This window comes from Garra rufa, chromosome 20 (assembly GCF_049309525.1).
Source record: "Garra rufa chromosome 20, GarRuf1.0, whole genome shotgun sequence".
NCBI classification, from domain to species: domain Eukaryota; kingdom Metazoa; phylum Chordata; class Actinopteri; order Cypriniformes; family Cyprinidae; genus Garra; species Garra rufa.
Genome location: NC_133380.1, coordinates 26,917,025 through 26,989,113, shown reverse-complemented (window position 1 = coordinate 26,989,113; position 72,089 = coordinate 26,917,025). Strand labels below are relative to the sequence as shown.

General features: G+C 37.8%; 1 protein-coding gene across 1 annotated transcript; it reads left to right on the top strand.

The window, feature by feature from the left end:
- The first annotated feature begins 38,057 nt into the window (after window positions 1-38,057).
- Window positions 38,058-65,675, top strand: LOC141293495 (protein timeless homolog). Its single transcript, XM_073825529.1, has 9 exons — window positions 38,058-38,250; window positions 40,570-40,702; window positions 40,838-40,991; window positions 49,709-49,823; window positions 54,546-54,608; window positions 56,780-56,881; window positions 63,850-64,005; window positions 64,251-64,384; window positions 65,630-65,675. The coding sequence occupies exons 2-9, from the start codon at window positions 40,606-40,608 to the stop codon at window positions 65,673-65,675; spliced, it is 867 nt and encodes a 288-aa protein (XP_073681630.1). The 5' UTR covers window positions 38,058-38,250; window positions 40,570-40,605.
- Window positions 65,676-72,089: the final 6,414 nt, after the last annotated feature.

Below are 72,089 nucleotides of genomic sequence, written 5' to 3'. Positions count from 1 at the left end.
ATGTATAGCTTATCTATCTCTGTCAGCAGTGAGCCTTATACATGTGATAAATGCAGGAATATAGTCAGGCTGACAGAGAAGATTTCAGAACTAGAGTCACGCATCCAAACTTTAATGGAGGATAGTAAGAATGTGAGGGCCTTAGATACGGTTTTGGATGTGACTAGCTCAGAAAGCCCTGTACATTGTTCGGTTCCGGTAACAACGCCCATGCAGCAGGGCAACTGGGTGACTGTGAGGCGGCATAGTCGCGGGTCAAAACACCGCTCTTCCGTTCCGATCAGAACATCCAACAGGTTCTCCCCACTCAGTGAAGCACCCACTGAGAAACCTGATGAAAGTGCTCTAGTAATTGGCGATTCTATTGTACGGAACGTGAAAATAGAGACACCAGCCACCATAGTCCAATGTTTACCGGGAGCCAGAGCGCCTGACATCTTGGCAAATTTAAAAGTGCTGGCTAATGCTAAACGTAAATTCAGTAAGATTGTTATTCACGTCGGCGCTAATGATGTTCGACTTCGCCAGTCGGAGATCACTAAAAATAATGTTAAAGAGGTGTGTGAACTTGCAAGTACGATGTCAGACACTGTAATATGCTCTGGTCCCCTCCCGGCTTACCGTGGTGACGAGATTCATAGTAGACTGTGGTCACTCCATGGCTGGATGTCAAAGTGGTGCCCGCGAAATAACATAGGTTTCATAGACAATTGGACAAGCTTTTGGGGCAGACCTGACCTGTTGAAAAGAGATGGTCTTCATCCCTCCGGATGTGGAGCATCTCTTCTATCTAGAAATATGGCACATAGTCTTGGAGTTTGCACTTGACTAACTGGGGCCCTGGGGCCTCATTTATAAAGACTTGCGTAGAAACCATCCTTGATTTTATCTAAGAACTTTTCTGATTTGAACGTAAGAGCGATTCAGAGAAAACGAACGTACCACGAAATCCATGCATACGCCAGTCATTCGGTTATAAATCACAAATGATCGTGGAATTGTGAGCAGCTGAATGTTCCGCCGTCGAAACGCCCCTGCTTAATTAATTAACATATAAAATGAGCTCATTCCTAAAGCAAAAACTTTGTGACAATGGCAAGTAAAAAGGAGTGCAAGAAATCAAATTATAGTGAGGCTGAACTATCTGCAATACCAGGCATTACCACAAGGAAACGGTCGTACGCCAAGCTGGAATCTGACGTGGAGATAAGTACTTTTCCACGTCAAAGATGGTTTTTATAAATCTGTACTTTGACGAAAAAAAAAAAAAAGTTTTATAAATGAGGCCCCAGGTCAGGAAGCAGACAGACTGGCTAAACCGACCGTCTGCTAGCCGCCTCACGTCACAGAAATCAGTTATTTCTCAGCACATAGAGACCCTTTCACCTAGATATCACACTATAGAGACTGTGTCTGTTCCCCAAGCAAAAAAATACAAAAAACGCCTGAATCAAATCAAGACTAACAATTTAATTGATGTTCAACAAATAAAAAATATATATAATACAGAGAAACAATTGATAAAGCTTGGCTTATTGAATATCAGGTCCCTTTCTACGAAAGCACTTTTTGTAAATGATATGATCACTGATCATAACCTAGATGTGCTCTGTTTGACAGAAACCTGGCTAAAACCAGACGATTACATTATTTTAAACGAGTCCACCCCCCAAGATTACTGTTATAAACATGAACCGCGTCTAAAAGGTAAAGGAGGAGGTGTTTCTACTATTTATAGCAGTATTCTCAATGTCTCTCAGAGAACGGGCTTCAATTATAACTCGTTTGAAGTTATGGTGCTTCATATAGCATTATCCAGAGAAACAAGTACTAATGATAAATCCCCTGTGACGTTTGTGCTAGCTACTGTATACAGGCCACCAGGGCACCATACAGACTTTATTAAAGAATTTGCTGATTTTCTATCCGAATTAGTGCTGGCCGCAGATAAAGTCTTAATAGTGGGTGATTTTAACATCCATGTTGATAATGAAAAAGATGCATTAGGAACAGCATTTATAGATATTTTGAACTCTATTGGGGTTAGACAACACGTGTCAGGTCCTACTCATTGCCGAAATCATACTCTAGATTTAATACTGTCACATGGAATTGAAGTTAATGGCGTTTTAATTGCAGCAAAGCGATGATATCTCAGATCATTATCTAGTCTCTTGTATAATCCAGATAGCTAAAACTGTTAATTCAATTCCTTGCTACAAATACGGTAGAACCATCACTTCTACTACAAAAGACTGCTTTGTAAGTAATCTTCCTGACTTATCTGAATTCCTCAGCATATCCAATAGCTCAGAAAAACTTGATGATGTAATAGAAACTATGGACTCTCTCTTTTCTAGCACTTTAGATACAGTTGCTCCAGTGCACCTAAAAAAGATTAAGAAAAACAGTGTAACACCGTGGTATAACGATCACACTCGCGCCCTAAAGAGAAAAGCACGAAAAATGGAACGCAGCTGGAGGAAAACAAAACTAGAGGTTTTTCGTACTGCTTGGCGTGAATGTAATTTATCTTATAGGAAAGCATTAAAAACTGCCAGATCGGATTACTTTTCATCTCTCTTAGAAGAAAACAAACATAACCCTAGGTATTTGTTCAATACTGTGGTTAAATTAACTAAAAATATAGCAGCAACAGGTTTAGACATTTCCCAAAAGCACAGCAGTAATGACTTTATGATGTACTTTACCTCCAAGATAGACACTATTAGAGATAAAATTGTAACCATACAGCCGCCCGCTACAGTATCGCATCAGATAGTGCATTGTAGATCTCCTGAGGAACAATTCCATTCATTCTCTATTATAGGAGAGGAGGAATTGTATAAACTTGTTAAATCATCTAAACCCACAACATGTATGTTAGACCCTATTCCATCTAAGCTACTAAAGGAGGTACTTCCAGAAGTCATAGTCTTCTGAATATTATTAATTTGTCACTATCATTAGGATATGTCCCCAAAACCTTCAAAATAGCTGTTATTAAGCCACTCATTAAAAAAACACAACTTGACCCCTATGAATTAATTAACTACAGACCAATTTCGAATCTCCCTTTTCTGTCAAAGATACTAGAAAAGGTAGTATCCTCACAATTATGCTCCTTCTTAGAGAAAAATGGTATCTGTGAGGATTTCCAGTCAGGTTTTAGACCATATCATAGTACTGAGACTGCTCTAATTAGAGTAACAAATGACCTGCTATTGTCAAGCGATCGTGGTTGCATCTCTCTATTAGTGCTACTGGATCTTAGTGCTGCGTTTGATACTATTGACCACAATATTCTTTTAAATAGACTTGAAAATTATGTAGGCATTAGTGGTAGTGCACTGGCATGGTTCAAATCGTACTTATCTGACCGTCATCAGTTTGTGGCAATAAATGAAGGGGTATCATTTAGATCGCAAGTGCAGTATGGAGTACCTCAAGGCTCAGTACTAGGGCCATTACTTTTTACGCTTTACATGTTACCCTTGGGAGATATCATCAGGAAACATGGTGTTAGCTTTCATTATTACGCTGATGATACTCAGCTCTATATTTCTTCGCAGCCCGGCAAAACATATCCATTCGAAAAACTAACAGAATGCATAGCTGATATTAAAAACTGGATGGCGAATAACTTCTTACTGTTAAATTCTGAAAAAACAGAGGTATTAATTATTGGACCTAAAACCTCCACAAGTGATGACCTAAAACACAGTCTAATACTAGATGGCTGCTCTGTAAATTCGTCGTCATCAGTTAGGAACCTAGGCGTCCTATTCGATAGCAATCTCTCCTTTGAAAGCCACATTTCTAGCATCTGCAAAACCGCATTTTTCCATCTTAAAAATATATCGAAATTACGACCTATGCTATCAATGTCAAATGCTGAAACATTAATTCATGCGTTCATGACCTCAAGGATAGATTATTGTAATGCTTTATTGGGTGGTTGTTCTGCACGCCTAATAAACAAACTCCAGCTGGTCCAAAATGCAGCAGCTAGAGTTCTTACTAGAACCAGAAAGTATGACCATATTAGCCCGGTTCTGTCAGCACTGCATTGGCTCCCTATAAAACATCGTATAGATTTTAAAATCTTGCTAATTACTTATAAAGCCCTGAATGGTTTAGCTCCTCAGTACTTGAACGAGCTCCTATCGTATTATAGTCCTTCACGTCCGCTGCGTTCTCAAAATTCTGGCAATTTGATAATACCTAGAATATCAAAATCAACTGCGGGCGGCAGATCATTTTCTTATCTAGCGCCTAAACTCTGGAACAATCTACCTAACACTGTTCGGGAGGCAGACACACTCTGTCAGTTTAAATCTAGATTAAAGACACATCTCTTTAACCTGGCTTACACATAAAATCATTAACACATTTCTATAATTCAAATCCGTTAAAGAATTGTTAGGCTGCATTAATTAGGTCAGCCGGAACCGAAAACACCTCCCATAACACCTGATGCACTCGTTGCATCGTAAAAAGAATGGCATCTACGCTAATATTAGTCTGTTTCATTCTTATTCCGAGGTCACCGTAGCCACCAGACCCAGCCTGTATCCAGATCAGATGGTCACTCCAGTCCCCCGGATCCAGTCCGTACCCAGCTTAGATCATGGATCACCACAGATGACTTCAATAGCCGTGGATGTCAACCAGATGAGCTCCAAGGCGGATCATCAATAAAGACCTCGCCAACCTTGACGGCCATCGGCGCTACACCACAGGATCCTGATGAGTTCTCTACAATCAGACATTGGTACAAACTGTTGTTTGGTCTGGCCAGAGGAGAACTGGTCCCCCGACTGAGCCTGGTTTCTCCCAAGGTTTTTTTCTCCATCTCTGTCACCTGTGGAGTTTTGGTTCCTTGCCGCTGTCGCCTCTGGCTTGCTTAGTTGGGGACATTTTCCAGCGATATCGTATACTATTTGAACTGAACTGACGATGATATCACTGAATTCACTGATGAACTGCCTTTAACTGAAAATTGATTGTTACAATAATGCGTTACTTACACACTATGGTGCTGTTTAAATACTGTGCAGTTGCTTTGACACAATCTGTATTGTAAAAGGCGCTATATAAATAAAGGTGACTTGACTTGACTTGATTTCTGAGAGTAAATTTGTTTACAATGGAGTCCCACAGGGTAGTGTATTAGGTCATCTTTTGTTTTTATTATATATTAATGATATCCAGGCTGCTTGAGAGAGTAATATGTTCTCATGTCGATGATGCTGCATTTCTAGTTTCTGAGAAGGACTCTAATAGAATTCAAGAAAAGTTAGGTGATGAGCTAGTTAAAGTGAAATATTGGTTGACTGAAAATAAGCTTTTATTACATTTAGTGTAATAAACAGAATCTATTCTTTTGGGGTCTAAGTGTAAATTGAGAAAGGAAGATGATTTCGTATTCAAAGTTGATGGGTATGTATTAAATAAAACATCAGTCAACAGGTTACATTCTGGATAATGATTTAAGTGGGGATAGTATGGCCTGGAAAGTCTTTGTAAAAGTGAATGCTAGAATTAAGTTTATAGCTAGATATGTTGTTTTTTGGATAGAGAAAGTGCTAAAGAAACGCAATTGTCTTTCACATGAGCCCAAGTACACTGTAAAAAATTACTCTGGGGGGTATTAAATACAACCCATAAAAAACAGTTAGATTTTACTTAAGTATATTAGTCAGCAAGTAAAATATATAATAATGGGTAAATTCTACCCTCACTACCTATTAGTTTACAGTAATAAATGCAACACGAAAGAATTAAGTAATATGTACCTTAAAATATTCGGTATATATTACTGGTGCTTCAGCACCACAAAGTGCCCATGCGTCAACGTTCAGGAGGGAATCACAGGATACTCGTCTTCTGTGCCAATGGCGGCACAGTGATGTGTCGAAATACAGGTATGTTTTATTTAAAACATTCTGATATCATCATGAATACAAATGTTAACATGTTTGTTTGAAGATAAGAGCAACAGAAATATTTTGTACTGGCACGATTCTGTGTTATTTTTTCAGCGCCACAGCCCAGCCGTCATGAAAGAGTTACTGTTAGAATTTGTGGTTGGTCAAACTAGCTTTGAAAACTGAGAACATTGTCCAAAAATGGCACCGGTAAATGTGAGTAAAAACATAAATTTGTGATTCAAATATATTACCTGTCATTAGTTTTATGTAACGTTATATGGCTAAAATGAGCAAACAGCTTTAACGAATCTGCATCGCGCGCGTGGTTGAGCGAGCGAGTGAGAGAGAGAGAGAGAGAGAGAGAGAGAGAGAGTGGCTTAAATATGCGTTTGTGAGTATATTTGCGTTCGTCTTCGTATGTCTGCGTGTGATGTGCTTCATTCGTGATGCTAAGTTGTAAACAAACCGTACAGTACACTAACTATACTGTCTCTCAGTGAATAATGTGTTATGTACACTTGGTATTATAGCTCACATTACAGGTAATGTTAAGTCCCCAAGCTAATGGTTAGCATGAATGTGCGGTTAGCGTGTGCTGTTGTGAAACCGACAAAAACAAAAGATAGAATTATGTAGGCTTAATGCATTTTATATTCCTTATGTGATCTTATGTTATCTTGAGTTTTATATATTTTGTCAATTCACTTTGAGTTATGTGTTTGAGTGATCTTGAGGTTGCAGATACATTGCAATATGAACTTTTTGAAAACTAAATTCTAACAACTAAATTCCATATCTTTATAGTTCCACAGTATTATGGAAAAAGGACAGTGTATGTTGCCTTATTGAGTATCCTGGGGAAGACCAAGAAGAGCTCTTTCAAGATTGTCAGGTATGTTATTGATCAACTCCAGGCATCTCAACAGATACACAAAATGTTGGCAAGATGCCACTGTTTTATTTCTAATATCAATTACTGTGATTCAGCTGATCAACCAGTCCACTTTAAAACACTCACTATATGTTTATTTGGTTAGACAGTACATTTTTTGCGATAATTCACCAAAAAGTGAAAATTTACTTGATGTCATTTGTTCCAAACCCATAATATTTTAGTTAGTCTTTAATACACAAATGAATATATATTTTTGAATGAATACTGACTGATTTCTGTCCATCAAATGAAAGTCTACTCATCCAAATCTCTTCATGCTTCAAGAAGTTCATGAAAAGATCATTAAAAAGAAATACTTTGAGCAGATTAAGATTAATCCAAGTCTTCTTAAGAGGCACAATCGTTTTAAGTGATGCACAGATTTAATTTAGGCTTTTATTTATACATTTACATTCATCAGCCAACATAAACATAAGCTCAGCCCTACTTGCTTGATGCATGAGAACAAAACCTCATTGGTTCTCACTTTTTAGGCAAACAAGTTTGAGCTTCCATTTACGAAAACAAAGCCTATAATTACATCATATCAATATATGAAGTTCATCATATAAATTCATCAGGCCTCTTTATGAGACTTGGATTAAACCACTCAACTCACATAAATTTATTTTACAATCTCTTTATGAACTTTTTAAAATCTCAGTTATGGGTGAACAGAATTTCAGTGGAGGGACAGAAATCTCTCAGATTTGATTTATTATATGTAAATATAATGATATAGAAATATTATATATATAGAAATATGTAACTATTGCCATTTGTGTTTTGAAGATTAACAAAAGTCTTATAATTTGCAAAAAACATGAGGGGGAGTTAAATTTTCTTTACGAATTACATGTGAGAATTAATTATCCTTGACATTAAATTTTGGGGGATTAATCCAGTTTTTTGTATTGGAGCATATCATGGCCCACTTTTATAAAAAAGACACCTCAACAAAACATTAGAATGGCATCATGCTAGCAATGTAGAATCACAAAGAAAACAATGTACTGGAACATGTTAATATGCTTAAACAAATGTTAAAAAAAAAAAAATCATATGCTTCTTGTTTTTCTTTCTAACAGGAGGGTGAACTTGAGGGACACACAAATCAAATGATGAAGATGCTGATGATGCATGATCCAGGAGGACCCAGCCTCTCATTTTCAAGTGTTGTAGCCATTGTTTTAACAAATCATGTCAAGTCAGTTTTTATATAGTTTGAAATGACAAAATGTGGGACAGCATTTAAGATTATTGTTTTTAGCACATATTCTGACATGCATGAAGACATTAATAGATTTTTTTTTTTAATGGGAAGTGTTTAAGAGGTTTTATGTAACATCAGTCATATAACATTGTATTTCACTTAAATTGATTGTAAGAGGGTTTTTTTGAATGCATTAATTAATTTGTTTAAAGAAGAAATGTTTGTTATTTGGTTAATAAAAAGTAAAATGCAATATCCTGTGTCTGACCATTATTTTTTTTTTAGGTAAATTCAACCTTTCTGGAATAAATAATGTGTAATTATTTATATTGGCTAATTATTATAAATAATAATTAAGTAGATGAATGTTACGTGACAGACGTGCTGGATGAACGAGACGAAGTCGAGATCAACAATTAACACTATATTTAATATCTTCTTCAAGGAACAGACAGGAACAGGCAGGATAATCCACACACATGTAACAGTAACATCAAATAAAGACCGACATTGAACTCATGAAACAGACAGACTTATAAGGACACACTAATCAACAGACACAGGTGACACAGATGACTAATGACACGAGGACAGGTGCTAGAAATAATGATGAGGGCTAAACCAAATGACACAGATCAACGGGGGGAAAACAAATGGGATAAACCAAAGACATGAACTGACAGAACTGTGACATTACGCCCCCCTCCGAATAGGCGCGTCCTCGCGCCGTAGAAAAAGAAAAACAAAACAGAAAAGCGGGGCGAAAAAAAAGGAAAATGTCCATGGTGGCTTCGGCGGAGGACGCCACCCCAGGAGGGGGACCAAAACAAAAGTCCAGGTGAAAGACAGTACAGTCCAGAGGGGCGACGACGGAGGGAGGAGCCAGGGAGGACATGGGTGGGGCGTAAGGCAGGAGGAACTGACCCAGACCGCAGCCATGATGACGGCCCACTGTGGAGCCGACGGAGGGAGGAACCATGGTGGATGAAGGCGTGCCGACTCCATGGGGCCGACCGACAGAGGCGGAGCAGATGGAGAAGGAGCCCGAGGCGAAGACGGAGAGCCGATGATCCGGGGTGACGCCGAGGATCCGGAGGGCCAAGGTGGAACAGGCTCTGGCGCCCGAGACGGAGGCGGAGTCCCGGAGATCCGCGGCGGAGCCGGAGCGACAGAGGATGGAGGCTGTGCCCGCAGGAAGGAGGAGTCCCAAGGAGCCGGTGGGACGGCGCGACGAGGCACAGCCGGAGGAGCAGAGTCCTGAGGTGACGATGGGGTGACGACTGACCAGGGCGGAGCCGAAAAGACGATGGAGCCCGGTGGAGCTGGTGGATCGACGGGCGACGGTGTAGAGGAGGGCGTCGAGAGCCGTGGTGGAACCGCGGGGTCGAAGGGCCGAGGCGGAGTCCAGGACTCGGAGGCTGGAGGCGGAGCTGAGGGATCCTCCAGCCGAGACGCCGATGGTAGCTGGCAGTCCCGCGGCGAGCCCACTGCACAGGTGGTGGGCTGAGGGTGAGCTGAGGGGCTGTCAGGGGACAGCGGCGGCCAGACGAACATGGCATCAGATGACAGAGGGTGGGTGGGTGGGAATTCCGGGCAGACAGGACAGACGGATATTTCCATATCAAAGTCAATTAAGTTACCAGAGTTATCTTCGATGAGATCCGAGAAAAAGTCTATTAAGTCCCCAGAATTAGGTCCAAGCTCACCCTCAGTGGTGGTGCAGTGGGCAGGGCTCTCTATCGCCCTCTCTCGCTCCACGTGGCAATCCACCGTCGCCGATGTTGCAGTCGGCTCTCGCACCTGGTCAGATGGGTCAGGCTTTGGCTCTGTCGCTCTCGGCTCTGGCTCTCCATCTGCGGTGGGTTCGGGCTGCAACTCCGCATGTCGGGGTGATGTTTGGCTGGGTTCTGGGTCTGGAGTGGGGCTGACGTCCTCCTTGACGATGTCGACAGTCCAGGATGACTGGCAGGACGCCAACACCCACTCGATGACATCCGGCAGGCTCTCTTGAGGACCCTCCCCGGATAGCAGCGCCTTGGTGGCAGAGTTCAGTCCTAGGCGGTAGTGGACGCATAGGCTGCTATCCGGGAAGTGTGACTGGTTTGCCAGGAAGAGAAACTCACGTGTGTGGTCCTCAAGAGAGCGTTCCCCCTGCCTCAGGAGGATCAGGAGAACTGTGGGGTCCATGAAGAAAAACCAAAAAAAAAAAAAACAAAACACTGAGGCTAACAAAACGAAAAAATAAACGTAGGGGAAGGTGCCGGAAAAAACTGTTTCGGTCGGTCTTTCTGTTACGTGACAGACGTGCTGGATGAACGAGACGAAGTCGAGATCAACAATTAACACTATATTTAATATCTTCTTCAAGGAACAGACAGGAACAGGCAGGATAATCCACACACATGTAACAGTAACATCAAATAAAGACCGACATTGAACTCATGAAACAGACAGACTTATAAGGACACACTAATCAACAGACACAGGTGACACAGATGACTAATGACACGAGGACAGGTGCTAGAAATAATGATGAGGGCTAAACCAAATGACACAGATCAACGGGGGGAAAACAAATGGGATAAACCAAAGACATGAACTGACAGAACTGTGACAATGAACTGTTGCCTACTAAAATAGAGTAAATATTACTCAATCTTTATAGCTAATTAGTATTCAAAAATATTACTTAGACTTTACCTACTTTTTTTTAGTTAGTCATAGCTGTTAAATGTAGGTATTTTTAACTCAAATATATAGGATAGAATCTACCCAATCAAACTGAGTGCAAATTGTTACCTCAATTTTATTGAGTAGATTCTATAGGTTATTTTTTACAGTGTATATTGCTTATGTTTAAAAAGAGAATTCCTCCAAACATAACAAAGTTGACACAAAGTTCATCACAGTTATTTCAAACCCATCACAAGACATTGGCAGAAAATGTTTTGAAAACAAAACCGCTACCCCAGAACTAAAAGCTGTCTTGTGACTAAAAAAATTGTTCCCTTCCATTTTTTTAGCCATTCAACTTCATTTTCTTTTGTGCTATGAGTCTCTTGTAAAAACATAATGTCTATATTTTTAAGTTTGATTAACTCATAAAGCTGCAACTGTTTTTTGTTGTTGTTGTTGTTGTTGTTGTTGTTTTTTTACATCCCATTAACATTCAAGGAGGCAATTTTAAACATGCTCATTATAAGGAAAGAGAGCAGCAAACAAACAACATATCATTGCATTACGCTCGTGACTCATTCTGCATTGTCTGAGTGCATACTCTTTGCACAATTTTCTTTAGTCTATACATCTATACAAACACTTTTCACCCTTTTGTTTCATTAGGATTTTTGCTGAGTCAATAAACAGAGAAAGATCTGGAAAGAAATCACTTCAACATTTCTCATTCCTTTTGTACGTTGTAAATAAATCTTAATTTGTTCTAAACTGTAGCCACTATAATCTTCCCTCACATTATCTTCTACTGAGACCTCTGACATCTCTTGCTCGAAATTTGCGTGTTGTTCTCATCTTGCCTCTTTTTCTTAGACTTCTCAGCTTCTTCACAGGAATTAGATTTTCGTTTCACTGCTGGCACTAAATATTCTCCTCTTCATTAAAGATTTCATTTTCTGCCTCATCAAACTCAATATCCTTTATCTCATCACTTCTCACTTTCCCTTTTTACACCCTTTATTTCCACTGTCCTCTTTCTCCATATTTCCACTCGTTTATGGCATTTCATCAACTTGTCCATCTTTCTCTACATCAGTTAATTGGTTTAAACTCTGACTTTGAGGGCTATTTTCAACTGCAGAGTTTGCTAAATTGCTTTTTTTCAGGATAGGAACGGACCAAATGACCTTCTCTTCCACATCCAGAGCACTTCATGTTTTCAGTAGTGGCAAAAATAATGTAATCAAAACCATCAACTTTAAACTTGAACCCGACATTTATTTCCTCAATATCCATTCTCAATATCATATAAACATACCTATGGAAAGAAACCACGTTTTAACAGCAGAGATTTACAACCCAGCGGAATTTTTTTATTGCAGATGCAAACTGTCCGTATCTAGACAGTTCATGGTGCAATGCCTCATCACTAATGTAGGGAGGTACCATGGACAACAGCACTTTTCTTGCTTGATTAACAAGTGGAAAAATCTTAATGAAGCAATCTTTAAGAACTAAGGAGCTAAGGAACTCCTCCACATAATACTCAATGGGTCGGCCATCTTGGAAAATGGAGCAGAGCACACTCACAGGGTTGAGTATACCTCCTGCTAGATCCATCCTTTGGTGAGTTGTTCTGTAACGCTGCGGTGACAAGATGAGGCAAGATGAGGATCTAAATGCAGTAGTTTATTGAAAAAATCCACAAAGAAACCATAAATCCAACACAGAAACTCAGACATCGGCAAGGAACAATTGTTACACACATTTAACAACTCACAAGGCACAGGGGAAAGACAAGGACTATCAATACAAAAGGCAGAAGTAATGAGGGAAAAAGTCAACAACACAGAAACTACAAAATAAGAGTCCTTAAACACAGAAACCGAAAACACAGGCCAGTATCACGACAATACCGCTTTCCACAATGTCATTAACTTTCTCCTCTTTGTCCAAGAACAAAACAACAGCACCGTTCATCCTAGACACTGAACGGATGCAATCGTGGCCCCCCACTTCTCCTAACACTAAAACAACTTCCTCTACCGAGCACTCAGCACCGACCGGCACCTTAAGCCCATGCTGCCAGGGGAGTTGCTCAAAGTTAGCCATCTCCACCATTGTTGTAGCCGGCAGCTAAAAAAGCTGGAAGACACAAACTCTTAAACCGCTAGTACTACTTTCAGTGCTTTGTGACAGTACACAGTAACTTAACTGCAATGTATAGTCCTCTGCATATTTTGCATGTCTCTCTTTGTTAACACACCTGATTCAATTCAATTCAAGTTTATTTGTATAGCGCTTTTCACGATACAAACTGTTGTAAAGCAGCTTTACAGAAAATGTAAGTTTCTACAATACATTTAGTGGTAGCCTAGTAGTGGTGACTATGTCAAATTGATGTACATATGGCAAAGATATGTGGTAAAAATCAGTTCAGTCAGGAACTCTTAAGTCAAAAGAAAACTCATAGGCAAACTTTAGTCGACTTTTTATTTGCATAACACTAAAGTTACATTAGGCGGTATGGCTCTGTTCCAAGTTCCCTGTCCTTTCCATGAGCTCCATGGAAGCCAAGACAGGGAAGGAGCAGCCATTTCAGGGGCAACCCTCCTATTTTAAGAATAGTAGAGTAGCACAAACCCCCAGAACAGAGCATGCAACAATGACAACAGAATGACATTGTTTTAAGTTAGACACAAGAAACAGGAGGAGATGGGGAAGGGGGTGGGTTGTTAGCAGCATACAGAGGAAGCAGCAAAGCAAGCAGATGAAAGCAGTGTTTAAATAAGGCGCCCTGTTTGTAATTTGCCAATAGAGAGCTTGGGTGTCTAATCAGCTGATGGGGGCCGGGTTTGATTCCCTATCAGCTGACAGCAGAGCTTGATCACGAGACCTGCCTGAACTAACGCAGGATGCTTAATTTCAGTCAGGAACTCTTAAGTCAAAAGAAAACTCATAGGCAAACTTTAGTCGACTTTTTATTTGCATAATACTAAAGTTACATTTGGCGGTATGGCTCTGTTCCAAGTTCCCTGTCCTTTCCATGAGCTCCATGGAAGCCAAGACAGGGAAGGAGCAGCCATTTCAGGGGCAACCCTCCTATTTTAAGAATAGTAGAGTAGCACAAACCCCCAACAGACCATACCTGGCAATCCTCCCTGACTCTTCCCGGTCAGGAAGAGCCAGCAGGGGAACCAAATGAGCGTTACCAGACTAGATTACAATTATCAGCTACATCAGATTTCCCCATTGGCCTAACCAATCCTCCTCAATTTAATTATTACAATTACTTTTATAAATTCGGACAGCGCAAAATTACATTTGAGCCAATAAAACCCAGATGCAATGGTCTTAAGAAAACCCTGAGCTAGAAGGTCCAACTCCTGCAGTGTACAGCTTTGAAATAGCCAATTACTATGTGATGATAGCGTGATTGAAATAAAGTAAACACACTCAATAGCACTTGAAGCCATACATTTATTTATGAGCTGCACTCATAGCTTTTTGAGCCTCAAGGATGGCTCGAGTGTCAGGTCGTAGATAGCGTTCGTAAGCCGCAGAGGACCATCGCCCCATGGCCTTCAAGGTAGAAACAGGGGTTGAGGAAGCAGCAGTTGTAGCAGCCCCTATGCGTAGAGAATGAGCTGTGTAGTGTTCTGGGGGAAGACCACAGTATTGGCAGAGAAGGCGTAGATGAGAGGAGAACCAGGCTCTTGACATTGGCTTCCCCTCCTCAGTGGCAAACAATGGGTCCAGCTTGTGGACGGCTTTTCAAGTAGGCCAACATGGAAGACAAGGGACAAAAATCTGAGTTAGAACCAGAGACATAAATTACAGTGCCTTCTTTTTCTCTATCAGTTTTTGAATGCTTTAAATATATGGTGAAATATTGTGAATAAATCATTACATCAGAAATTGTGAGGTCTTGTGATGGATTAAAAGTATTAGTGCGTGTGGTAAACTCGCCCCCTCTTAGAAAACCATAGAAAGCTGTGAGTAAGGCCGACTCTAGCATTGAATCAGTGTAAGCCCCGAAGCATCCTGCTCTTAAACGTGATATTAACTTTAACAAAAGTGAGAGTGTAAAGGGTAGACGCTGATCATTTCCTTGAGGTTTCTCTCTTTTGAGGCCATTAAGTAAGAGGCGAATTGATGGGTTTCCTAGTAATGTGATGGTAGATGGATCCAAGCAACGCAGGTGGAATTGGATGCCGGCAATCATACTTTTAATGCTTGAAGGCTGGATTTTTTGAGATTCATAACAGTGGACTATAAAAGCACTAACATATGTGACATTAACTGGTATAACAGCGATGGAAAAAGTAGCACAGAAGGAACTGAAGTGAGACCAAGCAGAGTCATACATTTTTAATGTACTTCTTGCCAGACCATGGCGCATATAGTGAGCTGCAGAGTGCAAGTATGATTGTAAAGTTATGGCTAGTCTAGAGCGGTTTGGCTGAAAGAGGGACAGACAAGGCTGGATGGTGCTGCCTCCGGGCACAGAAGGTGGAATTTCTGAAATTCAAACCAAGACAAAGAATCAGCAATTTGGTTGTTTAAGCCAGGAACGTGAGCAGCCCGAAAATGAAAGTTACCCAATATAGATAGCCAAGTAAGGCGCCTAACAAAATGATTTATGAATGGTACAGAGGAGCGTCCCTTATTAAGAATTTGAACGGTTGCTTCGTTGTCACAGAAAATAATAATTTGTTTCCTCGACCAGTGTTTACCCCACAAAATACAAGCTATTACAATGGGGTACAACTCCAACAGCGCAGTAGACAGGGTATTAACAGGTACAGATAACAATTCAGTTGGCCATGTTCTAGCGAACCACTGTCCGTTAAACACCCCCTCAAAACCAATGGAAGGCACGGCATCCATGTATAATTTAAGGGTTGTGGAAGACTCCAACTCATCATAATGGAAAAAAGAGATACCGTTCCAATTATTTAAGAGCAGAGACCAGAATCTGAGGTCTGATCTGCAACCTTCATCTAAGGTAACTTTATCATTTAGGTTTTTAACGAACTTTGAGAGTTCGAGGAGCCTGGCTATGAAAGACCTTCCCTGTGGAATTATCCGCATAGCAAAATTAAGATGACCTAGTAGAGAAAGCAAATCTCTTTTAGAAAAAGAAACACCTTTTATAGCATTTTCCATGATTTCTCTGATGCGATTTAATTTCTCCAATGGCAGGGAGGCTTGCATCAGGTTAGAATCTAAAGTGATGCCTAAAAATTCAATGGTTTTAAGAGGACCTAGTTTTTTTTCCTCGGAAAGAGGGACACCCAAATCATTGAAAGTGTACTTTAATGCTGAAATGCAGCGATCTGATTTAACGTGCGGGTAGTCAACTAGCAGAAAGTCATCTAAGAGATGAAGTGCAAATGGTAATTTGCAGTTATTAAGAAGAATCCAACAAAGCGCCTCTGACAGAGTGTCAAATATTTTAGGGCTACTGCGACAGCCGAAGGTGAGCCTAACTGAAAAATACAGTTTATTTCTCCATTTGACACCAAATAAATGCCATTGAGCAGGATGTAAAGGCATGACTTTATATGCATCTGAGACATCCGCTTTAGCTAACCATGCTCCTCTACCTGCCTTTTTTAAGGCTATTAATACTTTGAGCTGAATCATTATGAGGGGCAGATAGATCAATTATTAAACGCTTCTTTCCTGAATATTTACAAGTCGCAATTCCTATAGGATTGATTCGGAAAACTGGAAAGGGAGTATCATCAAATGGCCCGATCATAAAACCCTTGTTAACCTCTTTCTCCAACAATGAATCTACAATTTCAGGTTCTTTCATAGCAGAAAGTAAATTTTTACAGACAAGAGAATTATTAGGCATCCAACACAATCCTGCAAGAAAACCTTGAACAAGACCAGTTAATAAGTAATTGACAAAACAGCGATTGGGGTGATTTTTTAAAGCCCGACCCAGCTTAGAAACGTTGACAGGGGTTGATGGTTTTATTTCTTTTTCTCCTTTCTCACAAATCGGGTTCGTCTCGGGCACACAGACTTGGGGTGACCGTCTCCACCGTAACAACAAGCATGAATATATTTACAATTAAAGAATTTGCAAACATTTACATTAAAATTATAACACAATGGAGTGGCAAATTGTGTCACCATAGGATCAGGCTGAAGATTTGAGCCAGGCTTAGGAGACTGAAAAGAGACAGTTTTGGGGCACAGATTGGGCGTGTGAGTGTGAGAGCCACAGATCGAACAGAGAGAGCTTGGTGGCTGGTAAAGTGTCTACTGATGAGCGTTAGGTCGACTACGGACCAGTCCAGTCTCTGATTGAACCTCTGAATAAACATGGCAGCTTTTGCGGAGAAAGACTTATGATATTCATAAAACAGTGTTCCTCCATAAGTGACAGCTAAGTCAGCGATGATGGCTAAATATGTGTCTAGCTCGGCTCTACGAGATGGAAAGACTTCGCATATAACGTCTCTGTAAACCCCAAATGCCAAATTCAGCTAAAGTCAAAGTTTTTGAAAGTCGAGGGTCATTGTCTTTAAGCATAACGGATACATCGCTGCAATCTACAACGCGCCCGTCACTCAGTTCTGGCCTAATAATATTTTAACAAGGTTTACATCATTACCTGCAATGATCTGGCTTCTCAGCTGGTGAGAGATTGCAGCAGACGGCGGAAAGAACGGAGCGCCGGTGGATACAGGAACTTTCTTCTTTTCTGCATGTTTTTCTTGCCGGCTGAAGGAGGCGGTGGTGAAGAGTGGGGAGCCGGGACATCGATGTTCTCGCAAAGGAAGTTAAACAGCTCTTTATGAGTAGCTCCGGTTGGAACTGATATATGGCTTTTGAACAGTACCTCCAATATTTTTGGCAGAGGCCAATCACTGATGCTCGGAGAAAAGGAGGCTTTGCTTGCCAGACGAGTGCTCCGACGGACAGCAACATTCTCGTCAATAATAGCTTCCCCTGTTTGGGTTTGTTGTTGTTGGGATTCCTCGATTGATTCGATCCATGGTTCTTCATCATTAGCATTAGATGACATGATCGCTAAGCTGGTAAGTAACTTCAAAAACACACTAACTTTCATGGTATGGCAACATGAGATTGTTAGCAGCATACAGAGGAAGCAGCAAAGCAAGCAGATGAAAGCAGTGTTTAAATAAGGCACCCTGTTTGTGATTTGCCAATAGAGAGCTTGGGTGTCTAATCAGCTGATGGGGGCCGGGTTTGATTCCCTATCAGCTGACAGCAGAGCTTGACTACGAGACCTGCTTGAACTAACGCTGGATGCTTAATTTATTGACATAATCAAACAGATGATGAACACTATTAACAGTAATGATTATATGTTGCAATCAAACTTATTTGTGCTGTATGTTGTTTCAGGGTTGGCATCATATGAGATCCTCTGAGGCAGTGGTTTTCAACTCCAGTCCTCAGGGCCCACTGCTCTGCACATTTCGTATGTATCAGAAAATAATATTTCTTAACTGATATGGAATCTAATAGGTAGCCAGTGTAGAGACTGTAAAATTGGGCTAATATGATCATATTTTCTTGACCTGGTAAGGACTCTAGCAGCTGCAGTTTTGACTACCTGTAGCTTGTTTATTGAAGATGCAGGGCAACCACCTAGCAGTGCATTACAATAGTCCAGTTTAGAGGTCATGAATGCATTAACTAGCTTTTCTGCATCATAAACAGGTAACATGTTTTGTGGCTTGGCAATGTTTCTAAGATGGAAGAATGCTGTTTTTGTTGCTGCTAATATAGCACCCAAATTTCGACTGTAGAGGAAGTAACAGTACATCCGTCTAGTTTTAAATTGTAATGCAAGAGATTCTGTGTACTGTTTTTTGGTCCAATAAGTAATATGTCAGTGTTATCCGAATTTAATAGGTAAGGTAAGGAATAATTGACGATGGGCCCAAAGTGGTGATGTGGCCACTGGAGTTGGGGTACTCAGACTTGAGTCCGGTGTCGAGTACAATTTTTAGCGTTAACATTTTTACTCTGACTTGACTCAGACTCAAGCTTTTTGGACTCAGGAATTATTGCAGAGTCCACCTGGGTCCAGGGACAGTTGACAGAAATTTTACTGACTCTATGCAATATTCACATGTGTCTCGCCAGTACTTGAAAGTGTCACAAAAGAGAGTCTAAGAGATCCAAGTGCGAGTGAACAGGAATTTATTAAACAATAGCAAAAACAGAACACAACAGCCCTGCAGAGGAAACTCTCAGCCGAGATGAAACACGCGATTGCCAGCATGGGGAGAACAGCAGACAGTCAGGTAATCCAGGGAAGTAATATCCAAACGAGCGTGCAAGTAATCCAACGTGAGTGCAGGTAAATCCAACATGAGTGCAGGAATCCAATACTGGCAGGACAGGAGTGAAGAACAGAGCTAAACGAAAGACAAGACAAGATTAACGAACCGACAAGACACAATGCAAACACCAGCCTAATAAAGGCAGCGCAAACAAGCTGCAGCTGTAGCTCTCTGATTAGAGCGTGAGCTGTGGTTGATTCAACGGACACACACACACCAGACAGAGACGCAACATGAACACACAGATCTATGAACCATGACAGTACTCCCTCCCCTAGGAGCACCTCCTAGAAGAACCTACCTGGCAATTGTAATCATCGATAAGGGAGTGATCCAATATGTCTCTTGCTGGCACTCAACTCCTCTCCTCAGGACCGTAACCCTCCCAGTCCACCAAGTACTGAAATCCTCGCCCCCTCTGCCTCGAGTCCAGAATACGTCTTACCGAATAAGTTGGTTCCCCATCTACGAGAAGTGGCGGGGGGAGAACCGGGACAGGTGGATTAATGGCTGAATGAAACATGGGCTTTAATTTGGATCCATGAAACACCGGATGAATTCTCCTGTACGCCGGAGGAAGTTTGAGGCGGACTGCCACCATAATTTTCGTGACAGTAAATGGGCCAATAAATTTGGGAGCAAGCTTATTACTGACGGAGGGAAGAGGAATATTCTTAGATGAAAGCATAGGTCTGTCTAGCCTTGCTCCAGGTGTGTCGGCACCTCTGGACAAATGCGTGGGCAGAGGGAACCGCGACTTCGGATTCCATACTTGGAAAAACAGGTGGCTGGTACCCTAAACTACACTCAAATAGGGATAGGCCCGTAGCAGAGACTGGTAACAAGTTATGTGCGTACTCAACCCTATGAGAGTTGCTGGCTCCAAGAGGAGGGATTCTGAGAGACCAAACATCGCAACATACGCTCCAAATCTTGGTTGGCCCTCTCAGTCTCACCATTACTCTGGGGATGAAACCCAGAAGAAAGACTAACAGTCGCCCCCAACAAATGACAAAACTCTCTCCAAAATTTGGAAACAAACTGAGGCCCCCTGTCAGAGACCACGTCCATCGGGAGGCCATGAATGCGAAAAACGTGGTCAATGACAGCAACCGCTGTCTCTCTGGGAGAGGGTAATTTAGGCAGAGGGATGAAATGAGTTGCCTTCGAGAACCGGTCCACCACGGTCAAAACCACCGTTTTTCCTGTGAGGGTGGGAGACCCGAAACAAACTCTAGCGAAATGTGGGACCAGGGTCTCGAAGGAACTGACAACGGCTGAAGGAGTCCAGTGGGGGGTCGATTGGAAAACTTAGAAACAGCCCAGACCGAACAAGACAAAACAAAAAGGCGAACGTCGCGAGCCATAGATGGCCACCAGAACCGTTGTTTAACGAGAAACACGGTGCGATTAACCCCAGGATGACAGGCTACCTTGGAACAATGACCCCCTCAGATGACTTCACATCTTAAACTCTCCGGCACAAACAAACGACCCGGTGGGCATCCGGGCAGAGGCGTCACCCCTTGGGAGGCTGTGCAGACCTTCAACTCGATTTCCCAAGTGACCGCAGAAAAAAAAAGCTTCTGTGGCACAATGGGCTCAGGAAAGTACGGGCGCTCCGAATGATCAAAAACACAGGATAACGCGTCTGGCTTGATGGTTTTAGACCCTGGACGGTAAGAAATGGAAAAATCAAAATGACCGAAAAAAAGAGCCCACGGGGCCTGCCTAGAGTTTAGTCTTTTAGCAGGTTTGATGTACTCCAGATTCTTATGGTCAGTCCAAACGATAAAGGGAACCCCCGAGCCCTCCAGCCAATGACGCCACTCTTCCAAGGCAAGCTTGACTGCCAGCAGCTCTCTGTTACCAATATCACAATTTTGCTCGGCGGGTGATAAACAGTGAGAAAAATACAGGCAGGGATGCATCTTGTCGTCCAAGTAGGAGCACTGGGATAACACCGTGCCGACCCCCACCTCTGAGGCGTCAACCTCCACCACAAACTGCCGGGACGGATCGGGGGCAACAAGGATGGCGGCTGAAACAAAGCAGCTCTTGAGTTTAGCAAACGCAGCGTCAGCTGTGCTGGACCACCTGAACGGTAAAAATTGGCAAACCCCAGAAATCTCTGCAGGGCCTTGCGAGAATCTGGAGTTGGCTAATTCACCAAAGCCTGAGTCTTGTCGGAATCCATGCGCACCCCCTCGGCCAAGACAATGTACCCCAAAAACGGAACAGACTGTGCATGAAAAACGCATTTCTCCGCCTTGGCATAAAGCCCATTCTCTAACAGCCTCTAAAGCACTCGTCTGACGTGCTGAACATGTTCCTGGAGAGAATGAGAAAAAATCAGTATGTCATCCAGGTAGACATAAGTGAACTGATCTACCATGTTTCTCAGCACATCATTGACGAGCGCTTGGAAGACCGCAGGAGCATTCGAAAGACCAAAAGGAAGAACAAGATATTCGAAGTGCCCCCTGGGCGTATTAAAAGCGGTCTTCCACTCATCCCCCTCTCTTATGCGAACCAAATGATAAGCATTACGGAGATCCAATTTCGTGAAAAATTAGACTCCCTGCAGGCGCTCGAAGGCCGACGACATCAACGGTAAAGGATAAGTATTCTTCACCGTGATGTCGTTCAGCCCTCCATAGTCAATACAGGGACGGAGAGCGCCATCTTTCTTCTTCACGAAAAAGAACCCCACACCAGCCGGGGAAGAAGATGGGCGGATGATCTTGGCTGCTAGAGAATCAGAAATATATTTCTCCATAGCCTCCCTTTCCGGGGTGGAAAGTGAATATAACTTGCCCTTAGGCGGAGACGTACCTGGTAATAAGTCTATTGCACAGTCATAGGGATGATGCGGAGGTAGAGAAGCAGCTCGAGACTTACTGAACACTCCCTTCAGATCAAGGTACTCACATGGCATGTTAGACAGATCCATATGTTCATCCTGAAACACAGAACAAGACACAGGAGAACACGCAGACAATAAACAAGAAGCATGACAATATTCACTTCAAGCCAAAACAGAATTCATGTGCCAGTTTATATGAGGGTTATGAAGCACAAGCCAGGGGTGCCCCAAAACCACATGAGCCAAGGGAGTGTCAATAAGAAGAAAGTCAATGTTCTCAGAGTGATTATCTGAAGTGATGAGTCTTAAAGAGGCAGTAGTGTGTGTGTGATGGAGGATAGGGGCTGACCATTCAGTGCAACCACAGAGAGGGGCTGTGTGAGGGTAACCAGTGGTATCTTGAGGCTGTGAGTGAGACTGATGTCTAAAAAATTACCCTCAGTACCAGAGTCCACTAACACCTCACAGTCATAAGTCAATGAATGTAACTTCAAGCTAACAGAAAGATGTGTGGCTGAAAAAGAGGATTTGGTTAACGTAATCCTGGCTGGGTAAAACTGGCTTTTACTGTACACTGTACGGCGATGTGACCGGCGGCTCCACAATATAAGCATAGTCCTCTCTCTCTTCATCTCTGCTTCTCCTGCTGTGAAAGACGGGACTGGCCCATTTGCCAGGAACAGATGAAAAGTGGGCCAGTGGAGTGACCGGCAACCCCCGAGGTGTCCGCTGGCCCCGCCTCTGCAAACGAGTATCCACCCGAATAGCCAGGTCAATGAGTTCATCCATGCCGACAGGCATTGGAATCCAATACTGGCAGGACAGGAGTGAAGAACAGAGCTAAACGAAAGACAAGACAAGGTTAACGAACCGACAACACACAATGCAAACACCAGCCTAATAAAGACAGCGGAAACGAGCTGCAGCTGTAGCTCTCTGATTAGAGCGTGAGCTGTGGTTTCTATGCAATGGACACACACACACCAGACAGAGACGCAACATGAACACACAGATCTATGAACCGTGACAGAAAGTCTATGGGTTTGTGTGCATACACACACCCAAAGCGTGCTCACCGAAAGCGACTCTCAGTCAGCGTGTGAATGCTGAATTAAGTTCTCTTTTGCATGTTATTGCTACACACTTACATGAAAAGTAATTTAAAAATGCACCGTCTTGGAGAGTATTCATGTAAATGCAGTCAGTTTTGTCTTGAGTGAATTTGAACAGTTGGGAGAAATACAGATGTGTCAAAATACTAGGGCTGTCAAAATTAACATAAGTAACGCGTTAACGCAAATTCATTTTAACTGCACTAATTTTATTAACGTGCATGATTAATGCAGCACGCATTTTCTGTTTGACCCATTACCTAGCCTATGGTTAAAGAAATGGATGCACAGTATTGCCAACCTAGCAAAAAGTGTCTAGCAACAATACATAAACACATAATTGGACAAACCTAATATAGTTTTGGAGACTCTCCGGTTTTGCCGCACAAGTATGAGGTCTTGCTCCCAGTGTGTGCGCACCTCCCTCTCTTTTTATCTGTGTCTGCTCTGTTCAGCGAGCGGCAGAAGAGCAGCGCTTTCAGTTAAACCAGAGATTATGTTGTTTCCAGTGCTTGAAGTGGGTCAGGGCACCGACACCTCTGACATATTGAATGAATGCGAGCGGAGTCGGCCTACGTTAGGATTGGTGGTGTAGGGTTGATGCGAGTATGTACGTGAAAACTGCGTATTATATGCACGTTAGACACATGTATATCATATGCACGCCAAAGTTATTTCAGTGTATTAATAGTACGCCAAATAGAAACAGAAAATCGTGCTACTGGTACGCATTTTTATGAGACCGGGCTCTCGAATCAGTACATTATAACGAAAACAATACCTCAAACAGTAAGTTAAAAACAGTGGTAATAATGCAGAGAATAGTGACTTATGCCCAGAGGCCGGTAAATGATTCTTTTCAGCATTTGAATCATGATCATAATTCACAATTTTTTTCAGTCATTATTTCATATTGTCTGACAACAGAAACACTAAAATATAACAATGGAAACAGTTTTGTTGAGAACTTGGCTGCATCAAATTACAGTATGTGGGCACCGAGGGGCAAACAAATGTAATAATAAATAATAACTTTACATTTTGCATGTTCAGAAGAAGTGAGCTGCCCCGTCCTGCAAATAATGTAAACAGGCCTGTGTAAATAAATTGCTCAGTGCAAAGAAAGAGAAGTAATGGGAACCTGGTATTTCTATGTCCTTTTTCTTTCATGTTTCTAATAGACATGAACAAGTTACTTGAAAAACATCAATGACCTTTGAAACAAGTCCAGTCTTCATGCTCTACGTCAAGTATGGTTTCACTAATAATAAACATACATTTGCTTAAAGCATCCATATTTGTCCATCCCCATGGTGATAAGAGTATTAAAAACTTCTAAAAAGTATTAATTTAAGGTACATTTAGAACAGATAAAAATGTGCGATTAATCACGAATTAACTATGACAATCATGCTATTAATCGTGATTAAATATTTTAATTGATTGACAGCCCCACAAAATATATATGATCTGTGCGTCCGGTCCGGCCCAAACCTGCTGCCGCAGACTGTGTCATAATCAAACAACAAAAGAAAAACAGAAAATCACTCACTGCTCTTGATTGAAGCTGTTTAGTAACTTTAATAAGAATCATCTATATTTGTGTGCGAGCGGTGACTTTTTTAACTGGCAGTAGCGTACGTGTTTACCCACCACGCAAAGCAAGCGGAGTAACTCAGTTTGGGGAGTGAAATGAAATGAACCATCTTAGAAAACAGATCCACAACAGTCAAGACGGTGGTATTACCAGAGGATGGGGGAAGACCAGTAACAAAATCAATAGAAATGTGAGACCAGGGCCGTCTTGGAATGGGTAATGGATGGAGAAGTCCACTGGGGGGTCTCCGAGATGTTTTAGACTGTGCACAATCAGGGCAAGCAGCAACAAACTCCCAGACATCCTTTCTTAGGGATGGCCACCAGAAGCGCTGTTCCACTACAAATGTGGTCCGAGTAGCACCAGGAGTAACTCAGGTTCGACTGATTCCGCCAGAAAGCCAGCCTGTGGTAAGATGGCCGACCTGTGCGGACGCTCTAGACCTCGACGTAACACATCTAGTCATTCTATATATATATCTATGGTTTTCCCAACGTCCCCAGAAATGCCCATTTTACGTAGTGGTAATGAAACCCCTGGAATTTAGTGAATGCCCTAACGAGCAGACCCATCTTGTCTCACAGCATCAGAAATGTTGTATTGGTCATTCTGAAATGTTTCCTTCACCAGTTTCGTCATTTGCACACCACGTTTTGATAGTAATAAAAATAATTTAGTTCAGTTAGAGAAACAGTGCAATTAAAAACTGAACACAACTGCTCAACAGTCGCATCACAGATCCGCGGGTGGAGTCGAGTATATTTTGGATTTTAAAAAGGCCTGTTGACTGTTGCCGTTTATCTAAAAGGTGATTTTGGAAGCTCATTGGAAGAACATTCGGTTCTTATTTATTCCACCGTGTTTGCTGATTCTCAGTAGGCCTGTTTATATATACACTAAGTTATAATATATATAATAAATTAATAATTCTGTGTTTAATATGTGAGTTAGTCGTACTGTTTTGTTGTCGTCCATTCAATCAATTGACGCCGAATTCGACAGTAAAAGTAAAATGCTCACTGATCCCTTCAATTAATTATATTTATATGAAAATTATTTTCAGTGACTTATCCTAGTTTTATTAGTGATATTTAGTGGAAATTTGTCAGCAAGTGATCTCTTGTCTTGTTGGATGGAAACGCTGCGCAAATGTTTTATGCGATGTTCCAGTTTTGCGCATAAATTAAATTTGCATTTTTGGATGTAAATATTGCTAGTGTCATTACTCTGTGTTTATAGGGAATATTTGCATTTATTCACATGCGATTGAATTAGCTGTTCATGTGGTTGAGTGTCGTGATTTTGGTTTGCATTTTGGTGTTATTTTTTGTTTTTGATGTTTTAATCAGGTTAGGGTACTTGTGTATGGGATTATTTTTGTGCCAATAAGACTGAACGTAACTTTCCAAGAAACGATCAAAAATATACCACTGCAAAAGAAGAAAAACACAATGAAAATTAAAAAATGAACTCAGTCTCACGAATTTAACATGCTCTTCAAATATGCTTCATTCTTTGTTAATGATTTTCAAAGAATCGTTTTTGCGAATCATGGATTCGGAATGCGTTGCCACAGCTTTCGCTTACGCTTCGCAAATTTTCGTTTGCTGTTTTGGCACAAACCTCTTGTGGGGGCGGGCTTAACAGCGATCTACTCTGATTGGCTAATGAGCTTTTGATGGACAGTTGCTCTCTGACCTGGAAGCACAGGATATGTCTCTGTAATACATTGTCAGCACAGCTGTAATTTCCCCAGTTTCATACAATAAAAATCAAAGATGAACATGTTTATTTAAAATCAAGTAACATAAGTAATAAAAACAATATCTTAAATATATAGCCTTGTGTTTTATTTAATTTAAAGGAATGTATTTGCATTTTACTTAAAGGGATAGTTAACGAAAATCAAGAACTTCAAAACCAAGTAATCACTATAGGCTTAATCATTTTAATTTAATTTCAGTCCTATTGTTATTTTCTTTCTTCTGTGAAACAATAAAGTTATTGTTTTTGTTTTTAAAATCTCATCACCTGAAGGCACTGTTCGTACTCTCCTTGCACATGGAATAAAGCTACGAATGAAATCATAAGTTTTGAATTGTCAGAATACTAGATCAATAGAAAAAAATCTTAAGAATAAAAATCAAAGTACACTTTCATATTATTATCCCATTATTTTGATGACTAAAAAAATACAAAATATACACAATGTTTTTTAAATAATTAATACATTTTCCAGCATGAATAAAAATCACAAGAACAATACGTAATGTTTCAGATAAATGTTCAATCATTTAATAACAAATTGTAAAATGCAATACAAATCAGGAATCTGTAAATTTGATAATTCTCTTTAACTTTTATTTAATTGACAAAAGTACAAAGAAAAGACCAACTTAACTTTCACTGACCAACTTAAATATATTTTGTAAATATAAACAAATTTGGATTTTGATGGCTACACTACACTAAAAAAAAAGTTGGGACAGGGGCAAAATAAAAAAGGGTTATAGAATATCCAAATAAGCTGTTTTGGAACAGTTTGTGAGCAGGGTAAATTAGTAATAGGTAAGGTTATCAGGTTTGGCTCATCAGAAAGCTATATATCAAGTGATGCTGCTGGTTCACTGGGCCAGAGCTCATCTCAGATAGTCAAAGAGACAGTGGACATGTGTGCTGTGGCCAGATGAGTTCACTGGGAAAAATTGATGTCGAGCTGTCAATCCCACTGATCGAAGGGAACTCAAAAATATTAGGCCTAGAAGATTCCTTATCATGTGGCTCCATCTAGTGGACAACATTAATATCACCGCCTTCATCTTTCAGTTAAAATGGCTGATTAGCGTCCTAAACATGATAAATTCGTGAAACTAAAGCCGACACGCTACAGGACTGTCATGAATGGAATTTGGTCTTGACGACGGATCGTGCCCAGTAGGTCTGGGTCTGTTCGTGGCAAAAAAAGTGTCAGACTGTGTCTAAAGATAAAAATCTTAGAATCCAAGAACCAGTCATTGCCATTCGTTTTCACAAAGATTTTTTAAATATTTAATATTTGTCACTGACACCAAGTGCAGCTATAGCGGAGAAGTGTTCCCTGTCATATATCATTCAGCATTAATTTTGTAATTTTATCAAATGTTTTTCTTGATAGGAAAAATCTCTATTGTTGTGATTTATTTCTTGCCTTTTTCAATTCATAAGTTTACGCTGCAAATTTAAATAGTTTTTTTTTATAGTCAATAGCCTAAACTATGTCAGTGTTTCTCTCATTTGTAAAGATGATCAAGTATTATTTTATTTCGATCGGCAGTCTAACACAAGTAAAAAAAAACTTATTGCCCCATCTATTGAATACAGGCTAATTCCTTAATTTTTTACTTCTTCTAAAAATTTGTTATGAACAATAAATCAACTTTAGGCTAGGCGCCTTCGTCTTCTTCTGAAAAGGCATTAAAAACTCGCCATACTTTAATACTTAATATAAACAAAGCACGACGCATTGCACACCGCAACAACTTTCCAATATGCGCGCCACTGACGTCACCGTCTGTGCTTCCAGGTCAGAGAGCAACTGTCCATCAAAAGCTCATTAGCCAATCAGAGTAGATCGCTGTTAAGCCCGCCCCCACGAGAGGTTTGTTTGTGCCAAAACAGCAAACGAAAATTTGCGAAGCGTAAGCGAAAGCTGTGGCAACGCATTCAGAATCCATGATTCGCAAAAACGATTCTTTGAAAATCATTAACAAAGAATGAAGCATATTTGAAGAGCATGTTAAATTCGTGCGACTGAGTTCATTTTTTCATTTTCATTGTGTTTTTCTTCTTTTGCAGTGGCATATTTTTGATCGTTTCTTGGAAAGTTGCGTTCAGTTTTCTAAAGTTACGTTCAGTCTTATTGGCACAAAAATAATCCCATACTTGTGTAGCGTTAATGAAGTGTTGAGTCCTGCAATCTATGTGCCGGGGCTCAGCCCCGGACGGCCCGGCACAATTTAATCCCTGAATAAATGTATTTTAAATACATTTTAGTATTTATTTTTCACTAGGGTGCCAGCGGTTTACCATTTTTGTTGTTTTCTTGTTTTAGTCTTTTAAAATGTGTTGTTTAATAACTTGTATGTAAATGTATCTGTGGCACAATAAAGTTTGTTATGATTATGCAGTGCCATTCCTTAATTGTTTGCTCAGGTCCTATTCAAACATTTCTTTAAGCACAAATGCATAAATATAAACATTACCATACCCAAATGCATAAATATAAACATTACCATACCCTTTTTAAATCTAAAACAATAGGCTACATTTAGTAGACACAAGGGATATGTTTATACAGACCAAAAAACTGTGATCTTTGAACACATGGCTCACTGTGAATCAGATGAAAATCATTTTGACTCTTACTTTTTACATGAATGGCTAAAATAGATCATACAGTAATTCGTACGTTTTAATTTCAAAGATAAAACTTTTCAAAGCAAAACTGAAGTTTTCGGATGTATCTTTCAGACATTTATATATGGAAGCAGATTAGTCTCATTAATAATTCACGCACAATACACGATGCACACATGCGTGTCCCAATTCACGTGCACGAAAAAAATATATATATTCACAAAAAAAATTCACGTGCAAAAAATAAGAATATAAATTCATAAAATACGTTTCACAAGTTCCAAAACACAATTCACAGATTTACAACTGTGTACAACAATTTTGAATGCTTAAAAATCACGAGTGTATCACGGACTGTAAGTGTGTGAATAGCTTTTTTACGTGTGTATTTTTTAGACTTGCGTGTGTGTTTTTGAGACTCTCCTGGCAGCGAACTCCTCCCATGCGGGTCACTCGTACACTTTAGCCAATCAGATTTGAGCCTGTCGATCGACCAATCATAACCCGCTGTGGGCGTGCCTATCTTGCGTTACGTCATCAGCGCGAGTCCAGTTCCAGAATTCAGATACGATTCAGCTGTTGATCGTCTCATTTGTAACTACTCTAGTAAAGGTGTATTGTTTTATTTTGAGTGCTTAAAAACTAAAGGTAAAATCGGTCGTTTAGACACACTCGTTAACGTGACCAGTTTAAGCCAGCGGCTGCTATGAAAACAGATAGTGTTGCCAAAGATGCTGTCTTGTGTAAGCCACAATGTCCTGTTTATTGGCCAAAATGAAGAAAGAATTCTTTTCATTGCCATGTTTTTGTTTAACAACGCTGGGTGTCCTCTGCCCAGTCTAGCTCCCACTTAGCACTGACCCTGCCTTTATTATTATAGCTTTATGTAATGATGAATATACCTCACGAGAACTCAGTGTATGAATAACGGTGTGTTTGTACTAACCATTTGTGCAACTGGATGCAGTGTTTAATTAAAACACACTAATCATTTTCCTTGCATTTTTCAGGATTTAACACTTTGGAACAACATCTGGATGACAGTTACAGACCTCTTCATTCACATTAATCTTTATGTCTTTTTATGTACTTCACCTTTATGCATTATTTTTTTAATGTAATCAACATTCATGTACTTTTTAAAATATTATATTATTGTGATACATAATTTTATGTTGAGCAGTGATGTAAAAATCTTTGAGATTACAATACACAAGATGATGTTGGTTAGCAGCAATTGTATTTGCTTTAGTATTAACAGTTCTGGAATTTGCTGGTCAGTCAGACAGACTGATCACATAAAGGAATGCATCAAAGATTATTCAGTAAACTTCATTCAAGTTCCGACTTGTTTTGAATGTTTTAATTCTGACATACAACCAGAACATTTAACAATGCATAACAAAGCTTTATGCCTTAACAAATACAAAGTCATAGGGTACCATTCTAAAAGAAATGTAGTAATAATGCATGAGTTAAATCAGTTGAAACTGTTAAAATGGATGGGTTGCAGCATGAGTGTTTTGAAAGAGTTACAGTTCCAAATGAAACTTCTAGATTCACATCACCTCATAATTTGTGGCAGAGGTTGAAATAGGAGCAGCTACTTGTACATCATAAGCATCACAATTCTGAAATAAATAATATCTGCAGGCTGCAGCGTAAACAAACTTAAATGAAATGTACATGGTTTACAATGTGTGTTATTAAATCGTCATCAGCTGAATGCGTGCCATCGTAGGATTTGAGACACAAGACAAGTTTGGCTCTGACAGCTCTTTCCTGTTTTCAATCAAAAAAACAAAACCACAAGAGACTGCTTGAAAAATATCCAAATAGATAATTTTCATTTTCTATTTATTTACATGTCCCATCTGTAAAAAACGTATTTTATGCTTTACATTAAGTTTATAATTTTAATATCTTTATGCGGTATGGTACAGTCTCCACGCAAATGATTCTTTATTAAATAAACATAACAATCGATAAATTTTAAAACATAATACACTCTGAGCAGCAGCTGGCTTACACTGGTCACGTTAACGAGTGTGTGTAAACGACCGATTTTTAAATAAGCATGCAGTATAAAACAAAATGAGACGATCAACAGCTGAATCGTATCTGAATTCTGGAACTGGACTCGCGCTGATGACGTAACGTAAGATAGGCACGCCCACAGCGGGTTATGATTGGTCGATCGACAGGCTCAAATCTGATTGGCTAAAGTGTACGAGTGACCCGCATGGGAGGAGTTCGCTTCCAGGAGAGTCTCAAAAACACACACAAAATACACACGTAAAAAAGCTATAGGCTGTATGCACGGCGGTGAATGACGTACTTCCGGTGGAATATAAGGATGCTGGATTACTTCCGTTCCGGCGCGATTGTAGAGTGTTGTGTACTATTTTTTCTAATAACTTGTATTGTCTTCTAATCTATACTACGGTAACGTTAGTCACAAAAACAGACTCCACTCATATTGTTGATGCTTATTTGCTTTATTATATTAAATAAACATATAAAATGACATCTAAACGTATGAAAGTATCTTTTCAAAGACGGGAGGACAGCCCCTCTAGCCACCACTGCTGTGTGCCGCAGTGTACAGCATCTGCTAAATTTAACACTTTTCTAAGTTTCCACGCGTTTCCTAAAGAATGTGTGATTATAAAACCAACTTTGCCGCCTTGTATCTCCATTACCACTGTTTCAGCTATAATTAGCAGTGATAATGCAGTGCTATTCATCTGTCGTAGAACTGCATTACATTTTTTATTCTTATTATTTTGTACAATAATCATCCATACTAGCTAAGATAACAGCTGTGGTTATCCAAGCTGAACAGTGGTAACGTTAGAAAAGTAAAAACTGAACTGGACTGAACATGTCCAACAGAACTTTGAACGTCACTTTTAAGCTACTCTACTCTCAGTTGGTGTGGAGTCTCTGCTTTCCTCATAGAGCGGTAGCAGTGAGCGTTCACTGAGATCTCTTTTGTGGCCCTGATTTTACCTGACACTTTCAGACAAAATTACAAACACGCCTGCTGCTGGACGAATCGTAAAAAAATAATAGCAGTTCAGTTCAGGCGGTTCAGGTTAGCTGAATTTACCTTCATAATTGCACAGATACGAAGACACATAAAACTTGAAACCTTTCTCAAGTTTGCTCTGTGGCGTTGTACTGCACATCAGTGATTGTACATTTGGGCAACTCTTGCAAACACCGAGTAAAATTCGTCGACTCTGCCATAATCGCGTTTTTCTCCGCTTCAAACCTCTCCAACCGGAAACGGAATAGCAGCCTTGCGTCAAACGCGGAAGTACGCGTGCATAGAGCCTATTCACACACTCACAGTCCGTGATACACTCGTGATTTTTAAACATTCAAAATTGTTGTACACAGTTGTAAATCTGTGAATTGTGTTTTGCAACTTGTGAAACGTATTTTATGAATTTATATTCTTATTTTTTGCACGTGAATTTTTTTTGTGAATATATATATTTTTTCGTGCACGTGAATTGGGACACGCATGTGTGCATCGTGTATTGTGCGTGAATTATTAATGAGACTAATCTGCTTCCATATTTATACTGCCTGACTTTGATGGACACAACTAATGCAGTTATATAAAGCCGTGGCTCCTTTAAGTACGCGGGTTGGGAGATCACTTCCTGGAAGAAGGGCGGGGGAAAGATGGCGGAAGGAGGAGCGGCGTGGGGAGACACCTCGGATGACGATAATGGTCAAAATATGGAGTATCAGGAAGTAAGATACAATAAAAGGAAAAAAAAGAGCAGTTTGGGTGATGGATCTGATTGTGAGCAAACAAGACACACGAGAAATGAAGTTATTAAAGAGATGTCAGGAAAAGAAATCAAAGTGATTATTACGTTTACTAAGCAGACAGAACAGCAAGCCCACCCTGTCAAACTTTCGAAAATAATCGAGAAAGAGATGGGAGTAGTGAAAGCTGTATCTTGTCTTAGTAATGGAAGAATAATGATTAAATGCATGGATCAGAAGCAGAAGGAAAAAATAATGACAATGAAAATGCTAGCAGGGGCACGGATAACGTGCACAGAAATAGGCAATAAAGTTCGAGGTGTTATTTCGGGAGTACCTCTTAATGTAAGTATGGATGATATCAAAAGTAATCTGAGTGGAGGCACAGTCATTTTTGCTAGAAGGCTACAGATGTGGAAAGACAATAAAAAATGTGAAAGCATGAGCGTGATGGTACAGTTTGAAGGGAATAATCTGCCGATGAGAGTAAAGCTAGGATTCGTAAGCTTCTCAGTGCGAGAGTACGTACCTCCGCCTTTAAGGTGTTTCAAATGTCAACGCATGGGACATACTGCTAGTATCTGTAAAGGGAAAATGCGTTGTGCAAAATGCGGAGGAGAACACGATTATGGCAAGTGTGAGGAGGGTGCAGAGATAAAGTGTTGCAATTGCGGAGGAAGACACAGTGCAGCATATGCAGGATGCCCGGTTCAACAAGAAGCCCGTGAAGTACAAAAAATAAAAACAGTACAACATTTAACATATGCCGAAGCAACTCGTAAGGTGAAAGGTGCAGCTGAAACAAAAAGAACTAATGTGCAAGGAATTATGGCAGAATCCTTTCCTCAGAAAGATGTAAGTTCTGTGAGAAATAAACCAGATCAACATATTGTGATGAACAAAATTGATTTTGTGGCTTTTATTTGTGTGGTGGTTAATGGTACCTCGCAAGTGGAAAGGAAATCAGACAAGTTAAAGATTATTGTTGGGTGTGCCAATAAATTTCTGAAGTTAACAGGTGTTACAGCAGAGGAGGTCCATGAGATTTTGAAAGCTAAGGAAGGAAATGCTGCTTTGGATATGACTCAGAATAATACTTAGGTATATAATGTCTTTCCTACTACTACATTGGAACGCCAGGAGCTTGATATCAAATGGGCAAGGTTTTAAAAAACATATCATAGAAATGGAAAAACTGCCAGACATCATGTGTATTCAGGAGACCTGGTTAAATAGCTCCTTGGATTTTAAGATCGATGGATATGTAGTGGAAAGGAAAGACAGAGAAGCTGGAAGAGGTGGAGGGTGTGCAACATTTATTAAAGAGAGCATAGCATATAAAAGAGTTTTCACAAGTAATAGTTTAGAATGTGTAACAATAGAAGTATTGGGAAAACATGAAGGAATAAGAATTGCAAATTTCTACAATCCATGTAAAGAAATAAGTAATGCTATGTTAAAAGAAATGATGGGCAATATTCAGGGCAAAGTTATCATATGTGGGGATTTTAATGCACATAATGGTCTGTGGGGTAGTAAAAATACAGATAACAATGGGGTAATCATAGAAGAATTTATGGAAGAAAACTCACTTGTGTGCTTGAATGATGGGAAACCAACGAGAATGGATATAGTAAAAGGTGGTATGTCATGTCTGGATCTGACAATAATGTCAGCAGCTTTAGCTGGTAAGAGTATCTGGACTGTACTTGAAGATAACTTGGGCAGCGATCATTGGCCTGTAATATGTGAGATCCAGAGTACAGTTCAAAAGGAAAATATGGGTCAATCTGCAAGGTGGGGATTTAGGCAGGCAAATTGGGAGGAATTTTATATGTTGTGTGAAGAAAATTTCATAAATATTAAGCTGGAAGGAAATATTGAAGAGAAATACAATAAGGTAGTAGGAGGTATAATTTCTGCAGCAAATCAGACTATACCATTAATAACAGGTAATGGAAAGAAAAAGAAAAATGTGCCATGGTGGTCTGAAGAGTGCTCAGTGGCAGTGAGAGAGAGGAATAAGGCATTCCGGATTTTAAAAAGAGTAATATCTCAAGATACCGTAATAGAATATCAGAAAAAAAGGGCTACTGCAAGGAAGGTAATTAAAAGCGCAAAGAGAAAGGCTTGGCAGGAATTCTGTAACACAATTGGGAGAGAAACTGGAATGAATGTGGTTTGGAGAATGATTAGGAAAATGAATGGTGTTAATAGTTATAAGAAGATTCCTGTAATTGAAGAGGAAGGGAAAGTGGCCATAACAAATAAAGAGAAGACAGAAGTCTTAGCTAAAACTTTCTCTAAAGTCCATAGTATTGAAAATTTAAGTGACACATTTTTAAATAGAAGACAGGAATTAAGCAGAATATATGAGAATGTTCGTGTGAAAAAACAAGGAGCTGATAATAGTATGGATGAAGATTTTAATGTTTTTGAGTTAAAAATAGCAATTAACAACTCAAAGAATACAACACCAGGGAAAGACATGATTACTTATAGTATGTTAAAAAACTTACCAGAGGTAGCAATTAAAACAATGTTGGATTTATATAATCACATATGGAATGAAGGTTATTTACCCAAAGATTGGAAAAGTGCAATAGTAATACCAGTAGTGAAACCAGGTAAGGATGCAACAAAATCTAATAGCTACAGGCCAATCGCTCTTACATCTACATTATGCAAAATAATGGAGAAAATGATAGTAAGAAGGTTAAATTATTTTCTGGAAAAGAATGAAATATTAACACCAGTTCAGTGTGGTTTTAGGAAAAAGAGATCAACAATGGATGCTCTTTTATTGTTTGAAAATGAGGTAAGGAAGGCACTAATAATGAAGGAGTTTCTTGTTGCAGTTTTCTTTGATATTGAAAAAGCGTATGACACTCTATGGAGGGAAGGACTGTTAATTAAGTTAAATAGAATTGGTGTAGGAGGGAAAATGTATAACTGGATATTAGATTTTTTGTTTGAACGTACATTTCAGGTAAGAATAGGTGAAGAAACATCAGCATCATATGGTATCCTGAATGGGACCCCACAAGGAAGCGTGATTAGCCCAATTTTATTTAATCTAATGATCAACGATATATTTGAAAAAGTTAAACCAAGCATTGGGAAGGCGTTGTATGCGGATGATGGTGCTATATGGAAAAGAGGTAGGAATATAGGAAATGTAATTAAAGGAGTACAAGAAACTATAAATGAAGTTGAAAGATGGTCAGTAGACTGGGGAATGAAGTTTTCAGTATCAAAAACTCAATACATGGTTTTCTCAAGGAAAAAGAAAATTGAACAGATTACATTGAAATTATATGATGAACTGTTAGAAAGAGTGACAGAGTTTAAGTATCTTGGCTTAATCTTTGATGAGAAGATGACTTGGAAACAACATATTAAAAAAATTGAAAATAAATGCAAAAGGGTAATAAATTGTATGACCTCAATAACCAAATATGAATGGGGAGCAAGGAAAAGCGCAATGTTATGTATATATCAAGCCCTAGTACGTTCTAGCATAGATTACGGATGTGCAGTGTATGGTGATGCAGCTAAATCTCAGTTAAAGAAACTGGAGAACATACAATCTAGAGCACTTAGAATCTGCTGTGGAGCTATAAGATCAACTCCTCTAGATGCTGTCAGGGTTGAAATGGGGGAAATGCCATTAGACCTGAGAAGAGAAAAGCTTGCAATGATGTATTGGGCTAACTTAAAAGGTGGTAAGAAGAATCATTGTACACGTGTAATACTAAATGACTGTTGGGAATACAAAAAGAATGGAGGAAATAGCTTTGGCTGGAAATATGAACAGCGGGTCAAGGATTATGGTATAGAGGATGAAACAATCTGTCCTAACATGCCATTAAGTGGTGTGGCAGTGTGGAATATTCCTGAACCTGTTGTTGAAATGAGACTATTGGAGGCTCGAGAAAAAGCAGAAGAAATATACAGTAATAGTTATGGAGTTAATGTTTTTATGAGAGAAAACTTTAATTCTTTTATGCAGATTTATACAGATGGATCTAAGGATCCAATTGAGCAAAAAGTGGGCATAGGAGTGTATATTCCAAATTTTAAGACAGAAATAAGCTTGAGGCTAAGTAATAAACTGTCTGTGTACTCTACTGAGCTAACTGCAATTATAGTAGGACTGCAATGGGTTGAACAGGTTAGGCCAAACAGAGTTTTAATTTGCTCCGATTCTTCATCAGCTCTTAATAGTATAATGTCTACAAAAAGTGATAGAGAAGATTTGTTAGTGGAAATTTATACTCTATTGTACAGACTGAAAATGGAAGGTATAACTGTATATTTTTGTTGGGTGCCAGCACATATCGGGATAATAGGGAATGAAATAGCTGATAAATTAGCAAAAGAGGCATTAAAGAAAAACGTGGTGGAAGTTAAAGTTCCTTTGGGTAGAAGTGAAATAAAATCTGTGATTAATAGAAAATTAATACAAAAATGGCAACAAAGATGGGAAAATAGCAGAACAGGTAGGTGGTTTTATACTATTGAGAAATCAGTAGGGAAAAAAGTGAAGTTTTTTGGAAGATATAGAAAAGAAGAAGTAATGATATCTAGATTAAGAATGGGACATACAGGATTAAACTCAACATTAGCATTAATGGGGAAGCATGAAAGTGGGATGTGTAATGAATGTGGTATTTTAGAAACAGTTGAGCATGTGCTTTTTAATTGTGGTAAATATGATGGTCAGCGTGACAGTCTCTTTAATAGTTTTAAAAATAGGTCAGTGAGCGTTGTGGATCTTTTGGGGAAAGGTTTAAGTGACAATCAGATATATATGGCTGTTTTAACCTTTTTGGAGATTACAGGTCTATGTTACAGGATATAGAAATATAGGGTCTGAGGGTGAGGTGTATGGTGCCTCTGCCTGCCTTAGAGGCTGAGGAGCCCAGTGTGGAAGTTGGAGGAGCTGAACACGCAGCGTCAGCTGAAGCCTGGGCTCTGATCCTTTGGGGTGGGTAGGATGGGTACCCACCCCCCTTCAATATTTTTTTTTTTTTTTTTTTTTGGAAAGAAAGGAAAAGAAAACAATACAGATTCATCACCCAGGTGGATAAAATATTCAGTAGGTGGCGGTAATGCTCCAATGGAGTGAACGGCCAGACAACCAAAAGAAGAAGAAGAAGAAGAAGAAGTACGCGGGTTGCCACGGTCTGGCGTCATATCCGTTCTGATGAGCGCGCCTTGCACAATGCGCGCTAGATATTTCGTCGAGTTGAATCATAAACGAACTTTGGTTGAATTCAGTTGTTTTAAGACTATTTATGACTATTGATAACCGATTATCTGCCAGCGGATATATTAAAATACTCTTTAGGGTGACAAATTTAAAGATTGGTGATCGCATGAAGATCTGACATGGTCTGGTATGTATGATTGTCATTGGCGAATTATATTTTAACATAAAGCAGTAATAAGATATGTTGTAGCGTACTTTTACATATCAGTTGTGCTATTAATACTGCTATACTGCGCATACATTGCACACATGCAGGAACGTATATAAAATAAAAAGCTGAAGTGATGTGCACATTTTACCATCAAATGTTTTTGCTAATATAACTTCTAAGGCCTGTTTTGTGTTTCAGTAAGTGTTTTTTTTATGGCAGCAGATGCAGATATGCATGTTTCAATGAAATAAAGAGATACATTGGTCCAGAAAAGTATTTCGACAGTTAAGGCACAGTTTAACTGTCAAAAAAGTTTTTTTTTTTTTTTTTTTGATCCACTTAATTTCCTTTTGTCTACCAAATCTGTGACATTTATATGGATGATCGTGGTCATGAACCACTGCTGTAGTGTTCTGTTAACTGTTAAAAGCTTCTCTCTAACTCAACCTTAAGAAAATAGGTCAGCACACTGGGATGTGTACAATTACATAAGCAGTGATTTCACTACTGCATGTGTTACTTACATACTTATTGAGTCACTTACAGAGTACCACTACAGTAAATTAAATTTAATTTTGAGTTTATTTCATCAGAGTTCATTACTAATCTTCAGTCAGTCTAAATTAAATGCTTTTCAATTGAAACAGATTTCTTTTATTATTATTATTTTTAATTTTTAACAAATAAATGAGTTGCCAAAACAGGAGGGTTGATAATTTACTGTTTCATTGTACCATCAATCATCCTGCTTAGTCCTAGCTGTTACTAAAATACCCATAATCTGAAAAAAAGCAGATTAATGTAGTCATTCTCAGTTAATATTTTTTATTAGATCCGTTGTATTTTTATTACCTACCGTTATCAAAGAATCAAATATTCTGTAACAAATGCATTGCTCGTTCATAAATGCTGGTTAATACATTAACATTATTTGACGAACAGATTTTAATGCCAGATTCATAATCAACGATCCATGCAAGCAAACATGCGTGCATCACACATGAAAACAATGCTCAGTTGCTCACTGGATAGACATTAAGACAAATCACAGAATTTAAGTAATGTTTTTTTTTTTTTTTTTTAAATAAAGTTAAATAAGTGCAGTTAATTTACATTTAACTGCAGTTAAAGTATTTACTCGTCTAAGATTCCTCAATCTGTTTATATTAATTAACTACGGTAAAAAACAAACAAAAAAAAAACAGGACAACACTCATATCAGCAACAGTAATAGGCCATCTTATTTAATGATTCAGTAATGTTAAAATGAGCACAGTTCTTCTGTATATAGATATGGGTGTCTGTCTTTCAGGTGCATTGCGAAATTAGTGGTGTTAGCGCCTTTTGTTACCACTGCTCTGTAGCAACTCTTACATATTGGCTTGCTTGTGTACTTCGGCTTTCCATGTTAGTTTGTTTCATATCCGAAATATTTCCAGATAGCACTTCTGCTGTGCTCTTTATCAAACAAAGCCGGTCGCGGGGTGCCGCGCTTTCCTTTCTATTCGCTTCACTTGAATGAGACGAGACAGGCACCGCGGTCACGTGTGGTGTTTGTAAACTCGCCTTTGTGTAGAAGTGAAAGTGACAGGTTGGCTAGTATCGATACTTCGGGAAATTAGTATTGGTATCGTTCGAAATATCGATATTTTTGACAACACTACTCCTAATATTATCTGCTTGTCATTGCTACATTTTATATAAATAGTATCTTTAAAGAGCTTTGCAAAACATAAAGTTTAGATTTTTAGTCCAAAGCAACCATAACAATTAGAGACCAACTGTTTTATTTCTCGCCACATAATAAAGGAAATTTTTTTCCAATCATTTCTAATAATCTTCACTGTTTTTGTTCCATGTTTTTGCTTGTGATTGCCCCTGGGTTGTAATTGCCCCGTATGGCATTAATGAAGTTGTAAACTGTAAAAAACTTACAATTATATATTTATTTAATTGTGAAATATGAAATAAATAAATAAAATAAAATAATATATATATATATATATCCTCTCAATAGGATTATTTACACTATATGGAGAAAAATCCTGGAATACTTTCCTCAAAAACATTAATTTCTTTTTCATTGAAGACATGAATATCTTGGATGACATGGGGGTGAGGACATTATGAGGAAACTAGTCCTTCAAAAAAAAGTGAGAATTGTGTGACAGATTTTCTAGAATTATGTTACAACTGTCAAATAAAAAATCTATTTAAATCTAATTTCCAGTGTGCTGTATCTTTCCGTCATGACATTATGACATTAAATATACTTATTTTTATTTTTTTTTACAGATTTGGACCACTTATTCTCTAAGATAGGACTGCTGTATGGACTTGTTCATGATGAACTGTGAGTTATTGGCCACATGCAGTGCTCTGGGTTATCTGGAAGCAGACATTTACCACAAAGAATCAGACTGCCTTGGTAATGCTTAGACCTTTAATCTAAATCTGCTTTACAGCAGGAATTTCAGGAAAATGCTTTATGTGGTTTGTCTTCTGCAGTAAGGGTATTTAAGTGCATCTTATGACACTCATGGTTGTGATTTATTTATTATAGAGAGTGTGAAGGATCTGATTCGTTACTTGAGACATGAGGATGACACAAGGGATATCAGGCAGCAGCTGGGAGCTGGACAGATCCTTCAGAATGACCTCTTACCCATCATCATCCAGCACACACAGGACAAACCACTCTTTGATGCCTGTATCAGGTGTTTAAGCTCTTTATTTTTTGATAAGATGTTTCAGTCACACTTTATTTTAAGGTCCAATTCTTGCTATTACAAACCATTAACTATGACTTTGACTCATACTTCTAATTTGCTGCTTATTAATAGTTAATAAGGTAGTTGTTAAGTTTAGGTATTGGGTGGGATCAGGGATGTACAGGTGCATCTCAATAAATTAGAATGTCGTGGAAAAGTTAATTTATTCTCAACAAATTAGAATATGTCATAAGACCAATAATAATAAACATTTTTAGTGAATTGTTGGCCTTCTGGAAAGTATGTTAATTTACTGTATATGTATACTCAATACTTGGTAGGGGCTACTTTTGCTTTAATTACTGCCTCAATTCGGTGTGGCATGGAGGTGATCAGTCTGTGGCAGTGCTGAGGTGGTATGGAAGCCCAGGTTTCTTTGACAGTGGCCTTCAGCTCATCTGCAGTTTGTGGTCTCTTGTTTCTCATTTTCCTCTTGATGATACCCCATAGATTCTATATGGGGTTCAGGTCTGGTGAGTTTGCTGGCCAGTTGAGCACACCAACACCATTGTCATTTAACCAACTTTTGGTGCTTTTGGCAGTGTGGGCAGATGCCAAATCCTGCTAGAAAATTAAATCAGCATCTTTAAAAAGCTTGTCAGCAGAAGGAAGCATGAAGTGCTCTAAAATTTCTTGGTAAACAGGGGCAGTGACTTTGGTTTTCAAAAAGCACAGTGGACCAACATCAGCAGATGACATTGCACCCCAAATCCTCACAGACTGTGAAAACTTAACACTGGACTTCAAGCAACTTTGGCTATGAGCTTCTCCACCCTTTCCTTCAGACTCTAGAACCTTTGTTTCCAAATGAAATACAAAACTTGCTCTCATATGAAAAGCGGACTTTGGACCATTGGGCAACATTAATTTTTTTCTTCAGGAATATGACAACTGTAGCCAAATTCCTTGACACGTCTGTGTGTGGTGGCTCTTGATGCCTTGACCCCAGCCTCAGCCCATTCCTTGTAAAGTTATTGAAAAATTCAAATTATTGAATCGATTTTTCTTGACAAGCCTCTTAAGGCTGCGGTTCTCTCGGTTGGTTGTGTTCTTTTTCTTTCACACTTTTTCCCTTCCACTCAACTTTCTGTTAACATGCTTGGATACAGCACTCTGAACAGCCAGCTTCTTTGGCAATACATGTTTTTGGCTTACCCTCCTTGTGAAGGGTGTCAATGATTGTCTTCTGGACAAATGTCAGATTAGCAGTCTTCCCCATGATTGTGTAGCCTAGTGAACCAAACTGAGAGACCATTTTGAAGGCTCAGTAAGCCTTTGCAGGTCTTTTGAGTTGATTAGCTGATTGCATGTCACCATATTCTAATTTGTTGAGGTAGTGAATTGGTGGGTTTTAGTTAAATGTGAGCCAAATCATCACAATTAAAAGAACCAAAGACTTAAATTCAATGCACAGACTGAAGTAGTTTATTTAATACACAAGTTTCACAATTTGAGTTGAATTACTGCAGTAAACTTTTCCATGACATTCAAATTTATTGAGATGCACCTGTAGAATATGGTCATGCAGAATATGTGCTTTATAAGCACTTATAAACAGCCAATGTTAATAATATACATGCTAATAAGCAACTAGTTAATAGTGAGAATTGGTCCCTATACTAAAGTGTTACTAGGGCTGCACGATATTGGGAAAAAATTACATTGCAATATATATATATTTTTCTTGCGATATATATTGCGATGTGTACAAATTCATTTATGTTCATCAGGTTGTTTTGAACTGCTTAAAAATCAAATAATAATTCAAGAATAATTGGGGTAATTTTGTAAGCACTTTCAAAGAATAAAAAAATGTAAAAGTACAGTATAATCAAAACCCTGAAATTAAAATACTTTTTAAAGCTTATTTTGGGTAGTTTCATAAACAGTTTGACTCACCTTATTCACTGTCAATTCAGGCAAATCAAGGCTCTAATATGAAATTAATAATGAATGTTGCTTTTACCCTGATGAAAGGGAAATCAGCTTCTTCCTTTCACGAAAAACATTAAAACCTTAGCCAAGATGGAGGAACAGCTGATCATAGCTGTTACAGAGATAACATTTTTTAGCAGCAGAGCTACTGCAAGCAATTTTTAGTTTTGGAAATCCATTTATCTTTGTTTATTTATCTTTGCTGAAACTTCTGCGTCTTTAGGAGAGCGCGGGTCATGGTTGCTTAGCAACGGCAGACGCCACTCTGCCACTCAAGTTACAGAGTGCTTTAGAAAGAAGGAGAAAGCGGCGCGCCTAGTGTTTTCCACGCGTTTTTAGGCGCGACATGTGAACGGTCCCTTAAATTCGTAGTGTTTCCGCGAGTTGTGGCAACAACTGCCAGGCACTCCCAACAAAGCACCTGTTTTTGGTCAGCAGCATCCTTTTTGTATCCAAAATACTTCCATATGACCGACTTTGCGTTTCTTTTTGCGACCAAATCTTCCATTTCGGCGCTTTTCTCCCGTCCCGCACTCATGTCGCCATGTGCACGCAGAGACTGCATGCATGAAATAGGTGAAGCAACGTGTGCATTGTAGTTTTTAAAGAACCTTTAAACATGAGTTAATTACTTTATTTTAGACAAATATAGATCCGTGAATAGAAAGTTTAGAAATATAGAAAGTAGGGCTGCACGATATTGGGAAAATATGCGATATTGTTGTTGAATATTGCGATAACGATATTTCTTGCGATATTTATTTTTAAAAGTATTATTATTATTTTTATTATTATTGTCTATTTTTAATCATTTATATATGTAATGATCATACTAAAATAAACAGGTAAAATACATTCTTCTGTCATCCGAATTAAATCTAACGTAATAGAAAATATGAGCACATCAACAAGATGTTTATTTTCTCTATTATAGGTAGAGCCATTAAAATTGGAGATAACCACTGCATTTTTAAATAATCTACAGTATAAATAACAAAAAATAAACGACCCAGTTCTTTCTTAGTCATTTAGACAATAAATGCAGCCATAATCAAAGTAGGCTACTGTTTCAAGGCAAGGTAAGGTAAACGTTATTGTCCCTCGCAGGGAAATTTGTCTTGGGCCCATCACCCATGCTGCAATCAATTGACAGACAAACAAAGCACACCAATAACAATACAAATAATACAACAATAAATAGATAAATACATAACCCCAATAAAAATAAATAAATAAAATTTTACAGCTCCATACTACAATTATTTAACCACTTTATAGACACAGTGATGAATGAATTTTTAAATTCATTCATCACTATTCATTCATTCAATAAGGAACTCTACACCTCCTCCCAGAAGGCAACAACTCATATTCTGTGTACAAAATGTGTGTTGAATCACAAACAATCTTATTAGCTTGTCTTAGAGTACCCTTTTCATAGTCTGCAGTGATGTCTGTTCTTCAGAGATGGGCATGAATACATAGAAATGTACTTAAAATAAAAATACAAAATACTGAGTGGAAAAATGTATTTAAATACAAATACAGTATTTTGTTTTTTTAAAATACACAAAATACATGTGAAATTGGCCATTAAAGGGATAGTTCACCCAAAAATGAAAATTGTATGTTTATCTGCTTACCCCCAGGGCATCCAAGATGTAGGTGACTTTGTTTCCTCAGAAGAATACAAACAAAGATTTTTAACGAAAACCGGTGCAGTCTGCCAGCCAAATAATAGACATGGATGGGCACCAGACCTTTAAAAGTAAACAAAAACATGCACAGACAAATCCAAATTACACCCTGCGGCTCGTGACGATACATTGATGTCTTAAGACATGAAACAATCGGTTTTTGCAAGAAACTGAACAGTATTTATATCATTTTTTTACCTTTGATACACAGCCACGTCCTTCTATCTTGAGCACGAGCTTGGCATCCGGATCGTTACACGTGTACGCGCTCTAGCGTAGAATACGCAAACGCCGGAAGGGGAAATCGGTGAAAAGTCCCGGATGAGTTTGCGCAAGCAAACGTAATCTTTTAGCTTTAAATCAGTTTGAATCAGGATATAGCAAGTAATTACCGTTTTGAATAGCCGCTATACACACACAATCTCTGTGCACTTTGTGAACAAATGAGTGTCTTATGCAACAGATCGCTTCTGGCGTTTGCGTAAACTACGCCAGAGCGCGTACACATGTAACGTGCTGGAGGAAAAGCTCGTGCTCAGGACAGTTGGACGTGGCTGTGTATCAAAGGTAAAAAAATTATATAAATACTGTTCAGTTTCTCGCAAAAAACGATCGTTTCGTGTCTTAGGACATCAATGTATCGTCACAAGCTGCAGGGTGTAATTTGGATTTGTCTGTGCATGTTTTTTTTTTTTACTTTTAAAGGTTTGGTGCCCATCCACTGCCATTATATGGCTGGCAGACTGCACCGGTTTTTGTTAATCTTCATTTGTGTTCTGCTGAAGAAACAAAGTCACCTACATCTTGAATGCCCTCGGGGTAAGTAGATAAACATCAAATTTTCATTTTTGGGTGAACTATCCCTTTAGGCTGAAATATATCTGGACATATCCTGAATGCAAAACTAAATGTAAATGATTTTGAGAAGTTTAATAGATTCACACTTTATATCATCGCTGCCTAAGATATATAAAGTTCTGTCATATCACCCAGCCGTAACATGCAGTAATGATTTAAACACATTTGACTAGCAAGTTGATAGATTAAAAAAAAAAAAAAACTATCAAAACTGATTGGCTAACAGGCAGCTAACGCTATTTTTCTCCTACACGTGTCGGTGCTTTTTTATTCTTTCATGTTTACTGAAGGCAAATCTGAATGATGCGCCATTTTAACTTTAATCAACAAGGAATTGATCATGATGACACCCTTACTTAATGCAAAAAAACTGAGAAAAGTCGCTGATCCAAAGCTGACTCTGCTGCAGGCAGCTCACGTGCATGAGTGTTAAGGTTGGGGGAGGGGGGTGTGTCTGAACTAAATCAGCACCCTGATAAAGAGGTTGATTGGCACAAAGTATTTTATGTATTTTGAAAATACAAAATACTCATCTTAAATGTATTTAAATACAAATTACATTAGATTTTTCCCAACGGCTTTAAAATACAAAATACAAAATAGTATTTTGTATTTCAAATACGTATTTTAAATACATTTATCTAAAATACTGCCCATCCCTGCTGTTCTTTAACAATATTCAAAGTGCAAATAGAGACCGAATTTTTGAAGCATGATACAGTTATAGACAACTACAAAACTTAATATATAGCCCACATATTAATAACAGCCTAAATATGTTATTTAGCCTAATTTGCGCGCATTGTGGGTTCGCTCTCTAAACACGGGGTATTAAAATTGTATTTGAATGCGCGTGTTACTTTCGGTTTCGTTTTTAACGACCGCGCGAAACTCTCAGCAGTGCATAGCGTCCATTCTACAATACAATAGATTACTTTAACAAAACCTTGTTTCAAAAGTGGCAGGACACAAACGGGATTTTGAAAAAAGCGTGTCCCCACAGTGGAAATGATGCCTATGCGTGAGGGGTCCTCTGCAGCTGAGTTATCATTTGATTTGAATGTGTGCCGCGTTGAACAGTAGCCTATATTAAGACTGAGGCGGCAGAATTGTATTTGACAGAATGTGCGCGCTCTAACACGAAATATAGATTGTGGGGACCTTTTAACCCTCTGGGGCCTGAGGTGTTTTGGGGCCCTGAAGAAGTTTTGACATGCCCTGACATTTGTGCTTTTTTCAGTATCTTAAAAACATATGAATGGTTAAAGTCAGATTACATTGTAATCAGCACATATTGGGCTACAATAATATGCAAGCAACATTAATGTGCATGTTTGTGTTTTTGAGAAAACTATGTTTATGCGTGGTTATTGAAAATCTAAAGTTTTGAAGTCACTGAAATAAGGCCATGAAGCACATACGGGACATTTCTTTACAAGACTTTAAATAATTGGATGTGGTAGGCTAGAATTTTTTCAACCAAATGATGTGAAAATCATCTCGTTCACTCGTTCAGAGAAAACAATATATTGATTTAAATTTTATAAAACATGTTTTGTGATCGAAAGGGATTATTCATAGGTGTGGCAATGACCCATGAATATTTAGCAATTCACACCTGAGAGACAAAAGAGCCCTCCCTAATGGCCCCATCAATGACTGTCTTGACTATAGCAGGTAAGGAAACAATGTGAGAAGATTCAGAGAATGGAGTTTTAGATTATTTTTATTTTATTTACTATCACTGTATAAACAATGAAGGTCAAAGACACATTATTGAGCTCCCTCATCTAACCACACAGATGTGCACAGACTTTGTGGCATTTCTGAAAACTTCTTCTGAATTCTGTTCAACAAATGAAACATGTAAATCTTACCTGCTATTTTGCGTGCCCTTAAAAAAATACAAAAAAAGTCAAAAACTTGTTTTACACTAGAATATCAGTGTAGTTGAACATCTCAAGTTTCTAGTGCTCTCAGAGGAAAACAGTTTGAAGGGACTCAAGGGAAAGAGGGCAGGATTCATCTTTTGATGTAAACGTGATGTAAACACACATTCAGTGTAAGCACTCATATTACTTTTACACTGTTATACAATAAAATAAATAAATAAAGTATGATTCTACATTCATAAAGATATCGTCATTAATGCATCTCACAGTCATAATCACATCGTTTTTCTAGAACATTATAAATATCCTGGCATCGTGAGAGATGCAATGCAATCAAACGTACTTCATAATAAAACGTTTCATTTGATAAAGTCAGGAATTTTAGTTTGGAATAAGTCTAACTAGTAAAATGTGTACATGTATTGTCAAAGTAAATAACAGCGAAAGCTAGTAGGAAAATGAAAGTAAGACTTACTCATGTAAATGTCTCCTCCTGCTGGGTTTGCGTCGCATCGCTTCCTTCTTAGGATTGAGGTAAATATAAGTCTTATTCCTCACAGCATATCTTCATTCAGTAACAAACTGTAACCAAGATGAACTTGAAGTCATGTTGCTTTGTTGCGGTGATGTGGGAGTTTACTCGCGTACAGATACTCCGGTCCTTGCCGCGCTTGTGGCACATGGCTAATTTGCATATTTAAAGGAATTTCGCTAGTGGGCGCGGTCACATTAGAGATAATTAGTTGGAACTCGATAGACTTGACATCTCCTTGGTTTCATATAGATTAATTTATCACAGATTATTTGTTTTTGATAAAACTTACTTTGTTTAAAAGCATAAATCTCAAGCTTTCAGTAGATACCACTTTTCTGTTTGTGTGCTGAGTATTCACCGAGTTTGAATGATTTAAGTGACGCATTTCTGAAAGCAGTTCACGGAGACAGAGAAAACAGAAATCACCCTGTTTGTTTTCTTTATTCTAAATAAAAAAGCACAACTTTCTGCTGTTCATTTGAGTGTGCACAAATAGAAGTACACACTTTACAGTTTCCAATTATGTATATCTCTAATTTGTATGACTAATACCGACAGAGCATTTTTAGTGTCTTTTGCGCTGATCTAAAAAAAAATGAGCTCGTATCGCCGGCGATATAGCCGGCCCCAGAGGGTTAATTGTCCACAGTAAAACATCGTCATAGACACAATGCAGTTTGTGCAGATCCGGAACAGAGGATAGTTGAGAGAAAAAAACAGCCGGTTCCTAGTTCAGCGGAGCGCAGTGTCAGTGACAGGGAGTGATTGACGGCTAATATCTCAAAAGTTAATTAAAGGGAATAATATAAAGATTAAGTTTAAATGGTTATGTAATGTTGGAGAGAAAGGCGAACCTGTCACACTGCAGCTCACAGCAGTCTGTGCAGTAGTTAGCCTAGCGAAAGTTTTGTAAAGAAATGAAACCCATTAAATGCCATTTATCGCAACTCTCTGCGATACCAATATCGCGTAGACTGTTATCGCGATAACGATAATTCTTCGATATATCGTGCAGCCCTAATAGAAAGTACATTTTTAAATCAGACACAAATTATTTTTTTTTGCCCTGCATCGTGACTGCCACGATGTGACTATCGCGCATGCGTACATCGCGATGACGATGCTGAAACGATCTATCGTGCAGCCCTAAGTGTTACCGATATTTCTTTACAAAATCTATAAAAAAAGCTGAAATTCAATTAACCAGTTATTAAAGTGTTAGTTCTAGTTCTCGTAATCTAGCTGCACAAAAAGACGCAAATGCACAAGTGATCTTGAATTAAGTTATCATTCTCATGTGTTTAAATTTCTATGCAGTGCTCTCATACTATGATAGATTGTTTCTGTGCGCACATGGGTACCAGATTTTGTTTTCTCTTTTGAGTCTTCTTGAGCAAATGCACACACAATTATGTCAGAATGACTGTTTTGACGAGTATCCACATAAACGCATTGTTTCACGACTTTCAAGTTTGTCTTCCTTCATTTCAAAACAAGCCTGTGTTCAAAAAGTAAAGAAATGCTTATATTACTTAACTGGCCAATGGAGCAAACCAACCTTGTGACATCACATGCTGTGATATTGCAAGATGGTGGTGCCTTTGCAATAAAAAAAAAAAGCTTTTATAGCAATGAAAATCAGTTTACTAAATAATGTAAACTTGACTGACTGCTTCACTTCCACTTTAAGTTTTGTAATGATCAAGTCATGTGAAATAAGAGAGATAACTGTCAAATATTTCTCAGGCTAATGGTGAACCTGACCCAGCCAGCACTGCTCTGCTTTGGAAAAGTTCCTGATGATCCGGCCTTCCGACATCATTTCCTCCAAGTGACGTCATACCTTCAAGCCTATAAAGAGGTATAAATGCCTGTTCACACTAAGAACGATAACTATACTAGCATCTACACTAGGGCTGCAACTAACGATTATTTTAATAATCGATTAATCTGTCGATTATTTTTTCGATTAATCGATGAATCGGGGGGGGGGGGGGGACAAAAAAAAAAAACAAGGGATTTACAACCCTTTATTCAAAAACAGAACTAAAATCTTTAGAAAGTGCACGAACATGTTGCTCCTTGAACTGTTATAATAATAATAATAAAATAAAAATGGACTAACACAAAAAACATACACATGTATGCTTTACATCTGCCAATATATAGACTAAATAAACTAAAAATACTATCCGTCAAGACAGCGGCTTGCTGTGGTGTACATGCTGCATTTCCCATCAAGAAGCCTCTCAAATTAAATTCCTCAGTGCGCATTAAAAAAGTCATGTGACTTTGCACGCTGGAACGGGATAACTTGACTAACTTTCTGCTACATTCATTCTGCCATGGCGGTGTTTAGTGTCCTGCCATCAGCCAATCAGCGTCAGGGGTTTGGTGTTGTGGACTTTCCTACTGGTGCAGGGATTTGAGGGAGGCGGAGCGAAAGTCCACAACACCAAACCCCTGAAGCTGATTGGTTGGAACACTGTTTGTTTATCTGTGGAAAGATTGGTAGTGCCGAATTGTTTTTTTTGGCATATCTCGGACCCTAGGCTGACCAGAGAGACGCGTTTTTTTCACAGACAATTTATGGGGCAGGCAGTGAGCGGATCGTGAAGAAAGGTCAGCTGAAATTGAGACTTCATGTTTTAGGCTAGAAATCGCTGATACAACCTTTAAGCAGGCTTTTGATCTGTCTGCCGCTGTTTGCTAGGTCATAACTTTAAAAAACAAAAACTTGAATTTAACAAAAAGTGTTCCAAATATATCTCTAAATTAACTTTAAATTATATTGATTCAAGTTCAATTGAATCAATTGACTTGCTGCCACCTGCTGGTGGATTTAGTTTCATTGTAACGTATAATTTCAGTTATTTAAAACATTTATCTCACATGAATTTATGAATTTATTTGCACTTATGCCACCTCTGAGCCTCATTAAATGTCTGAAAATGCACCTACAAGTCACTCTCGTGTTCACAGTTTTATCTAATTACCGTCCCATCTCTAATTTACCATTCGTTGCTAAACTATTGGAGCATACTGTTGCTTCCCAGCTTCAGTCCTTCCTTGTTGCTAATAATCTCTTTGACCCTTTCCAATCTGGCTTTCGTCCACAACATAGTACAGAAACTGCCCTTGTAAAGGTAGTGAATGACCTATTACTCTCCTGCGACACTGGCTCTCTGTCCTTACTCCTGCTACTCGACCTTAGCTCTGCCTTCGATACAGTCTCTCATAACTTGCTTATTTCGCGCCTTTCGGCTGTGGGTATATCTGGCACTGCACTTTCCTTTCTTCATATCTAACTGACAGACAGTTTTAAATCTCTGTCCAGCATTTTAGGTCACCTACTGCCTCCCTGAAACAAGGCGTTCCCCAGGGTTCCGTTCTTGGGCCTTTACTATATATCATTTACATTCTGCCATTGGGTCAGATACTGCAACGTCATGGTTTCAACTATCATTTTTACGCTGATGATATTCAATTCTATACATCTTGCACACCTTCTCTATCCATTCAAATTGATCACATCTCTGACTGTATCCAGGATATAAAAACATGGCTCAATTAAAATTTTTTGAAACTTTCTAGCCAATTCTAGCATTGGCTACCAGTCACCTATCGCATTAAGTTTAAAATCCTCCTGCTTACTTTTAAAGCTTTACATGGTTTGGCCCCCGTCTACCTCCGCGATCATCTTCTTCCCTATACTCCTCCGCGTTCATTGCGGTCTTCCAAATCTTGCCTTCTAGCGGTCCCTCGGTATCGCCTCTCTTCCATGGGGGGCAGATCATTCTCTGTTGTTGCCCCTAAACTATTGAACTCTCTCCCCAGATCACTCTGTTTTTCCAACAACTTGTCTGAATTTAAATCATTGCTCAAAACACATCTGTTCTCTGAATGTTACCTCTCTTAAGTTGACCTTTGTTTATTACTCCACTATGTTCTGTTAATTGTTCATGCTAACCTCCATACTACTGTTCGATGTTATCCTGCATTTTTATTGTTTATTGTAAGCGTCCTTGAGCTTTGGAAAGGCGCTATATAAATAAAACTTATTATTATTATTATTATTATTATTATCATTATTCTTCTGTGCCACCTCTGTAGTACAAATGATTTTTTTTATTAATACTAATTTTATATATGATTGGTAACTTATTTGTCTTAATCTGCATTATTATTATTATTATTATTATTATTATATATTTTTTATTATATTGTTTTAATTAGACATTTTAAAAAGCTTATGAATCCAATTTTTTTTTTTTATTTGACAAAGATAATGACATACTTTTAATAAAATTAAAAAAATGCAATTACAAAAGTAAAAAGAAAATGCCACACTAAATCACTTTAAGGAGTCAAATATCACCTCATATCAGGAAGGCTATTTTTTTTTATCAGAATTTATTATTGATCAGATGCTTCTAAATTTTTTAAATTAGGAGGACAAGCACTACAAGAAGGAAAAAAAAATGCTTATAAAGTGGGTGTGTGACAGGTATGGCTGTGGAATGGTGTTTTGCCGAGTTAAAATGTTTTTTTTTTTTTTTTTTTTGTTGTTGTTGTTGCTTTAATCCCTGTTTTATGGCTTAATATAACATACATGATGTATCTTGTATCTTGAACCAAAAAATCCGCAGTGGTGTTTTTATTTATTTTTTTACATATTTGACTATGTGGGGCAACATTTATTTCAATTATGTGAAATGACTGCACTCTATGAACTACTGGCGCTACCTGTTGCTATTTTTACTGCAACACAACTAAAATACTGATACAATGCCACATTGTGCAGCTTTTGGTTGAGATTTCAGTCGGAGGACAACAATAGAAGCAATGTAAGTCTTCACTAACAATAAGAAGAGGAGAAAAGAATGGGAACAGGGCTCGCAAAATTTCTAAATCTCTGGTAGCCATTCGAGCAGGTACTATTCAGATTTTGGTAGCCAGAAAATTAATTTAACTAGCCCATATATACATATATATTTTTTTAAATCTAGGAAATCAGAAGTCTAAATATCAATCAAAAATATTTTCAATAAACAAATATCAAGGAAGGAATTTTATTTCACCATTTACAGGGTATCTGCAGAATTTTAAAAAATCAATTTAAGGCAATTTATGACCCTTTTTAAGAGCTGCACAAGTAAAATTAACACAGTATGAGTGGAGTTGGACAATGTCTACAGTAACATATTGTCAAGCCATAAAATTACATGATTTACAGTTCAGATACAGGTTTTCATAAAAACAAATTTTATACAACTCCATTTCAGCCTTTAGACCATTAAAAGGGATAAGTCAGGAATACAAATTATTATATTTATTTAAAACATAAATATTCATGTCTTAATTGTTTAGATTTTGTTTAGAACGCACATTCATTTCTTTCATATTTACAACTCTTGTTTGCTGCCTATAAACCTGGGTCGATATTTACATTGATAAACAGCAAGAAAGGCTTATTGGAAATTAATTCTCTGCCACTAGGTGGCGCTGTAGGAGTGCTGAAAAATAGCAGTTTCCCCGGTAGCGGCTGTACACAAAGCAGCACAGTGCTCATAAACACTGCTTTATCAGGCATTATAGGTAAGATTAAATGAAAATGCCAACGACAAGTTTCTGAGGACAGTCGGTTCCCTTCAGATACATTTAAATAAAGACATCCGCACCGCGTTTTGACTTTGAAACATGCAGCGCTCATATTTATTCAAGTTTAAATCGGCCGTATTTCGCGATTCTTGTCTTTCGTCTTCGTGATTCCACAATAGCCCCGGGACATCAGGCTAGCGATTTTGCGAGCCCTGGGGAAGATGCCTGTGGACGAATAAAACTTCCTAGAGACCCAGTGTCTTTGTTCTCTCTACGCTCGTCATGATGCTGCAATCACTGAAGGAGTTTCTCAGAGTGGATTTTTAATTGAGTTTATTGTTTTTAAAATATAGCAATAGGTAACGCCAGTAGCTTACAGTGCAACCATTTCACGTCATAATGGCGCCCCCCATAGTCCAAAATATGTACAAAAAAAGTGTGGATTTTTTAAATGTTAATCTTTCATAGATTCTCTCCTACATATTTCAGTAAGACACATAATTTGTTATATTAAGCCATACAAGTCTTAATAACCAGGGTTCCCTTTAAACTGACAAACCTGGAATGAGAAATGTCTGCAGTTGTTTCTCTTTCACTGTGTCTACACTGGGCATGTGTGACAAATTTACATTAGATGTAGTGTGTCACAACAAATCCCAGACAGTTAGTTGATGACCTGTTCTATTTATGACATACTTGCACAACTTGTGTTTGTGTTCCTGTTAAATAGGGCTGCAACAAAATATTATTTTGATAATTGATTAATCTGATGATTATTAGCAGGGCTCGAGGCTAACATTTAAGTTCTAAAGATGGTGGGGTCAGAAGCAGCTTTTGTAGTGCAGGGGTTGTGTGTGGGGGTGTTAAAAATAATAATAATAATTGACTCATAAAATTATATATATAAAAAAAAGACTCAATCTTATATATGCATACCCTAAAAATTGATAAACGTAATTAAAATGATCTTTTGTGTTTTCAGGCATTTGCAGATGAGAAGGTATTTACTGTGCTAAGTGAAACGCTCTACAACCTTCTGCAACTGGTGAGGATCAAATCTGTGTTCATATGCAGGCTTTCCACGGGGCATTAAAAAGCATTCAATAGATTTCAATAGATCTTTTTTTTAGAAAGTTAAGGTCTTAAATGGCATTAAAAGTATTAAATGTATTTCTACAGGCTTTAAAAAATTGTATATGGTTTGCAAGAAAAAATATGATGATGAGCCTTTTTAAACTTTACCATTTTATTTAAAAAAAATAGAGCCTTCATAATTAATAACCTTTTCATTTGCCTTTTGCAAAATATGTTAATTGTTATGATACACACGTGGAACCAGTTTGATAATTAAAAAGTCAGTGCAAAAGTCCATAACATGGGATGTTTAGACAGCGGTGGACATGGAGGAGTAAAACTAAGAGCAGAGAATGTAAATTTCATAAAATCCTAAAATTGTGTAGTGCAGTTTAGCAATTTAGCAATGAATGATTTTATTACATGTAATAAAATGTATTGACCGTAACAGTCACACCAGTTGAGGCTCGAGCGTTCTGTGTGAGAGAGAGACTCGTGAAGAAATAATAAAAAAAAAAGAGCGCAACAGCACAGACAAAGAAACTTACAGAACAAGCACACTATGATAAAAAGTTTTTATATTTAAACTTATGATGTAGCCTACTTAAGCATTAAGGCGACCAAAAGAGTGCTGATTCCTGAGTATTAGCACGATTGCAGATTTGACATAGATTTTATTCATTCAGCACACAGTAATGTTGCGTTACTGAATGACTCAGCGTTTTTGAGTTAATCATTTCAGTCAACTGATTCTGTAGTCCGTTCATAAAGACAGGCACTTTGATGCTTGAATAAATCAGCAGTCTGAATGAATCTCTTGAACTATTGACTCAAATGGTCACTCATTAACAGTCATTTACTGCCACCTACTGGCGGTTTACTTTTTTAAAGTATCACTGTATTTCTTTCCATCTTTTCATATTTGTATATTAAAAATAATTTTAAACGCTAAGCTCATAACATTAATCATGCATTTGTAATTTTGCAATGTAAATCTATTAGTGAAATTAGGAATTTAAATATGAAAGATAACACAAACATTGTATAAGGTATTTTGTATAATATTAGGAATGAAGTGCCCATTCTTTAGTAACAAAAACATTGGAAAGCAATTTAAGGGGGCAGATATCACAAATACTGATTTCAGTAAGTAAGAACTGACATAGAAGTGATGGTTTAAATTATGTAGATTTTCTCACATATCCAAGATTATCAGCATTGGATCGTCAAGTTAAATGGTTAAATTAAAACACATAACCGGTCAAAGTTTGGGATTATTTAGATTCTTAAAGAAATCTTTTATGCTCACCAAGGCTGCATTTATTTGATCAAAAATACACCTAAAACAGTAATATTGTGAATAATTATTTCAATTTATAATGATTGTTTTTTTTATGTGAATACATTTTAAAATATAATTTATTCCTGTCTTTCAATTTGAATTTTCAGCATAATTTCTCCAGTCTTCAGTAAAATCATTCCAAAAAGCTGATTTGCTGCTCAAGAAACATTTCAGAAAATTTTCTCATAGTTGTTTTTTTATTTTTTAAAGGGTTTTATTAACCAAGGACAAATTAAATTGATCAAAAGTGACAGTAAAGACATTTATAAAGTTACAGAAGATTTTATGAAAAATTAACGCTGTGAACTTTTTATTCAACAAAGAATCCTGAGAAATAAAAGGTATCATGATTTACACAAATATGAAGCAGAAAATTTTTTTCAATATTGATAATAAAAAAACATTAATATTAATTGAGCACCATTAATCATAACAGAGCAGCAAATTAGCATATAAGAATGATTTCTGAAGAATCATGTGACTGGAGTAATGATGCTGAAAATTCAGCTTTGATCACAGGAATTACTTTTTAAAATGAAAACAGTTATTTTAAATCAACAATATAGTATAATATTTCTCAATATTACTATTACCACAGCCTTGGTGAGCAAGAAGAGACTTGTAAACATTAAAAATCTTTGACCAGTTGTGTGATATGGGTTATGTATGGCATTAATTAAAAAAAATGGTATTAAAAAGCATTATATTAGATTTAATGATACCTGCAGAAACCCTAATATGTGAAATGGCCTGTTGATTAGAAATATTTATTTACAGTTCTTCATGTTTTTTTCTCTGAGGACTGGGAGCAAAGAGCTGAGGAGGATAATTTACTGATAGAAAGAATTTTGCTGCTGGTTAGAAATGTGTTGCATGTCCCTGCAGACCCGTATGAGGAAAAGGTAAGAATTTTTGACTAAAATATACTCACAGAAATGTACTAGAAAATCAGTGTTACCTATATCCTTGATGTTCATTGGCCTACTAGTTAAAGGTGCCATAGAATGCATTGATACAATATTTTAAACTTCTCTGATATCTACATAGAAGGTATATGGCATAGGAAAGGGCAAACATTCTCCAGAAACGGTTTTACAGATCCATTTACAATCCTATGATTCGTCCCTAGAATGAAAAGGTCTGTTATTACCTTATTTGGAAGGTTCATGAATAATAATGATGAGCTCACACATATATAAAATATATATTTAATCACAGAGCTCGAGCCGTTATTATGTGGGTCATTGAAACTGCCGTTTTGAATGCACGGTCATTTTACTTTCACTTTAGTGATCACTGATGCTCTGTGTAACATTATACTACAGTGGCAGTACTTACCACATATTTTACAAGTTTAGATGCTTGTTAGTGATGCTCAGGATCTGTAAATCATTCGCCATAGTCTGCGCAGCCATCTCCCCGTTTATGTGGTAAGTGAAATCTAATGTACTGCAATGTAACAGGCTACCGCTAGCATTAACCGTGTCCCATTAGTGGTTGCCTTATTTTATTATAACGCCTTATTTGTTTTCCTTGCATTTCTGAGTACAGAAACCAACCCATCCCTGCACTTAAAGGTCCCATACTGTCAAAATCGTCAAAATCGTTTTTTCATGATAACTGAGGTCTAGGGGCTATGTAACTACCATATGAGTTTCAAAACAGTCAATCCACAGTAAACTGCACACAGCCTGCTTAAAGTAGCTGTTCATTTTCACGAGCTGCTATGACTTCCGTAACGATGTGACGTCCGATCTACTCAGTCACCGCCTTCAGTCACCACCCCGAACACCAACCACTGTCCCACCCTCCTTTTGTCAAACCCAGACAACATCGCGTCCATAACATTGCTAAGCAACAACAACACGGAAACTAATCTAGAAAACTCTGTTCAGTCTATAGATGTCGAAACTACATCATTGCACAGGCTTCAGAACAACGTGAATATAAGAGACCAGTGACCAGTGGCACGTCAACTTCAGCCTCTTTCACACAGCGATTCCGGTAAATACACGGATAATGTTTCCCATGATTTGTTCCGGAATTGTTTAATTTGGTTCATTCACAGTTTTTTTTCTGGAATCTGTGCGTGCTTTACACACAACCCATAAAGACATGTGACGTTTGGATGTGAGATGTAATGCGACGCGTACGTTTCACTAAACTGAAACTAACCTGAACAATCTGTGCTTCAGCGCTGATAGTGCGGAGCTGGCTCTGCCTGATCGCCGCTTCATTCCACTTTGCACGTATTTTTTTGTCGTGAAGAGTCGCAGGGTAACGTGCATCATCACTACAACACTGCCTTTATGGTTCTGGCTTTTGTTCACACAGCGCTCGTTCCCATAATTTTCCAGAATCAGCGCGCATTGTGAAAGGGGCTTTACTAAAGCAACATTTATGTAGCTTACTGCATTCGGTGTTTGAAAAAGAAAAAACATTAATGATCATTCTGAAATATCTTGTTGAGTATCAGCAGGCTAGGCTCTCTCTATGGCTCTGGGTTCGGCTACAATGATACATGACCGCAGTTACCTGTGATTGGCCTGGCTGTGTGTCACTCAGAAAACAACAGGCCAATCAGAAGAGAGGCTCATGAATATTAATTAGATGGGCCAAAATCTACCTGTTTTTGACAGAGCTCCTAAAAAAGGAGCTGTAAAAATATATTGAGATGGACTTTGGCACTTACACCGCAAATATATATTCTTAAGGACATCAACAACTGAAATAAACCTCCAGAAATGTGTAAAATATGGGACCTTTAACATCTCCTGCACAACCTGGAACATAACATTTTTTTTTTCACAATAGCCTAGCTGCAGAACTTCTGATGATTCAGCTATGCAAATGTTGGGGGCGTAACTATAAACAATCACGACTCTTATGCAATAGTCGCTGTTATGTTGAAATTGGCCTATTTTTCAGTGGTCTTTTGCAAACACCAGATTTATATAAGAAGGAGGAAACGATGGTGTTTGAGACTCATGGTATGTCATGTCCATGTACAGAACTGTTATTATTCAACTATGCCAAGGTAAATACTGTACAGTTTTCCCATCTATGGCACCTTTAAATTAAAAACATAAGCAACTAAAGTTTTAAATGATAAATTAGATATTTAATTGGGATGACAGTTTAAAGGTAGGGTAGGAGATTTTGAAAAAAGGCTAGCGATAGCAAGCTTGCTTTGAAAGCAAGATCCTAACCCTCCCTGCATAATAACTTTGCAAAGTTGCGCCGCCTCAAACGTATGAACGCGCTCAGGCAGATAAGAGACTATGCTGTGACACGATTAAAGACAGCACTGTCAGATTACCTCATGTCTCATAACATTGCAGTACAAAGCGCATAATATTACAAAAATAGTGCCTTTCATTCTTGCTGGAACACGCTGATGACATCATGTCTACGCTAACGGTACACAGAGGTATGCAAATAAATATTTCACAGGCAAGCAGGACAGCCTATCATAATGTTCGGAGCAAACATTTTGATTGGATGAATCTTTTAAGATCATATTCCTTCCACATACAATATAAATGCATAATAAATAAATTTAGACGACTTATCAGGATGTAAAGAGACTTTCAACCACCATAACAAAAAATGTTTCTGAAGACAATTACCTGTTGCACCTTTGAAGGGGTCGTGAAATGGAAAATTGCAATGTTCTTTAGGTTTACGCATATAAGAGATTACTTTACGTTAACATCGTACTACGAGTTTCATCAAATCCAACTCCTTACTTTGAAATATCCATTTTTGTTTTCCACCCTTCTAAAGCACCAGGATTTAAAATGTGTGTTGCGACATGACTGTTGGATCCAATATAGTCAGCACAGCATCGTATTTTAGTTTGTCTTTTTGAAAATCCTGTGTCGAATTGAGCCCAGGGCCGGCGCCAAAGGGGGGTATTCGCGGGCCTTGCACCCCAAATGAGTTACTGTGTCCCCCCTTTCTACTCCTCTCTCCTCCTAGCTGAACGTGATCGATTTCAAAAGCGAAAGTGAAACAAAACTACACGAACACAAAGGCGATTACATGCTTTATGGAGCGTCAGTAACTGCACTGAATCGAGTTTTCTAATGTTGGGATTAGAAGGAAGGCAATGCAAATACCATTTATTTATTTATTTATTTTATTTTTTTCACAACTTGGCACTGCACAGCAGAACAATCTTTTTTGGATATTATGTTTATGCTAATAACTTTTGAAACACAAGAGCTCGAAACAAAATGCTTTTATTCCTCCTCTGATTCCTTTGCTTAAGATGATTCAGTTGCACACTATGATGTCGTTATTTGCCATGAAAATGGCAACTTTCTGAAAAATGTCCTTTTGTCCAGAATCCTCCTAGACTGCTATTGTGTAAAATGTTACGAATTTTGGCACACAGATAGACAACAGTATCAACATGTAACCCATAGCAGTTTTAGGTTAGGTTAGGCTAGATTAACTTGATTTATCAAATTTGGCTTGGACAGAGGGTGTGCTGCACAACAAAGACATAACATAAAAAGGCATATTAACATATAAAAAATACTTGAAGTACCTTACAATTTAACCAGGTGACCTTATGCAGATAATTATCATGCCCTAAATCACCACCACTCCAACCCCACCCACAGAATGCATTTCCTTTTGATCATATAAAAATGTAATTGACAATGGGATAAAATAATATTTATACATATTGCATATTATTTATACATAATCTGCAGTTTGTGCATCACACCAGGCCACAAGGTTTTCTACTGCTACATAGTGAGTGTTCAAATTATTTTGTTTTTGTTAGCAGACTGAGTAAGATGGTGTCATCAGAAAATTTTACTATATATTGATTTGGCTCCACACTGACACAGTCATTTGTATAGAACGTAAACAAAAATGGTAAAGATACGCACTCCTGAGGGACGCCAGTACTACATACTGCTATATCAGATGAAGCAGAATAAACCTCACCTGCTGTGGCCTGTCATACAGAAAAGAATAATACCACTTAACTTTAAAAGGATTTACCTTTACCTGGACCAGCATACTGCGGAGAATTGCGTGGCTGTATTAAAGGAGTAGTTCACTTTCAGAACAAAAATTTACAGTTAATGTACTCACCCCCTTGTCATCCAAGATGTTCATGTCTTTCTCAGTCGTAAATAAATTTTTTTTTTTTGAGGAAAACATTTCAGGATTTCTCCCTATATAATGGAATTCTATGGTGCCTCTGAGTTTGAACTTCCAAAATGCAGTTTAAATGCAGCTTCAATGGGCTCTAAATGATCCCAGCTGAGGAAGAAGAGTCTTATCTAGCGAAATGATCGGTTATTTTCTAAAAACATTTAAAATTTATATACTTTTTAATCTCTACACAGAGTACATACAGAGCTAGACAAGACACGCATTTGAGGTTAAAAAGTATATACATTTTATTTTTAGAAAATAACCAATAGTTTTGCTAGATAAGACCCTTCTTTCCTAGGCTGTGATCGTTTAGAGCCATGTGAAGCTGCGTTTTGGAAGTTCAAACTCGGGGGCACCATAGAAGTCCATTAAATGGAGAGAAATCCTGAAATGTTTTACTCACAAAAAACATAATTTCCTTACGACTGAAGAAAGAAAGTAGGGCTGGGCGATATGGCTGAAAACTATATCACGATATCAGTGTTTCATATCGGTCGATATCGATAATTATTGATATTTTTATGACCCATTTAAAATAAGGACCAGGAGAAAAATATATTACACTCAAGCATTTTTATTTTAAACTTAACCTGCCTCTGATCATAATCCCCTCAGTTAAGACAGAAATGTCAACAACCATGGAAAACTCAAATAATTAAAATGTAAACATAAGTCTAAAGTGACAATATACACTTAATTATCTCTTAATCCTCAATTCAAACCCCATTCATTGTCGATGAAGTGAATGGTCAAGCTAATGTATGGCCCAGAAGTACGGCTTGACCACAGGTCAGAGGTTGTTGCAAAGTACTTGGCCGATTATATTTTTTTCTCCACAGATTGCTGGTTGCCAGTTGCCAACATTACTTCTTTCCTGGTACTTTAGCCTATACTTTGTGTAATAACAAAAATATTTATTTAAGTGAAAAAATAAGTCCAAAACTTTCAACATTTTGAACAATAGGGCCTTACAATCTTTTTTTTTTTTTTTTTTCAGAAATTCTTGTTTTAATTTTTCTGATAATCAAATGAAAGCAAAATCACAGATTTATTTTAAAAAATAAAAATAAACGGAGCTTTACTGTTAAAATTAATACATAGAAGAAAAATTATATTCAGTTAAAAAAAGGTTTAATAATAATAGTATTTTTTCAACAATTAAGTGGTGACGCTTTATTTTTTAATTTTTTTATCATATATTGTTTTATGTAAATTATTTAAATGTGAACATATAAACACCTACATTATAATGTACAAAGTAATACAAGACTAATATTGTTCTGTTACTTACATGTTAAACCGTACTTTTATTTTGACAGGTTGCCGTGAAGTTTCAGTGTGTAATACAGTATGAATGATGCTAGTTTCACTAATGAAACGGTAAAATTGACAAAAAGTGACACTCACAGCAGCTTTGGAGATGTATTTATTGGAGTTTGTCTGTTCATGTGAGATGCAAAGGCCAAAAATTAGCGGGAGCGTCACGTGTGCTTCAGTATGCGTGTAGTGAAAATAAAACGCGTCTCCTCCATTCATACCTATGATTCATACATATAGAGGCAAACGGAACATGCAGGATTTTTATTGAAACGGTCTTTTTGCATTTCAGTTTTCACAGACACTAGTCCATATCGCGATCTGAATTAATTAACAGACCAACTTTTGATTTATTGGTCCAAAAATCGACGAATTCCGCCCTATAGTAAAGTCCGTTTTTATGAATGGAGTCCGCCTTCCCATCTGTGAGGAGACATTTTAAACGCGCGATCATGTAGAGACAGAAATCAAATGCTGTCGTGTAAATAAGATAAATAAAATAAGGCTATTTAGTTTAATACAACAACATGGACCTGTTCTGTAGGAAAGATAACCTTAACTTCTATTGTGATCTGGCGCTATGAACTGAACGTTAAAGGGGGGGCTGGGCGGGCCGACGAAGAATACAAAATATCGAACGTTTTATCGAACAATTTTTATTGATATCGATCTCTTGTCTATCGCGATATATATCGTTATCGTTTTATCGCCCAGCCCTAAAAGAAAGACATGAGCATCTTGGATGACAAGGGGGTTCATACAGAAATAATTACAATTACAAATCTAGTGAAATTGCATGGTGTGGTTGCTTAAGCTTTTGCGTAGATAATATATGTATTAAAGTGTTTACTTGGATGTAGCTTCAGATCCACAAAATTTGCTCAGAGTTTAAACAGCAGTTCACACAAATACACCGTTTTAAAGCCACAATATTTAGGTTTTCGTTGCTAGAGGGCACATATTCAAAACAAACAATTAAAACTAAGGCGTAGTTTGACGCTGTGATTGAGTGTGGAATCATGGGAGTTGTTGTTTTCGTCCCCACAGCCGATGCAATCTGACAGGATGAGCTAATGTATTAAAGACGATTGCTAATGAAGGACGAGCACGGGACACGGCTCGAAAGCAACAGAGCTTTTATTATGCATGACTGTTTCCGGTCATGCATATATAGGAAAAAGCAGCACTGTTTTTTTTTTTTTTTTTACTAGATACATTTGAGTGTGTTGAAAGTTGTTATAATCTGTGTGTTCGTGACCTGTCTAATAAAATGCATAACATATTAAAGTGTCTTTGGGGTTTCCATGTTTACTACAAAATACTAAATGGATTTCATTAGAACAACAGTACTGTTTTACTTGTTTATGTGCAGAATGTAGATGATGATGCCAGTATTCACGATAAACTGTTGTGGGCCATCCACATGAGTGGGCTGGATGATCTGCTTAAGTTTCTGGCGTGTGCTCAGAGTGAACAGCAATGGAGCTTCCACATCCTGGAAATCATCTCCCTCATGTTTCGAGATCAGGTGACATATTTAAATATGGCCTCTGAAGTGATCTAGTTGTAACTCCTTGGTTTACTGTATGTTTTGCCATTTTGTTTTTTTTTTTAGGTACAATGATTGCATTGAATTTGCATTTTTGGGTGAACTGTTTATGACCTTTACAATTGCAAGTTCATCTAAACGCATTGTAGAGTATTACAAATATACAAGAAACATGGACATTTTCATCTGATAATCAGTTGTTGCTTTTGATATGACTCTTGCAGACTCCTGAAGTTTTGGTGAATGCAGGACAGATGCGTTCAGCCCAGGAGAAACAGAAAGACATGCAGGAACTGGAGTTACTGAGACAGAAAGAACTGGCAGAAAAACACAGCCGCACGCTATTGAGAGGTGCCAGGTGAGAGAATGTAATCATATTGGGTATGGATTATGATGGTGGACTAGGTTATGTATCAGTTGCTATTGTTTTTTGTATAAGCTTGCATTATTTATTTGTGTATATATATATATATATATATATTTATATTTTAGAGCTGTCAAAATTAGCGCGTTAATAGCGCGTTAACGCAAATTCATTTTAACGGCACTAATTTTATTAACGCGCGATTAACGCATCGCGCATTTTCTGTTTGACCCACTACCTAGCCCATAGTTAAAGAAATGGATGCACAATGTTGCCAACCTAGCGAAAAGTGTCTAGCAACAATACATAAACACATAATTGGACAAACCTAATATAGTTTCTGAGGCTCTTCGGTTTTGCTGAACGTGCGTGAGGTCTTCCAATGCGCACGCACCTCCCTCTCTTTATATCCAAGTCTGCTCTATTCAGCGAGCGGCAGTGGAGCAGCACTTTCAGTTAAAACAGATGTTATGTTCATTCTAGTGCTTGAAGTGGGCCGGTACGCAGACACTTCTGTATTTTATCCTTTTGCGTACTTGCACTTTTTCGTGCGTACCGGCACTTCTGGCATATTTAATGAATGCAAGCGGAGTCGGGCTACGTTAGGATTGGTGCTGTGGGGTTGATGCGTAAAGCCACATACGAGTATGCACGCCAAAGTTAATTTCAGCTTATTAATAGCACGCCAAATAGAAACAAAGTCGTGCTAGTGCGCATTTTCATGAGACCAGGCTCTCCAATCGGTACATTATAACCAAAACAATACAATAAAAAATAAAAGAAGCAGGTTTTTGGGATCACATAACTTTATATGGGTAAACTCCTAAAAAGTCAAAGGATCCTGAAGGCATTCAAAAAGGAAGTTAAAAACAACAATAATAATGCAGAGAATAGTGACTTATGTCCAGATGCCGGTAAATGATTCTTTTCAGTGATAGAATCATGGTCATAATTCAGGATTTTTTCAGTTATTATTTCATATTACTTTGGTTGTCTGATAACAGAAATATTAAATCAAAACAATGGAAACTTTAACTGCATTAAATTACAGTATGTGGGCACCGAGAGGCAAACAAATGTAATAATAAATGTAGATTTTGCATGTTCAGAAGAAGTGAGCTGCCCTGTCCTGCAAATAATGTAAACAGGCTTGTGTAAGTAAATTGCTCAGTGCAAAGAAAGAGAAGTAATGGGAACCTGGTGTTTCTATGTTCTTTTTTTTTCATGTGTCTAATACAGGGGTTCTCAACCTTTTGCAACTCATGGCCCACCAATGACTGTTTAAAAACATTTTGAGGACCACCTTTCCAGATATGATAGTATTAACAAAGATTAACATAAAATTAAAAAAGTACAATGATATACTCTACTGTTAATCTGTTTTGCCACTGCAGAAGACCAGATCAAGTCAGCTATATAGATGAAAACTGTCCTTGTATAAAAAAGGCTTAGCAGGTTTACTCGGTAACCATTTATTCCTGGAACAATAACAGGGCAGGTCTGAACCAAAGGCTGGGTCAGACACACAAGGGGAACACTCTTTTAACAAATGTATTAATAATATATCCCCACATCCAGGCTAACATACCTGTAAAAACAGCTCAGACACACAAGAGAGGAACATTCTCTCTATTCATTAACAGAAATTTTCAACAAAGTTCATTCACTCCAAGTTAGATACTGTAAGTGTAATTTATCAAATACAATTAGCAATATAAACATTACTGTTTAAAACAATCTTACATATTTAAAAAACTTGAAGCATTACGTAAATGTAAATGTATTTATATTATTTTTTTTCCCCAATTTAACTGGAGAAAAACTGGACATGTTACTTGTATCCCCCCTTCCCACACATCCAAAAATGAGGAAGTCCAACAGGTTTGTCACATGTCAATTACACAGTTTTTATCAACAACCACTCTAGGGCCATTCATAAATCCCAACACATTAACATATTTACATGAACAGGTTTTGGAGTAGTTCACATGAGACAAACTATATTGAGATGCACCTTGCTACAAAATGCATATTCTGCAGACCCTTAGTGAGACACTTGTGCTTGCTTCTTGGAGTTAATAAGATCAAGTCTTGGTGAAATGGGTGAGAGACTGATGCGGAGAGTAGCATCCAAAGTAGCTTTCAGTTTGTTCCTTGCTTTTGATTTTGTGACGGTCACAGTGGAGAACCCTGACTCACATAAGTATGTGGTGGTGAAAGGCAATAGAAATTTGATTGCCCGCTTTGACAGAGGAATATTCACTTGCAGCCAGTAACCAAAATGAAGCAAGGTCAACTTGTGTGTGTTGAAGTTTTAGGCTACTGTCAGCTGATAGTTCCATCAGTTCATTTTCCAACACAGTGGACAGAGCCATGTCTTCTGAAGCAGGATCCACAGAGAATGGGTCCAAAATCCAAAGGTTTCCATGTCGTGGATCCTCTGGGAAGTAGTCAGCAAACTTTTGAGACAGCTGAGACAAGTGCTGGGTTATAACACTTAAAATGTTCACATGAGAAGAGGCTTCCAAAGTTTCATTTAGATGTGGAAACATGTCAAATCGTCCCTCCTTGACTCTTCTATTCCAAAGAGTGAGTTTTTTCTTGAATCCCTCAATTTTGTCTGAAACCAAGAACACTGTGCTGTTTCTGCCTTGCATTGACACATTCAGCTGATTTAACTGATCAAATATATCCGATAAGTAGGCCAGTTTTGCACAAAATTGATCATCAGTGTAATGCTCAGCAAGAGGGGAACGTTGCTCTTCCAGAAATGTTCACTTCTTTTCTCAGTTCAAACAGACGATTAAGCACACATCCTCTCGAAAGCCACCTTATTTCACTGTGGTACAAGAGCTGCAAATGATCAGCATCAAGTCGTTCACACAGAGCTGCAAAACACCGTGAGTTGAGTGCATTTTTCTTTATATAGTTAACAGTTTATAACATCCATATTTGTCCATGCCAATGTTGATTAGAGTATTAAAAACTTTAAAAAGTATTAATTTAAGGTACATTTAGAACAGATAAAAATGTGTGATTAATCGCGAGTTAACTCATGACACAAATGCGATTTAAAAAATTTAATCGATTGACAGCCCTAATATATATAAAATATCGATACTGAAATATCTGAGCGGTACCAATACTAATTTCCCGAAGTATCAATTCTAGCCGAGCATTCACTTCTCCACAAAGGTGGCCTGTCTCGTTTCATTCAAGTGAAACGAATAGAAAGGCGAGTGCTGCGACCCCACGACCGTCTTTGTTTGATAAAGAACACAGCAAGAGTGCTATATGGAAATATTTCGGATATGAAGCAAATGAACATGGATAGCCGAAGTACACAAGCAAGCCAATATATAAGAGTTGCCACAGAGCAGTGCTAACAAAAGGCGCTAGCTAACACCACTAATTTCACAAAGCACCTGAAAGACAGACACCCGGATCTATACAAAAAAAAAAAAAAAAAAATTAGAGAGGTTGGTAACTGTGCTCATTTTAACATTACTGAATCATTAATTAAGATTGCCTATTATTGTTGCTGATATGAGTGTTGTCCCGTTTTTTTCTTTTTTCTTTTGGTAACACTTTATAACTATCCGTTATAACTAGTTAATTGATCATTAATAAACTGTTAGTTAATGGGTTATAAATGACTTGTTAAATAACAGTTAATAGTTTGTTAATTATTTATAACTGTACCTTATAGATAGCCAATAGATAACTTACAATCTGTTAGTTAACAAGTTATAAATGACTTGTTAACTGTATTTTAATGATTTATAACTATACCTAATAAATTAGTAATAGATCATGAACAAGCTGTTAGTAAATTACTTACTAAAGACTTGTTAAGTATCAGTTAATAGTTTATATATGTTATTGGGACATTATTCTAAAGTTGTAACTATTCTTCATTTATTAAATGTTAGTAAATGAGGAATAGTTGCAACTTTAGAATAACGTCCCAATACCATACATAAGCTAATAACTAACACTTAAGTAATACATTAACTCATACTTTACAGATCAGTTGTTCATAGTTTGTTAACATCTACTAATACCAGTGAAACATGGTAGAACAGCAAATGGATGGAACAAGTTCAAGCTACAGAAATTTGATGTGATATTTAAAATATAAAATTTTTGTACCTCAACCTTGTTCCACCCATAGGCTTTTCTGTGTACTGTATTTTACCAAAGAAACTCCACAGACGAAATGTATAGAAACACAAATACTGAGCCATCACATGGCAGAACAGCAGTATACAACAGAATACAAACCCATGAGGTTTGGGCACTTTATCCTGATCAAACATCTGTAATGAAAAGATAGCAAACAGTCTTGCTTACCGTCACCGTAGTTGTCCATGTGCACAGCATGGTCCACAGGTGTAGCTTTCTTTTTAATGGAAGTACCTGCTGTTGACTTCTTTCTCTTTCTCCAGACAGTACCTGGATTTATCTCAGTATTTTGCGCATCGCCGCTGGTTCACTCAGTATAGAGGGTCCAAGGTGTGATAAAACATGTTCATATCAATAATGCCAATGGCTAGATTTTAATTTATTTTGTTTTCATGTTTAGCACAAAAGTGCCCAAACCTCATGGGTTTGTATTCTGTTGTATACTGCTGTTCTGCCATGTGATGGCTCAGTATGTGTATTTCTATACATTAAACACAATGTTCAACATTTCGTCTGTGGAGTTTCTTTGGTAAAATACAGTACACAGAAAAGCCTATGGGTGGAACAAGGTTGAGGTACAAAAATTGTGTATTTTAAATATCACATCAAATTTCTGTAGCTTGAACTTGTTCCATCTATTTGCTGTTCTACGATGTTTCACTGGTATTAGTAGATGTTAACAAACTATGAACAAATGATCTGTAAAGTGTGAGTTAATATAGTAGTTAAGTGTTAGTTATTAGCTTATGTATGTTATTGGGACGTTATTCTAAAGTTGCAACTATTCCTCATTTACTAACAGTTAATAAATGAAGAATAGTTGCAACTTTAGAATAACGTCCCAATAACATTTATAAACTATTAACTGATACTTAAGTCTTTAGTAAGTAATTTACTAACAGCTTGTTCATGATCTATTACTAATTTATTAGGCATAGTTATAAATCATTAAAATACAGTTAACAAATCATTTATAACTTGTTAACTAACAGCTTGTAAGTTATCTATTGCCTATCTATAAGGCACAGTTATAAATAATTAACAAACTATTAACTGATATTTAATAAGTCATTTATGACTCATTAACTAACAGTTTATTAATGATCTATTAACTAGTTATAACGGATAGTTATTATAAAGTGTTACCCCGTAGGGAATAAAAATACAACGGATCATGTTGGCTCTGGTCCAATAAAAAATATTAACAAATATAACTTTAGATTTTAATTAGTTCATGTATTAGTAAATGATAGTTTAAATTAACTTTTAACTGAGATTAGTAAATGTTTTGGAAGTATTTTTCATTGTTTAGTCATGTTAACCATGCTTGTGCACAATTCAGAATTGAATTGAGAATGATTCCTAAATTCCAATTCATTTTTTGAATTTGAATTGATGTCAAAAACAGGATCTAGAATTTCAATTTGAATTAAAGGAAGTAGAACTGCAATTCAATATAAATTCAAAGAAATTCATATACTTAAGTGAAGTGTTTAACAATGAAGCTTTACAATATATGTCAGATATGATTTCATTACATATTCTATAAATGATATTAGTTTGAACTACTTGTACAGATTACATTGTGTTATTTGATTACTTTGAAATGAAAATAACATTTTAAACAAAACTAATCAAACATTGAGGGAGTAATTTATTTCAAGAATTTGATCATTATCTATATGTTGGAACAAAATGTATGCAGGGTTGAGGAGTGACTAGTTATGTGTAATGAAATTATGCTATTAAATTACAAAATTAATGTAATTGTATGTGAGATTCAACACATTCTTTCTGTTGTATGACTGTGTGGAATGTCTTTGAATTGCCATGAATTTAATTCCACTTCCTGTGGGGCGGAGTCAATTCAATTCAAATTCCAACTCATGAATTGAATGGCGGCCAATTCTGAAATTCTGAATTGTGCACAAGCCTGATGTTAACTAATGTTAACAAATATCTTTTACCATTAACTTAAGTTCTGAGATTAGTTAGATAGTTCAGTTAATTTTAAAAGTGTGGTCTAAAAAGAAAAAAAAAAGTTTATGACCTACACTACCAGTTGTATTTGAACAGCAAAGAAAGTATGAAGCAAACTCAAATGAAGCTAAGAAGCTGTACAGGGCTGTAGCAGTGTACATATGCATATACAGATCTGGCCATTTAAAATGCGCGCGGGAAGTAAAGTGGTCTCGCGTGACGCCGGTGTATTCCAAAGGAACACGGAAAATACAATGACATAGGAAAGACATGATCAGTAGGGGGCAGTCATGTAACGCACTGGACTGGAGCAGGCTGAAAACATTGCTGCAAACTAAAAGGTACGGTAACCTGGAGGGGACACCTTCGGTTCACTTATGTTTGTCGTGGCCACACAAATGAATTCGTAGGAACGTCATATTACTTTTTGTCATTGCCACGAGATATTAATTCCTGGGAATGTCATATTATGTCGTGGCCACAAGATTATTTTGTCGAGGTAACGACATCCTTATGTTTAATGCATAAACAAACCTGCGTAACCATAACCCAGGATTATCAGAGATAGGTTTGTTAATATTTTTTATTTTGAGTTAAGAAATGATTATATTAATTGTTATAGAAATTAATGCAATATTAAGTTATATATTAACAATAGGCAATGCTGTATATGCGAATGTCTGTGCGCGATGTAGACAGCATTCAAAAGTTTATCAAGAATAAATATTAGATATAAGTACTTCAAATTAAATAGCCCTGCAAGAAACATTTTATGCATCCTAAAGTCTTATCCATTAATTGATCCTCTTTTTTCTGTAATAAATTTATTATTCGTTTATATTCATTATGTCCCCCTTAATTTCGATCTCTTAACATTCCGAATCTAAATGATAAATGCTGGCATGCAATTAAAGATTTGATTATGCTATATGGCTGGGATTTTAAATAAATATATATATATATTAAAGCTGCAAGCAGCGATGAACGGGCCCTCGCACCCGGGCTCACCGCCGACCAGTGGCTTTAGGAAAACAGCAAACGGTGGGCAGTATGCTTTTAATACAGTAAATATAGGAGAAATGTCATAAGTCACTTAAATGTGCCAAATTTCCAGCTGCCAGCTGGTGGCGCTATGCCTATCACTGATTATTGGCATGTAGATGTGTTCAGGCCAGCACTATTATCAAACATATGAAGTTTGGTGCAGATTGATTTTGGTATGTTTGAGTTAGTGAAAGATATGATATATATTGCTGCCAACAGGTGGCGCTATGATAATATCTGAATATTGGCCTTTAGGGGTCTTCAGGCCAGGACTCTTACCAAACCTGTGAAGTTTGAGGCAGATCGGACATTTTATGGCTGAGTTATGACAACTTCTATATCCATGGCGAAACATCAAAATTTGTCAGGCCGCCACAGACACGCCCTTTAACCGAAACTCAAGATCTTCACAATTTAACATCTCTAAGACCTCTAGATCAGACTGACCAAATTTACTGTTGATATCATTTAATCTGTAGGAGGAGTTTGC

Bases quoted from the DNA above. Each gene is read 5' to 3' on its own strand.
- LOC141293495 (XM_073825529.1), top strand. From the start codon at position 40,606: ATGGACTTGTTCATGATGAACTGTGAGTTATTGGCCACATGCAGTGCT. The intron at 40,703-40,837 runs GTAATGCTTAGA...TATTTATTATAG, and splicing joins CAAAGAATCAGACTGCCTTG to AGAGTGTGAAGGATCTGATT. The intron at 49,824-54,545 runs GTATAAATGCCT...TTGTGTTTTCAG, and splicing joins ACCTTCAAGCCTATAAAGAG to GCATTTGCAGATGAGAAGGT.